Source organism: Parasteatoda tepidariorum, chromosome 2 (genome assembly GCF_043381705.1).
Source record: "Parasteatoda tepidariorum isolate YZ-2023 chromosome 2, CAS_Ptep_4.0, whole genome shotgun sequence".
Lineage (NCBI taxonomy): Eukaryota > Metazoa > Arthropoda > Arachnida > Araneae > Theridiidae > Parasteatoda > Parasteatoda tepidariorum.
The window spans coordinates 31,772,885-31,833,832 of NC_092205.1; the positions used below are offsets into that span (position 1 = coordinate 31,772,885).

Genomic DNA, 60,948 nt, shown 5'->3' on the forward strand with positions numbered 1-60,948 from the left:
AATATGTGACACGATATGAAATAAGAGAAACGTAAATTTAATTGTATCAGAGGTTAACGATAACTTTATATTGTGTAGCAGTTAAAACTGGAAACAGGTTTTATTTCTCTTAAGAATTTTATATTTTCAAAAAAATTCTCTAAATGTATTATCAGTTACATCTGGCAACACCTAATATTTTCTATCATTTCTTTAAATTTTATTTATTCAATTTCCAGCGTTACTTTTGACATGAAATTAAGCGCGAGCTAGCAAAATGAAAAACTGGAGCTAATTAAATTTTTGACAATAATGAATAAAAAATCATTATTTAAAATTATGTAGTTATTAAAAATTAAGAGAAGAGTGCTTAAAATTGCAATGACTTTCTCGGAAATTGAAATTTTGAAAAAACTCTCGTTGCATCTATAATTTCTTTCAGTGCGTCAAATTTCAACTCTGTAGTTGCATCACAACTGGCAGTAAATCAGGGAACATGGTGTTTTTTATTACGCGTTTAAGCGTTCATAATTTTTTTTAGTTAATTTTAACGAACATGTCTTTTTTTGTTCCAAGCTCCTTGTGCATTTTTCTGAACACATTCGTATTTTCAAGCTTCTAAGTCATTAAGATTTTCTGCAGCAAAGTAAAATATAGCGTAACAAATTCACAAAAAATATTTGAAATGGCAATTACTATCAAAATAATTGGAAAATCGAAAAAAAAAACTTAGTTGAAGTCATAAACAAATGCGACTCTTTCAGCATGCCATGTTTCAACTCAGTAATTGCATTCCCACGGCCTGCAGAAGCAGCCCTTATGATATGTTTTCCTACAAGTTTGTTAATAATTATCTTATTATTATTGAATGCTAAATTTTTTTATTCCATTGTACATTTTTCTACATGCCACCGTTATTTCAAATTTCTAAGTAGTTTTAACAATTAAGTACCCAAAATTTGAACATTCTCCAGCAAAATTATTGGGACCATATTTGCCAGGTAGTATGACTATACCCATATTCTAAAGGTCAAGAATCCAAATTCGTCGAATAAAAGACATGTTTATTCAAAAATTAAAATATCGTCTGCTCTAATTGAATAGCATATTTAAGGTAAAAATCATCGAACCCTTAAAATTGAAATCTGATCATTACATAAAAAGTTATTACAGATGTTAGCAGGTTTTTTTTTTAGCTATGTATATGGAAAATATTTTTAACTAGCGGGCTTCGCCCCCTTCTCGCTAACTCTCGCCAACCCCCGAAAATTGCTACGCAATCTTATATGGTTTGCTTCGCAAACCTAGCTATCTTCGCTCGCTACTAACTTAGGTACATTGCAAATACACAAAATTCTAAGAATTCAAAACAATCATTCAAATCCATATAACAACTTTTTTTTAAAAAAAATTGCATCTTTTTAGTAAATACTAAGTCATTAAAATAAATTTGAATTCAAATAAATGACATGTAATTCGCTAAACCTATTAGAAATGTGCTATAGTATAAAATCTTAAAGCGTAACAGCACGACTGAGACTCATTTTTCAATGAATAACTGATAACAATAATAAAACAAATAAATTCACGATATAAATCAAAAATCGTCAAATAAATTCGTAATATATAAATTCGTGAAAAAAGCGCTTTCAACAAAATACTAAAATAAAGATCAATCGACAAAGACTACTCACTTCTGCCTAGCTTAATAGTATGAGTTGGGCGATTTTCTAGCGTTGCCATTCGGGAAGTTGTAATTAGGCTTTTTTTTGTCGCCGTGTAAGAGAAATATATATGTAGATTTTAAAATTTTCAATCATTTTGTAATATGTAATTTTTTTAGCTATTTTGTGACAAATAACTACACTACGAATGAGTATGAAATTTATTAAAACTCTATTATAGTTCGTTCACCAGGAATTGGAACTTGACTCTCCGGACGCAGAGTTTATTTCAGCGCGGGAGTAAGAAGAGAAACATCTCCAAGCTGGAAATTGAGACAATCCTTAATGCGCGCCAAACACAAACAGTGACTTCTTTTTCAGCCACTTACTTTTGCTTTATCATATGCTATTATATCTTTCGTTTCGCTAGCTAATTAAATATGTTTTAAATTTAAAAACTGCTATTCACTCAAAAGTGAGAAATATCAGCAAAAATGGCGCGAAATATCATCAAATTTATGAAATATTTAAAGTTAAAAAATGCAGATAAAGTTTACGAAAAAAATATTTTTGCCATATGATCACCAAATAGCAACCTTGTTCAGAATTGCTCTCTACTTTCTCCCAAAAATAGCGAAATAGTATCGTCGCATACCACGTGATAAAGGCGGAGTCAAGTGCCAACTCTTGGTGAACGAGCTATATCTGATACGCCATGAAGTAAAAGTAATGTCTTAATTCAAATTGTTATGATAGTTAATTTTTTCTTTCTCTTTAAGCATTCTTCATTTAACTAATCAGAACGTTTTGAACTTTTTGCAAATATTAAGAAACGTTGAGGATTCGATTGCGAGAATATTCTTTAATAATCAGTTATAGTCAAACTGTATTTTGTTGAAAGAAATCTGAGGTGTAATGGAGATTAACAGTATCAAAAATAAAGCTTTATATAGCAAAGTAAATATTACAATAACAATATCGTAAAATTTACCTGACTAAGGAGTAATTGAAGAAACTCTGTATGAAAGAGTTCAACTAACTTAAACCGTCCCAGTGATCTTTCCTCTTTATTTTCTACTTTTTTTTTGTCATCCAAGGGGTGATTAGCTTACAATACAGTACGTTTCGTGATCTGGTGCCATTATTTCTGCATTTTTCTCAAGTTAACCATTATCAAAGTAGTTTAGGAACTGTAAAGTCATTTAAAAGTATCAAACAGACTGTTATTATATCATTTCTATTGCCAGTCTATTTCGCTTAAAATATTTACTGTACTTACTGTTTGCTAAAATAATATGGACATTTTTTTTAAAATTTTTTTCCAGAAATCTCATCTATCATCCTGGCTGAGTTCGCAGTTATCATATTTAAACGTCTTATCTCCTTCAGCTATCGTAATCATTTTAACATTCATGGCTTCAATTTTGACTGAAGTTATAAGCAATATGTCAATGGCAACTATCATGCTTCCAGTGGTGAGCGAAATGGTGAGCCTATTTTTTTTAATTACATTCTCCTTTTTTTTCAGTCACTTTTTTTCAACTTCAGATATACACACGATGCAGCCCGTTTTACAGGAAGGATCCAATCATACTCTATTCATTTATCTGCAGATCGTAATTTTGACCTGAACCAGATCGATTGACTACAACGATCAATCTCCAATACAGTATCTCCAAAGGTATTGATTTGTTATAGGAACTTACAGAACGATTTTGATTTCAATTCTAGCAGGGAAATTTCACCACTAAAACTGTAAAGAAAGTAGGACTAGTTGCGCCATCTCTTAGCAATATTCAGAAATACAAAAAAAAATCGCAAGATTTTAAGAAACGCGGAAATAAGTGACGAATTCAATTTCAATGATGCAATTCTTCTCTTCATCGCATGGCACGCGATGCCTACAGAGAAGAGGTTAGTAACAACAAATATGCATACTTGTTTGATGTGATTTTTGAATTCTAAAAATTAGGATAATTATTATTATTAGGATTCAGTGTAATTGTTTAGGAATAATGTATTTGAAACCAATGAAGATTAAATTTTTCTTTCAGGCCGAAGCACTGCATGTCCACCCTCTTTATCTAATGCTTCCGGTGACAATCGGCTGTTCTTTTGCAATGATCTTACCAGTGGGAAATCCATCAAATGCCATTGTATTTGATGCCAGCAGCATGAAAACGTTAGATATGGTAAAAAATTTCAACATATAAAAAACAGAAATTTTTTTTAAATGTTAAACTCCAATTTTTTTTAAAAAATTACAGTACTTAAGTCAACATATTTAGTACAAAGCAATTTTTATAAAAAAATATGTTTACTATACGTACGTATATTTTTCTGGAATGTTAACTTTCTACGATTTATGTATCGTTAAAACTATATCCTTAAGGATATTATAATTTTCATTTTGTATTTTATCACAACGATAAAGTTTAGCTCTAATATTTTAAAATCAAATTTTGAATTTATGTGTTTTTCATTAAAAGTTCATATTTTTATATTCTGTTGACCTATTCTTTTTACTCAAGTATTCTATTTTGTTTAACGTAAATTTAATGCTGTGAGAAATTGGCTGATGAGACTATTTTTATGAATTTTTCGCTGTCATCTCAGCATCAAAACAACTATAGTAAATGTTCTTAGAATAACTTTTTTATATTTTGAACACCAACACGCAATCCTAAATTCACATTTTTATGTAAGAACTGAAAATATTTGACAAAAAACCTTTTTCAACCGAGACATTTTTAATTTTCATTATATCATAGCATTAAAAATACAATAATTCATGATACTATTCCCAAATTTTTGTAATAGCCTAAAAATTACTTTGAAATATGTAAACAGTATTCAAGTTTGAAATGTATTTTTTCTGAGTTTTCGAAAGAGTCGTTATGTCGTTCGTGAAGTCAATTTATCTTTTTTTTTTAAAGAATAATACTGTTAAGTTTACGTTCAAAAAAGCATTATTAATTCTCAAACATATCACTTGATCCTTGCTGGTTGAGTTTTTTTTCCCTCTGGAAACTTCGTAACTATTAAAAGATCCTAATATCACATGTGCAGCACAAAGCGTTACACCATTATCCGCTGTACGAATAATAAACATTGCATTTTGTCTTCGAAAATCCTGCGTCCTTATCTTGGACACTCTCTTTTTAGCAACCCATTACACAAGCTTAGAAACATCAATATAATTGCATAATGTTTTAAAAACCTCAATAATGATCAATTTCAGATACGTTAAAAATTGTGATTTCTAAAGGTTGAATTTTTTTCCCGATGCACACCAGAATATAGACTTTCGTCATTCGGGTATCAGAAGGGAAGGTTTGCTGGCCATACTCGCACCATAGTAAGTGAACTGACGTTGCTCCCACAGTAAGAAGTATAGATAGTACTGAGAAGAAAAGAACATCCATACCTTATCCAGTATTCGAACCCAATGCCTTTCTGACTTGAGATCAGCTTCCTTAACACCATACAACCCCGTCGCCAAGGTTGAAACTCAAAAATTATAAATTTTATGGGAATGTTGCGTTTTTAAAATATTAGTTATATTAACCCTTTACCGTGGTATAGCTGTTACCAGCTACCAGTTAATTTCCGTTTACTATCAACAAAATACGACAGCAAAGGGTTAAGCGTAAGAGAATTCGTAAGTGAAAAAATTCAGAATAAGTCGTAATCATTATAACTATTTAACGTTTCTTCCTAATTAAATGCCAAACTTCTTATTTAAATATCTCTTCGCATTTGTTTCAATAATAATTTGTAGTATTAAAAAATACATTTAAAAAAAATGAACAAAATTTAAACATAATCATTCTTAGAAGATAAAAAAATTCAAACTATTCTAATGCTTTACTTTCCTCATAAATGTTTTCAATTTTATTCATGTGACACTTAAAAATTTAAATTTTTTTTTATCATTTCAGATGAAACCGGGCCTGGTCTCAAAATTTCTATGCTGTGCGGTAGAATTAATTATGATCCAAACATTAGGAGTTGCCATATTTAACTTAAAGACATTTCCTGAATGGGCTGGTGGTAATTTGGAACTTTTGGCTGCTAACACAACCCAGCTGTCATTTTTGAACAGCACTGTTGGGACCCCATTGAACATTACTGATAATCAAATAAGATGACCCCTGTTAAAAAGAAATCGAGAATTAGTAATTAACTGATATGTGTGAATGAGTGTGCAAAATCTGTAAATGATTTGCGCATAAGGAATAATTATGTTGAGCATATTGCTCTGAAAAATTAGCATCAGCCACCTAGTTTTTAGTATTTTAATACCTCTACACTTTTAATTGTCATACTCTGCAAATAATTATTATAAAAAGCACATTTTTAACTTTTGAAACAAATGTAAATATGATAATGTGCTATGAGAGGGAAACCAAATGTGGAAAGCTTTACACATAGAAAATCGTTTGCTGTTTAGAAAATATACAGGGTTTACATGTAAAGACTGCCCTTAATAAGTATTTTTAGAGTCTTGTCAAAAATAACAAAAAACATGTCAATGTGGGTACCTAATTATCACGTAATCAGAGAAAAACGAATAGGCTATCAAAATCTGACAAGTCATAGTACAGGGAAGCAAATGCAATAAACAACAGAGGAGAGCTGAAAGACGAATATTAAAAACATCTTAAAGTTTAATTTAAACCTTTAATTTTTAAAAAAAACCTATAATTTAATCTGTGTTGACATTTATTACATACACTGCCTGTACTGTAATGTATGATAGTTCCTAAGCACCTAAATAGAAATTCATCATCCCCATGTGTATAGTTTTTTGTATAATTTTTGGTAAAGATTCTTAAAGTACATTAAGGGTGACCTTTGTGGAACACTCTGCACGTATAGATTTAGACATGGTTAACATGAATTGTAAAATAAGACGGCTTGGCTATCAAAATCTGGCAACTCACATTACAGGGAAGCAAATGTAATATACAACAAGATAACAAGGAAACAGAGAAGGTATGAGAGACAATTGTTAGAAACGTCTTAAAGTTCCAAAATTAAACTTGTTTTGATGTTTATTACGTTTGCCTGCTTCAACTGTAATGTATCACAGTTCAAAAGCGTCTTTGTTTTTTTCTCGTTTAAATATAAATTTACTACTCCATGTGCATATTTTTTTCTGTTTTCAGATTTGGTAAAGATTCTAAAAATACATTAAGAGCGACCTTTACAGAGCACCCTGTACATTTAGATTCAGACATCGTAACATAAATTATTATATAGGATTGTTTGACTGTGATTTAGAATAATAATTAAGTATCATATTCCATAGGACTGAAGCAAACACTACAGGGTGGTCCGAAAGCACCACCCTTAGTATGCATAATTTTACTGCTTGTCGAAAACTAAGAATTAATTAGGTTCATAAACTAATGTAAGCGAGGAAAAAGCAAAAATATTGTCAAAATATGATGACTCATTATTGAGAACAGTGGAATTAATGAAATTTAAAGAAGTTTTGTCTCCTCTGAGTTTTTCACGCCATCAAACAGTTACTGATATTTTCAACCAAACCTTCTTGTATAATTATTCATCAGGATATGCAAATATTCTTTTTTTATGGCTTAAAATATTAATTCGTGACATTTTCTGTTCATTTTTAAACTCATAAAGATTTCAAGAAAAGATAAGATTTCTTTGAATTATATAAGAGTGCATAAACTAAAATAAAGTGTAGCCATCATAAAATTACAAACGAAAATTATGTAAATCAATATTTCTAATACGTAAAATTTAATATAGATTGTTTTCAAGTAAACACCAACGAAAAGGAAGTAATATAAAAATAACATGACGCAAATGATTATTTTTTATCTACTTCATTAATAATATTTTAGTAACATAGTCTATGTAACTTATCGATTTAGAATTATTTTAATTAAAACATTATGAAAGTATAAGTCAGTTACGTATTGTGCATGAGTTATTCAAAACGAAATATTTTTTCATGGGATGTGTAATAAATATGATTTTTATTTATTAGTCAAATATGTGTAAGTTAGTTTTCATGTTTATTTGAATTTCTTGTTTACCATTATAGGAAGATTTCTTATTATTTGTTATTGAAATCTATAGTTTTGTTGTTGACTCTGTCAAAAATATAAAAATGAGTTTTGTTGAATGGCTGAATATGGTATACAAAAATCTATATGATTTTCTTAAAAAAATAAAGTTACTTTTTACTTAACGGATTCTGCTTTATTCAAATTAATGTCAGGAGAATTGAAAATTATAAATAATCCTTTACTTTATCAAAAAACAATTACATCTTACAAGAGTTACAAAGTTTTTTTTTCATAAATATATTGGGAAATAGATTCTCATAAAATAAATTCAAAATGTAGAGAAAGCATGGAAAAAATTACAGAACAATGAAAAAAGGGAGAAATAATAATAAAAATAGTAAAAATCTGGAAAAGAATCCGAAAAAAGGGAAAAAATTGATTAAAATCCGAAAAATGAAAGATTATATCTCTTATTTTCCAGATTTTTATTAATTTTTTTCCCTTTTCGGATTTTTATTAATTTTCTTTTCCCCTTTTTTCATTGCTCTGTAATTTTTTCCATGCTTTCTCTCACTTAAACTTACGTAACACTGAGTTGGCTGCTCAACTCTGGTTAAAAAGTAAAATAAAATGTTGGGAAACGTATAATTATTAGTGAAAAATATCACCAGACATGGAGATTTAATAAAGATTTGAGTACTTTAGCTAGTCGGAAAGTAATCGCGAATTTTATTGTAATGGTTCTGGTTGTACTCTATGGGCCCCACCCTACCTGACACAGGAGACAGTCGATAAAAAAAAAATTTGTAATATTACTAAAGAATTTTTATTCGAGCATTTTTTTAATTTTTATTTCTCACTAAAACAGTCCCATTTTCAGTATTTTCACTGGAATGAGAAAAGTATGCATTAAATGTGTTTAATGCCAATCGCGTCATCAGATTGCTTCAATTAACACTGCAAAGATTTATTACCATCCATTATGCTGATCCATCAAAGCTTCAGAGTTACTATAATTTGCCTGTTTTAAACAGAAACAACGAGTATAATAACGTTAAAAGCAATTCCATCGCTATCTTGTACAAATAAAAATGGTTATAAATGGTATGTAGTATATTTTTCTTTTTAAAAAATTGTGTAAAGTGCATTTCAGCCATGTTTCCTTTTAATAGAGCTGAATAGAGTGACATTTTCTGTCAGAAAGGGGAAATTATATACGTATTTACAAAAAATTTTACAATTGATTTCGAAAGGGCCGTGATATCTCAGGGGATAAAGCGTTCGACTTCCAATGAGGCAAACTGGGTTCGAATTCCAGTGAATATCAATTCCGCATCCGGTTTGCACCGACCACAGCTCTGGCGTGAAATATCCTCAGTGGTAGACGGATCATGGGAGTCCCCTAGCAGTCAGGTTAACAGTGGAAGGTTCTCGTGTTCTTCCTCTCCATGTAACGCAAATGCCGGTTAGCTCCATCAAAAAGTATTCCATGAAGGCAAATTTCTCACAATACTCGATCCACGAGTTCCCTTGTCTTCTATATTGAGTTCAAAATTACACGTCTACGGAGTTGAACATAAAATTGGGCCAGCTGCTCAACGACGGATATAAAATATTAAATAAAATTGGTTCCGAAAGGCCTTTCTTAGTATACAATTAATTAATTAAAAATTTTAAAACCGTTTAAAAATTTAAGATAAATATGTATGGTAAAAAAATGCAGGTTAGATATAATTAAATATAGTTAGATATAATTAAAATAATATCAGCTTTTTTAGATACTTTAAAATTAAAGCATCTGATAAAACAGTCAATAATTAGTTAATGGGAGCTTTGTCACATTTAATAACAAAACAGATGAGTTTGTTAAAAAATATGGGTTTGTTAAAAATTAGCAAATATATCTATGAAAATTCTTAGTTAAATTCTGAAAATTAAATACAAAACAAATTTATTTCGCACTGTCGTAAACTTTTACTGTAATGTACGAAATATATAAAATAATAAAAATAAAGAAACTAAGAGTCCAAACAGGAATTAGATCATTTCATTAAAACATGAACATTTTAAATTATGATAATTTGAAAACTATTTAACATGTTTCACCAGTTTACTTTTAATTCTGGCAACAAAACATTCAAATACTTAAATGTGATTAAATTTTATTTTTAAAGCTTTCAACGAAAAAAAAATATTAAAGTTAAAAATAATATTGGTTGTCTATTTTCATTTCTTTCATGAGAACAGATTTAATGAAATTGAATTTGTTAAATCTCCAATTAAAAAAAATAATTAAACGTTTTTGCTTTACATAGTTGATAAATTATATGCAAAATTTGCTACAAATGAATAAATTAATTTCAAACTTACCTCACACAATCTGCTCCTATCGTTTAGATTCCATTTATCTCTGCAAATTCCATGCAGCAATATTTTACGTCTCTTTTATTCCGATCTCTAATAGGTAAACTATATAATTTAAAGCCAAAATCTATTTTATTTGAATCCCTAACTGTGCAATAACCAGTCATTGTAAATTTAAAAGTGTAAAACAAAACTTTAAAAAAAAATGCGAAAATAAAAGTAACAGATCGGTCGCAATCATACCTCGCAGTTCAAGCCAATCAACAAAATGCCGACAGTTTACCCATGTGATCAGCGGCAGCCAATTAAAATCGAAAGAGGCACAAATGTCGAAAGGAAAAGAGAGGCGCTACTTTATGTATCCAGCAGGGCTTTACATATAAGTAGTAAGAATATGGAAAATTAGATAAAATGCAGTTAATAACGAAAACTAAACATAGGTTCTGAGCCTATTTCTGTATAGATACTTAGTGTTTTAATTTTTGATAGTATCGGTATATTATTTTTCCTCGAAACTCTAAATGTGACTTATAATTAATGAGTTATTTTTGAATAGAAGTTTAACAAAAATCGAATTTTTAAAATGAAACAGATCTTTGATTTTAGAAGTGATAGTAAAGGATTAAAATGCATAGCTTATGTCATATTTAGTTTCTTTAGTAACTTTACTTCTATTAAACATCAATTCCATCTTTAATTAACTAGTTTAGCAATATTTTGTTTTTATTATCATTATCACCATACAAAATACAGCATATTTTAACGTAATGAAAATTTCAAAAAAATTTTAAATTTAAAAATTTATCTTTTTCTTAGGAGTGAATATTCTTTCAGGGGAGGAATCCATTTGTAAGTCATGATGCTCTCTAGTGACCTCCCCTATTTTATTTTTTTCCCTGCTTTCTTCCATTTTATCTTTGCATCAGGCCTAGTTTCCGTACTGATTTAGTAATATGCTTATTATCTTGAGTGTGAAATATCTCTAGTTTCTATTGAAAAAATAACAGAGTTTGGGTCTAGCTTATCACCAATCTGAATAAAAAAAATATTGATTTTAAAGTACATCTGTAAGGCAGAACAAGAACTTGTCATGACAATTAAACATTCTTTAAAATAAATAAAATGCACAGTTCAACGGCATAAATGAATATACTTTAACTAAAGTTTGAAAAAATTACTATAACACCTACGCAAGAAACGAAAAATAATCAAATGGTACTAGAAAATGATTGGTGCTCAACTAAAAAAAAAAAAAAAGAACGAAGAACAAAAAAAACATTCACGACAATTTGTAGACCCTTGACCAAAGAAATACAAATATTCTTCAGAGATTATAAAGAAAAATGAAATTTATTTAGAATATTAAGACAATTTAGTTCACAATAACTACACTATACAGTAATTCAAATTCAACAAATAATGCTATGTACACAACTTTACGCATATAAATATTTATAATTTACATACAACATTCACCTTTAATATACTATATTCAAATAGTGTCCTCGAAATATCATCACTAATTGGCACAAGACTATAAATAAAATCTCGTCGCCAAACCCCATTCAAAGGAAGACAATTTACTCTCCAGTTATAAAGCTGAACGTATTTACATATAATATTTACAAATGTTTCTAGTTCCACTATATCTATGAAACTATTATAGACTTTCTTACAGACAATTAGGGGAAAATGTACAAGTGTTGACTGATGTATCAGGAAAGAAATTTTGTAAAATATAACAACATGAGACGCCTTTTTTATAAATAAAGCTAAAGATAGTGAAAAAAAAGTACATGTAATATCATGTAAACGTTTCGATTCGGTAATGAAAATCTTTTGAGTTCAAACACGGATTGAAATAGTTGCCGAAGAAAATCACAAAATCAAATTTCAGAATTGAAATGGGCAGGTGGAACTATTGAGGTGTGTGAACAAACTTAAATAGGGTAAGTAAACAAAAGAAGAATGGTAAAAAAACAAGTGTGATAGGGGAGGGGGAGAACTTCAGGTGTTTAAATAGATAAAAATTAAAAGAAAGTAGGTATCCAAACAATAGGAAGGAATAGGATACTAAAAAAGGTAATTAACTAAGTTGTTAGAACTTTCAAAAGTATGAAATGGTTCCAGCAAATCTAAATAAATGGATAGAGAGCAATGCTGAATATGATTTTAACAGTTGAAAACTCAAAATTTATGATCACAAACTCAGTAATGGAGAGTGGAGAGAGAAGAAAAATGGCTCAAATTTATTCAAAACTTTATTATTCTGGGGACCTATTTCCAAATAATAAGCTAAATCAAACTTTAATAGTTTGAATTAGAGAGGTTATTGGGTTGTGTGATTAATTTTCTACATATCGAATCGATTTTAGAGAGTCAATGATGTTTGAGGGACATAATTAAAACTAAACATGGTGTGAGCACAAAGGAGAAAGAGAAAGTTCAATTCATTTATTATTTAATTTCATATTAAATTTTTCTTATTGTGAAATGCGCGGGTGCTAGCAAATTAATTTATAATAGTATAAAACGTAAACATAAAACTTTTGCACTAGCCTTAGATTAGGAGGGAATTCAATATAGCTCATGGTTAAGAATGATAGTTTTGTAAGCTCATTGGCGATAGTTCGAAGAACTCTTTAAGAACAAGATATTACAGAACCTATACCAGAATACACTTATTTTTAATAAAGATCTTTTATTACATAACCGATACTAGAGCATGTTTATGTGATACATTTATGCTTAGTTTCACTTTGCTTAGCTTTATTCATACACAGCACAAAGTTAAATTTTTCTTCACCAAGATGTCATTTTTTATGCACACAATATAGCATCATTAATGAAATGAACCAGTTCCAATAATACAAGTCATACTTCTGAATAGACTCTGGATTAAGCTCACTATTAGTTTAGCCGTTATTTCAGGTAGTGATACTAAATATTAAATTGGAAACTAAATGAATACAGAAGCTGTATTTCTAATGCATCGGTACTTCGTCCCATGTCAATGTGATTAATAATTCAATTCTTAAAATTATAGAGCAAATACGAAAACTAGAGTGCGTTTTGTGTTTAGATTAAACGATGAGTAATATAAAAAAATAACCCTCTTCAAATCATGTGAGTTGTAATTGCGGTTGAATTGTTGCTAACCTTACCATTTTATGAATCTTGAATTGAGAAATATTTTTTTTAAAAATATGTTCGTTATTATTACAGGAGAAAGCAAATTGGTTTTTGAAAACTACAAATAGGCTGGTTGCAGAAGATATTACATGAATATATGTATGCTATTTTGTAGTCAACTCCCTTAAAATATATTGTTAGAATCTTTGACAAAAATAATATAAGAAATTGACGCACATTAAAGATTGCAAATTAATCTTTAACAAGGAAAAAATAAAAACCCTTCAAAATCCACTGAATCACTAGGGATGAATATCAAATGAAAAATATCAAGACAAGTTTGCCTGATGAAACAATGTTTCTTGAGATAGCCTTTCAACTTCTCTTTGTTCAACAACAGATTTTGATGTTTTTAGTCCCGCTTTCCTCATTAGTGTTACGCAAGAGTTCGGTAGTTTTTTTGCATTCCTCTGTTTAAATACCATTTCTCAATTTCGAATGTGAGTACCTTTTTTTATTAATAAATTATAGATATTTAATTTTTTCTATTTAAACTTTTATTAATAAATTATATGCTGACAACATCTATTGACTCTAAAATGAGAAAAATGACAATTTCTAGAGTCATAATCATTAAAGTTCCTTTAAATAGAGTCTTTCCACTTTGCAATGATCTAAATACAAGTGGTTGTCACATATATTTAACGCATGAAATAGCTTTCGCAGAAAAGAGCCGTCTCTCCTCTCTCGATTATATAAAAATAAGATGTTCAAAATTCTCCTGTGATTGAATTTCTGTTGTGGTTTTTTAAACCATACTATTCTTGTTCAATGACAGTGATGATCACCAGACAAGCTCTTAATGAGATTGCTTTCAGTTAGGTAGCAGTAAGATTATTATCATATTATTAACTGCAACTTAATTAGTCAAATTAATCCAGAAAATTGGTTCAGTCAATAAACGCTCTCTAGTCTTAAAATACAGATGCAATAAAAAAAGAATGGAATACGAGAACCACAATTTAAATTACAGAAAAAACAATGTGGATGAAATATTGCAAAGTTGATAATGTTAACGATACAACATGTAATTATATACAAAGCATATAAAACTGATATGTAAAGAAAGTACCACATTGTCCATTACTTCGAACATAAATCGAACATACTAATTACCAAATATAAACTCATCCCCAATCTAATTAAGTAGCTGATGGGTCACACTTTACCAGTGAAATGTTAATGAAGCTGATTCGCCATTTGTTTGTTGCAATGATGCTTCTTTTTTCTTTAAGATATGCATTCAAATTCTTTTTCAATATTTGCCATCAATTGTTCTTCAGTCAAATCATAGCTTGGTGTTTTCAAATATGCACCTTGATTACTGGGAGCAGATCTAGAAATAGATAATCAAGATATTTTTAAATCATTTAGAATTTTTCTTTCGAAGATCTACTTCAGCTTGAATATTGCCCGGCACTACGGCTGTCAAGTGTAAACTGTTACTATTAAAGTTCGAAATCTGGTCAACCTGGACATTGTCTGGTAAATATAGATATTGTCCTGCAAATATACTTTAACTTAACCGCTTTGGTGTATTTTTGAAATATTTATTGGTAGCTCCATTTCCATCTCAAAACTTATTTCTATTTCAAAAACGGTATAAGATTTGGAAAAAAAACTTACAATGGTGTAGAGCATCATGAATTTTGCACAAATGCGATCATTAATCCTAAGATGAGAAACTTAATCTGACAAATTCTATTTCCCCTCCATTGCTAATTTAAATTTTAATGTATGTAAAAAATAGTTCATGCAAACCAACAGCAAGCCATAAAGTTCTAATTTTTGAACGAAAAATTTAAAATATCATAATGCAAACTTCCTAATTGGGTAATCCCAAGTTATCTTTCTCACCATCTATTTTCATTTTAATGTTTTGAAAATTGTAGTATGAATTTTGAAAATTGTACCTTATGGCTTACTCTAGGTTTGTCTGAACTCACTTTTTCTATACTATAAATTTTAAATTATTTATGGAGGGGAAAGAGAAATTGCGATGAGCAGTTTCACTCGTAGTATAGCGTCCTCTTAAGTATGAAGTTATCTTGTAAATGCAAGTTGACAATTTCCCTTCATAATATCGTTTTTCAACGCCACAATTAGGAATTTTGAATAAACAAATGTGTGTTAACAATATTCCTTAATATTTATATCAAATTTTTGTTCTATTAAATTAATTATCTCCTACATTTTTGTAATTCCTTTTTCTCCATATCTCGTGCTGTTTTAAGGTAGACGTTAATGCCAAAAGGTTTCACCAGATGACACTGTTTAAGTTCTAATTTAGTCGCGCTCGAACAATTTACTACAGCAGCTCTCCATAGCTATAAATTCGACCGTTCTAAAGTTGAGAGTGGTATACTTTAGTGGGCATTCTGCATATAAGTTACTATTTAATAAAAAAATAAATGCATCGCATTCTTAAAAGTTTAAAAACAAGCTTTTGCACAATTATTTAATTATTTTGCGGATATATTGAAAATAATCACCAAATAATAATGAACAGAAACCTAAATTAAATAAAATTGATTGAAAACAAGTATAATAAATCAAATTGATATTCACGTTAAGATTGAGATCAATAACCTAATATAACCAAATGAAGAAGGAAATCTATTTTTACTAAGTGAAACTGAATAGATTATCACTCAGTTCATGAATCGAATATTTTCTTAATTTAACTCCTACTATGCTTGTACTTTGAAATCTAAAATTCTATGCAAAGTATGTTGGAGGCTTGTAATTTCGTTGAAATGCATATTTTAGAAGTCGTGACAGGCAGGGTGACATTAATTTTTATACGGTCATCGTCTCTCAATTTCAAATGAAGATCGTCCCAGGGTCGTTGCCATGGGAGTTCACTTGCGGACATCCACGCAATCCATATAGATCAAGGACGGCGCCAAAAGAATCAATTTTAAATACATACATTGCAAATTGAAGATTCCGTGTATATTAATTTATTACTCTTAATTTTACTCTGTATTCAATTATAAATAGTTTCAAAAATTGTATCTTAAGAAACACTGTTGGCATATCATAAGAATTTGCATCGGCGTTTAGTAAGGATTAACTAAATTACACTAAATTGAATTTGAATTTTGCGAAATTTTTTTATGTGTATAGTATCTTTACGTGTAACAACAATATGTGGATATTTTCAGATAAGTGGATGTTTTCTATCGTAGATTTGATGACCAATTACAACTTCCTCGTTCTTCCCAAAAAGAATGATTGTTAAAAAACGATATTTTTTTAAATTTTTCAGTATTAGAAAATTTAATACATATCCATGACGGTAGTTTTTCATTTTTATACTGTAGTAAATAATTTATTATTAAAAAATGACCGGCATTTGGTTAAGGACAGTGCAAATAGTACCAGATGCATAAATGTTAAGTTGTGCAAAAAATGCTGAGAGCATGAGAAAAATAATCCATTATGCAAACTTCTTTTTTTGCGTATTTTGTGTTATATTAACGAGGCAAAATTTAGAAATTCGCATCCTATGGGCACAGAACTGTTGTAGACTTCACTGATTGGAACTTCGAACCAAATAAACATCTTGTTAACGTACAAAATTCCTTTCTATGATTTATAAGGCTGGAAAATTTTGATACATAAATTAAATTCAAAAGATCCCACAACCACAGATACAAAGGTAAGTTAATAAAATCTTAGTAATAAACTACTAATGCAATTAAGCAGATTGTTTAAATTATTCCAAGTCTAAACTTTCAACACCTGTCAAAAAGTTGTTTTGATCATTTATTCATGTTTTCCTGAAGTCAAATATGTACAGAGTGCAAAATAAGAAACGGACCACCCTGAATAACTTTTGATATAATTATTGGATTTTCAAGTTCCAGGACTCAATCTTAAATTCTCGATTGCGTGATCTCAAACATGGTAATTAATAAGTGCAGACGATATTTTAAGTTACGAAATCAGACACAAAAAACATACTTTTTTTCGAGGAGTTCAGATTTCTGACACCCAAAATATAGGGGGTAGACGCTATCTGGGAAATACGGTCCCCATAGTTTGGTCAGGGTGGGGATTCAAAGTGCGAACCCCTTAATGTTAATTTTACTTTTTGCGTATTTCGCCATATCTCAAGAACTTTTTAGGCTAATTGAAAAAATTTTGCACGCACTTATAAAATTCGTTTTTCCAAAGATAATTCTATGCAAAAATAATTTTTAGTATAGATTTATTAATTTTTTATTATTTTATTAAATGGTAGTAGAGAAAATTTCGAATTGTAAGATATACAATTTTTTACATCAAACTAAAGCACGTAATTTTGCATGGCAAAAAAAATGTAAATGTAAAAAAAAAATCGGTAGAATAGTTTCTGGGAAATCGAATTTTAACTATAAAACATCTTTAAGATTCGATTTCTCAAGAACTATTCAACTGATTTTGCACAAATTGTGTATTTTGTCATGTAAAATTACAAATTTCAAATTGATGTAAAAGATTGCATACCTTACAATTCAGAATTTTTTCAAATATTATTTAATAAAATAATAACAAATAATAAATATTTATTAAAATAAATTTTTTGCATGGAATTATCTTTGGATTAACAAATTTTATAATTGTGTGCAAAAATTTTTCCATTCGTTTAAAAATTTCTCGAAATATCGCAAAATACGCAAAAAGTAAAATTAACATTAAAGGTTTCGAATTTTGGATATCTCTCCTGACCAAACTATTGCGACCATATTTTACAGATTGTGGTTACCCCCTATATTTTGGAGGTCAGAAATCGGAATCCGTCGAAAAAAAGGTATGTTTATTCAGAGAAAGTACGTTTTTGTACCCGATTTCGTAACTTAAAATATCGTTTGCACTAATTAATAAGCTTTTGGAGCTTTATCCCTTTATATTATTAAGAATGAGTCCTAGAACTTGAAGATCTGATCATTAAATTGAAAGTTATTCAGGGTAGTCCGTTTTTTATTTTGCTCCGTGTACATCAAATTAAATTAATAACATTAAATAAACATTAATCATACCGTGATCCGGTATTAATCTTGTAAGCTTCAGGACTAACGAGGCCTAACCTCCAAAGAAGATCACTTTCTTGATGGTGAATGATTCTTCCTGAAAAATAAAATTAATTAAATAACTTCATAGTGGTTTTGAATTACTTGTTTAAAACATCAATAGGAAGTAGTGTAAAATAAATGCAATAACCAAAGTACTATTAAATTATATACCATCGTTCAGTTTATTTAGCATAGTCCAGAGCAGAGCTTTACAAAAGTGTATAAATTGCAAGTAAAATAACTTGTAGTCAGGAGTACAAGAAAGGATTACTTGTAATCTACAGACTACAATTACTAAAATTTACTAAAATTTAAGCTGTGATTAAGACAACTCTTTGGTAGCAAGTATTTATGAATGCATAAAATCCAAAAAAGAACCCGTTACAGGAAATGTAAATCTATGATTTCTAGTTATCACAATCAAAACTAATCATGATCATTTACTTGCAGTCTTATTTCATAAATGCCTGTAATCATAGATTGCAATCATTTGTAACTTCGGTGGCAAGTTCTAATACCGATTAAATTAAAATGAAACCATTTATTTTATTTAATCCTAATTATGAGCGCTGATGGCTGAGTGGTAGGCACTGGACTGTCATTGATTGATTGAATGTAGGGTTTAATGGCACAAAGTCCAAAGGACATGCTGCGCCAAACAAACGGTTTTAAAATAAAGGTAAATGCATATTACAAATTTTTCTCATCTCATTATAAGTCACGCGGAATTTATAAAACTAGATACAACGTGACAGAGGTATTCAAAAGTGAGTAAAATCAGATAAAATGCAAACGTAGTAAAGCATTATAAAACAGTTGCATTCAAAGCTGAATAAAATTGTGAATAGGATAAAACAGTTATATACAGTATAAAAGACCAATTGTGCGTAGACACGCAAAAATGTTAGGACGATGAGAGTCACCTAACAAATCCTGCAGAGTTAAAATAGAACTACCAAAAAAGGTTAGACGATGACGGTTGAAACATGGGCAGATGATTAAAATATGATGAATAGTGAGTAAAACTTTACAGGTGTTGCGTTGGGGAGGAGGTTCCCCAACAGGGGCGTACGCAAGGGAGGGGGTTAGGGGTTTAACCCCCCCCCCCTTGAGCTCAGACAAAGTGAACTTACAAAATAATACAGACAGAAATAAAAATTTCAGTAGAAATTATGCTGGCTATTATTTTTTAAGACTATATATTTTTATTCGCCTTATGTCAATTTTTTTTTCTCACGGTATTTCTCAGAATACTGAAAAAACATTTACTATTATAGGGTTGTACTTTTGAAACCAAATTCACGTGATACTGTTACGGGCGAGCTCCGATCGCTGGTTCCTTTCTGTCCTGCCAGTCGCGATAGTTTTCGAGANAATCATTTACTTGCAGTCTTATTTTATAATTGTCTGTAATCATAGATTGCAATCATTTGTAACTTCGGTATGTTCTGATGCCGATTAAATTAAAATGAAACCATTTATTTTATTTAATCCTAATTATGAGCGTCGATGGCTCAGTGGTAGGCACTGGACTGTCATTGAACAGGGGTTCGATCCCCAATGGCGGTTTAAAGACCACCCAGCTTCAGATCGATGGGTACCAGTCTGTCTGGGAAGTAAAAGTGGTGCTTGCGCAGTGTTAACCACATTGCCACAGGCATACCGTTGGTCACGAAATTGTGGAGCCTTAACCTCTATGACCCCCCCAGCCCACAATGGGCTGTTCCGGGAATGATTTCCTTTCTTCACACCTAATTATGCTTACAAGAATTTTTTTTACAGTCATAACCCATAGTAATTTAAAATTTTAGAGGAACTCACTTAGCTTGTCGTTCTAATGGCATCTTTGAAAGTTTTGACGACTTTTTGACAATATGTATACTATTTTGCTTTAAGTATATTTTAGAACCTTGTTTTTCTTTCTTTCTTTTTTTCTATTTAACACAATAGAAGCAAATCGATCTAAATCTGTTGCATTTTGACAATAATTTAATGACTCTTGGAGCGAAGTCATGTAACTATTATAATTACATTTAGCTAAACAATACAATGAATACTTTGTAATATTATATAACTCGTTTACATAGCTATAAAACGCAAAAATAAATAAATAAATTTTGTTTACTAATGCCTTTTACGAATATTCTTTTCTGACATTTATCTCGGCAAAAATATAATAAAACTCCTCGAATGGAGTATCGTAAAATAAGGATAAAATTTAAAATTTAAATTAATCATAACTCACTGTGTAGTTATGTTTTTTAATAATGAAGAAGTACTTCAAAATATTTTTTTCGGCTTTGTATTTTTTCTGTCCAAGATGTATCTATCAAATCTGAGCTACATAAAACAGGATATAACAAATTTCTTAAAATAATATGTCATTCAATTAAATTAGACTTTTTATCATAGTACTGCTATTCAAAATGTTAAAAACTGCCATAAATTAGTTTAAAAGACTACACATATTTACGTCTGAATCATTTACTAGGAAAATCAAATAGTAATTTCTAGCTTCATGGGGAGTCAAGTGTTAAGGAAGTTTTAATTTCACTAAGTTTTCAGACATTGTGATACAAAATAAACATATACTGATAAAAAGTTTTAATTTTAAATATGTTTTCTAGGTTTGGTAATATTTAAAAATAAAAATATTCGTCCTCATTAAATTGATGTGAGTATTTTGTAAACACATGCTGTTTTAGTCATATAAAAATCGGTACTTACCATTTTTTTGAATAGTTGCTCCCTGTAACAAGATAAAAATAATTGTTACTTATTTTTAACATAAACACTTTCTATGATGAACTAGAAAAAAAAATTTTAATTAAAATATGCATTTTAAATTTACTAAAATTTTAGTTAGAATTTTCCGAAAATTGAAAACGATAAATAAAATTGTGTAAATGAAGGTAGTGCTTTTTGAACTTCAAATTACTCATAATTGTTTTCATATGGCAATGGCATATTGCGCAGAATTTCGGTAAAATACAAGGAGTGGGCAAAATATTTAAAACACATCTATTAATACATTTATTTCATGTTTCGCAAGAAATTCTAAGTTAGTCATTTTGTAACTTCATAAGTGCTTTGATCATGAGATTTCTCATACGAATCAATGAAGTTTAAAACTTTTAGAGGTTTGAGTGACCAACAATAAATTTAAAACTGAAAATAATGGTTTTGACCACATTAAGCAAAAGAAATGCAGAATTTAGAATTGTAACTTGTGCCAGTAATTTTGGTTATTTCATACAATAATTATACAAATTTTCATAAGCCTATCTAAAATATTTATGGAGATATTTTTTATGCAAATTAATTTTTTTGTCTTGCGTTTTTTGCTATAGCTTGTAAAATATTCAATAAAATTAAACAAAAATTTTAGAGCAATTTAAAATTAATAGCATGATTTTTGCTCTTAATTTTCTTAAAAAAATTGTTTAAAACTGTGCATTGAATATAAGTAAATAAAGTAGTTCTTTTATACAACTAATCGGATAAAAAAATTTTATACAATTTTGAAGTAAATCGCATTTGGCAACTAATGAAAATAGTCCTATATGAGTATCTTAAACATTTAAAATGTTTCAAGCAATTTTCTAAGAATTTTTCGACCTTTTTAAAGGAAAATTTAAAATGATGAGGGGTTTTCTACAAATATTATTTTGAATTATGTGACAGAATTTAATAACAAGAGATAATATCTAACAATAAACGTTCATGCACCGAAATGTGATTTAATAAGAAAAAAAAAGGCAGAAGAAAAGATACTTTTTATGGAGGAGGATCCTCAACAATGCCGGTGTCTTTATTAATAAATCTTATTTAATAGTACAGAATGAGATTTGGGGAAAACCCCTTATCATTTTGAGCTTTCTTTTAAAGAGTATGAAAACTATTTGGAAAATTGCTAGAAACTTTTTAAATTTTTAAGCTATTCAAACCAGACTTTTTTTTTTGTTTGTTGTCAAATATGATTCACTTCAAAACAGGGGAAAAATTAGTTTAAACCGAGGATGGCAGTTTAAAAAAAACTATATTAATTACTCATATCTTGAGTACTTTTAAACGAATTTTCAAAAATTTTAAAGAAATAATTTTGAAGAAAATTCTAAATTGCTCCAAAAAATTTATTTAATTTTATCGAATATTTTTAAAGTTATAGCAAAAAAACCTAAGACAAAAAAATAAGTTTTATTTTTAAAAAAAATGTCCATATCCCCATAAATAATTAATTTTAAAATTCTCCATGAAAATTTTAAATTAAAAACACGTCTTTTCGCTTGTAGTTTACATTCGGTCACTCAAACCTTTAAACTTCAATTATATGTATGAGAAATCGCATAGTTTAAGCATTTCTAAACCTATAAAATGATTCTATAAGCATTTTTTGAGAAAAATCAAAAAAATGTGCTTTTATAGAAGAGTTTCCATTGTTTTGTCCAACCCCTGTATATCCACCACAATTCTACGGAAACTAATCCAAACAAAAGTTCCTTTCAATATTGTAATGATATTGAACTGATTTCCGGGGTTGATACTAAAACGTAATGATATTCCATTAATCGGAACTGTCCAGTGAACCTACACCACGTTTAATATTAGTGTATGACAGACCAGATAGTGACACTTGAACTTTAAAAAAAGAAGAAGAAAAAACATCAGTGCCGGGAAAACGAATGCCGTATATAGTGGCACTTAACTTTATAGAATCTTAACTTATATGGAAATGCATAAGGGCACTTAAACTTAAAAAAACTTCCATTTAGCGTTTAAAGGGCAAATGTACACTGGTTTAGGGCACTTTACCTTAAAAGAAACACCAATATTGAGTATGTCGGGCAATAAACCTAACCTTAAAAAACATCTATGTAGGGTTTTTCCTGGCAAATGTATATCGGCCACTGGCATTTAACCTTAAAAAAACATCAGTGCGGGATATCTCAATTAAGGGATAACTCTTTCTTATTTCTCATAAAAAGAAAAACGCGATCCCACAGCAAGCGTAACCGCCATGATTATCAAAACTGAAAAATAACTAGGTAAAAGTCACGTGAACAGAACTTACTCTGTGATTCGTGAAAATTTACTTCGGCTAAATAACTAAATGAATTTAGTTGTACCCATTGATCGGTGTAATAGACTGTATACGTGTTTGTTAAAGTCAAAGATACTTACTGTTTAGCTATTAAGATCTTAGCTCTTAAGATCTTTTCAATATTGTATGCAATATTGAAAAAATGTATGAATTAAAAGATTCGAAAAAAGGTGAGGTTCCATGACTGGAATCTCGTCAACAAGTTTGATCACCCATGTGAACTCGTCGCTTTTCGGCTCTACATGATATGGCATTTAAATTATAAATTAAAAAGCTTCAAGTACACTTAACTTTAACTGCCAATATTGAGCGAACCTCTAGAACTGTAAAAAAAAAAAAAAAAAAAAACGTTGCCAGATATTAAATTCCGTTTCCGAAGCACAGTTGACTGAATCTGAATGTATACAAAATTTAAATCTCTGATTTGAGAAAATAAAATATATATTTGATATTTAAAAAAATATGACACAATAGTACATAATTTCTAACATAAGAAATAAAGCCAATAAAAATAAGTGACAAAGAAAACTACACTGTAAAACTTTTGGTGCATAGCTGCAAAAATTTTTGGCATTGATGTAAACTAGAGTTACTGCTATCAAGCTCTCTAATGTAAACTAAACACATTTTAAATGCAGAATACTAGTAAACGAGAAAAAAAATTATGTAAAATTTGCAAAATAATAATTGGTTGAAATAATTGGTGTAAATATGTAACTAAACGAACGGATATGTTTTAAACGAAATGTTTTTGACATTAAGCCATTAAATTGATACTAACGGGCATGAAAACCTGTGTTGTCAATAAACGAAAATTGAATTAATAAATAAATAAAACTATAACAGTGGAAATGTAAATAAAAATTGTAACCCTGAATGCATTGTGAAACATCTCAGTAAACCTCAACACCAAAAATACTTTCAGCAATACACCAATTTTTTTTTTACAATTTATAAATTCTAATTCTGAATAAGGCTACAAAAGAAATACAAATGTTAATTAAAAAAGAAAGAAAAAGGCATTAACAATAAATGTACTAGTGAGAAAAAAATTGTTGAAAAACTTATTTTAGGACAATAAGTTTCTTGTTAAAATTCAGCTTTTGTAGTACGTATTGTATTAGCATATTTTTGAAAGGTCAACAAACGATCTTACTCGCTCAAGTACTGCCAACTTAATTAGAAAAATACTCACAATTTTTGGTGTCACGCATTTTATTTGTTTGCATAAACATTTTTTTACGTATACCTCATAATAGCGAAACAAAATATGTTTCTCTTCAATCTTTTTTTTTTTAATAAATAGAAATGATAGGGGATGGGCACTTCTAATGAAAACGAAATGAATAACTTTTGTTATTTAGGTTATTCTTTGGTCCGAATTTCATTATAACTTTGGTCTAAATTTAGCTGACACTGGTATAAAAATAGAAAAATCAATTTAGAAGTAAGCATGCTACCCTTCGATCGTTTATCAGTTGTTAGTAGCACAGAAATACTTATGAAACTCATGAAACCGGACAGTCTGCTAAACATTTGCACACATTGATTAAGTATTGATTTTTTTTTGTTTAAAATAATTTATGCAGGACAAATTATGCAAACGATACAAAAGTATACAGAAAAATATTTTTTAAAAAGAATTTTTTGCATTTGCATGACAAAAGGGAATAAATTAAAAAGTTTAATAATGATTGCAAGCTTAAAAAGTAACCTCAAAATTTTGCTTTTACATAATATCAAAATTATTGTTTTCTTTAGGAGCTTAGTTTGAATTAGAAAAGTAATTGATTAAAATAGTTTCCCTTTCGTTAAAATTAAAATTTACTTCATTTTCAAAAAATAGTAAATATACATAAAAAGCGGTGTTTTGTAATACACCTTGTAAATAGAATGCAAATAGTTTCTAAATTTATGTAAATAAATATTAAATGCGAATCAAAATTTACTGTTTATTTAAAAATAAATAAAAACGTGAGTGACAAAGTCAGAAGATAGTTTTTCCTTACTTATGTTGTAAAACGAGATATAATATAATGGTTCCATAGTTATTGGAACCATTATATTATATATATATATTATGGTATATCCATTATATTATATCCATTATATTACATTCATTATATTACATTCATTATATTATATCAGGATAAATAATGTTATAGCATTATTTATCGGCATTTAATTCTCGCAATTTTTCTTCGCCTTTACTTTTATTTATTAAATGATTTTAATATTTATGGATTAGAGGAAAAATTATGTTCTTCGTTTATTATAAAACTTAATTTTAAAGAAATGTTTTTCAAGTAAAAAAAGATCATCAAACAAATGTAATTAAGTTATACTGCAGAAATATTGAAGCATAAGTAAGGTGCATGTAGAGGATATGATGATTTCTAAATAAATATATGAATGAACTAAACAATATGAATGAACAAAAAACAGTTCTGAGTATTAATTGTTCTTTCATTTTAGGATAAGTGATTCTCAAAACAAAGGTGAAAATTATTAAATTTAATAATTAGCTGAAATAAATTTTTTTTAAATTGGTTAACTCTTTTAAACTTCTGAATGGTCAGGTTTCGAAACAATAAATATAATTTTTAGAACAATGCATAGAGAGTGTTTTAAGTTGTATTCTTGTAAGATTATAAGAAGCAAAAAAAAGTTTTAACACATTGTTGTGAAATACACCATTAATAATTATTAATACTCAAAGCCAATGGAACGCGTAAAAATTATTCTTCGTTAATATTTCACTACTTCTGCTTATAATCAGGTGAATAAACAATGGTCAGGTTTTCAAACAAATATAATATTTCGAAAAATGTATAGAAAATGTGTTGTTTTCTTGTAAGATTAAACTAAGCAAAAATAAAAGAAAAAAACTTTTAAAACATTGTTGCGAAATATACCATCGATAATTATTAATACTCAAAGCAAATGGGATACTGAAAAAATATTCTACGTTAAGTTCTACGTTAATATTTTACTACTTCTACTTATATTCAGGAGAATAATCAATGGTCAGTTTTAAAGCAAATATAATATTTCGAACAATGCTTAGAGAATATACTGAGTTGTATTCTTGTAAAATTATAAGAAGAAATAAGAAAAAAAAATCTAAAACTTTTAACACATTATTGTGAAATACATCATCGATAATTATTAATACCGAAAGCAAGTGGAAAGCGTAAAAATTATTCTACGTTTATATTTCACTGCTTCTACTTATACCCAGGTGAATAATCAATGGTCAGTTTTTAATCAAATACAATAATATTTCGAACAATCCTTAGAAAATGAGTTGAGTTGTATTCTTGTAAGAGTATAAGAAGCAATAAGAAAAAAAATTCTAAAGCCTTTAACACATTGTTGTGAAATACACCATCGATAATTATTAATACTGAAAGCAAGTGGAAAGCGTAAAAATTATTCTACCTTAATATTTTACTGCTTCTACTTATACTCAGGTGAATAATCAATTAAATAATTAATTAAAACACCATCGATAATTATTAATGCACAAAAAAATGGTATAAGTAAGAATTATTCACGCTATATATATAGTTCTGCTTGGTTAGTATTTGAAAAGAAAAAACGATGGGACGTTATCGATGGTCAAGCTAAATGTGTACTGAGGCGAAAAACATAATTTAAAAGGTTAGAATGACAGCTGCATAGTTCTCACATGAATAAATAATGCGACATTCAAGTACCGATGAAAGGCGGACGATAAATATTTCATCACGTGGTTGCCCTTTCAGGCAAGTTATTATTAAGATGGAGCATAAAAAATATTGAGCGGTACTTTGTTTGATGGGAATTATTGGTTCTATTAACATTTCCAATATATCCGTAGCACAGTTTATTATTTATTTACTTGGTAATTGAGGATAGCTCAAGCTTGAAGAAAATTCGTTAGAGCTTTTTGCTACACTTTAATAAAGACAGAAAAATAAGGAATGAAAGAAAATGAAGGAAACGAAATTATCGGGATAGTTTATTGTTACTAACAAATGCATTTATTTTATCTTAAAAATAGCAATAAAAAGACTCGAAAGTTGTAATATGCAATAGCTTTTGATGTTATTTTTAACATTTTTTATGAGTTTTAATAATAAGAAAAAATATGTACGAATGCTATGGCAAAAGGTGATACGTGATATTCATAGAACTGCCGAACACCAACTTCCGAAAAAGTGACAATGGAAGTACGTAAACATTCTTTTTTTTTATTTCTAATGCAGCAGGAGATATAGACATTATCCTAACGCCGTACAGTGATCAAAAGAAAAGAAAAATACAAATACAGAAAGATATGAAATATGCAAAATACAAAAACAAAAGCAAAACATCAAACAGAGAAATTAAATCAAGAACTTAAATTGAACAAAAGTTCTCTGGCCTCCCAGTATCGGGAGTAGATGCAGTTCTTTGCGAGAATTGAACAGTTGAGAAGATGTTCAGCATCCATCGTCGCACCACTGCGGCAGAGGGGGCAGGCAGGATTATCCACTATTTTAAGACGGAAAAGATGAGCGTATAAGCAATCGTGCTTGGTAGCAAGACGAAAGACAGCTACAGCACTGCTTCTTGGGCAATCGGGTAGATTAAGGATGTCATTTCCCCACGATTTTTCTTTTGTTCGTTCTTTTAGCAATGATATATGTGCTGTCTTAATTGCATGATTAATCATTAACGAAGTGGATTTATAGCTAACCAAGTTATGTTAACATTCTTTTCCAAGTTATGTTCTGCGTAAACATTCTTTTTCCACTAAAAATCACCTTAATGAATTTGCAGAAAGAGTAAGATTCAAATTTAAGTAGCTAACCACTCAAAACATGTTTTTAAACCTAAAAAACTCACTTGTCACGTTATTCCTCAAGATTTGCCACTAGATTTTGATATTTTAGTTAATTATTAAATCTTTGAAAATGATAAGATTTGCTGGGAAAAAAATTTTTTTGCATTGACTTACAGACTTTATTTAAAAAGAGGAATGACAAATTTTTTTATTATAATAAAATTTTTTTTATAATAATAAAAAGGTGCTACGAATAAAGTGGGAAAAAATGCAACTTGATTTTCATAGAGGTTCCGAACACCAGCTTTCAAAACTGTGGCAATGGAAGTACGTAAACAAGTACTTCCATTTGTACTTGTTTGTGGCAAGAAGAATGGCATATTTTCATCGTCTTATCATTAATAATCTTAAATTTGGTTTCATATTCTACAGATGAATTTGCAGTCTTGAAGCTAAATCTAGATTAAAATTTTGTTTCTTTTTTTGTTTTGGAGTAAAATGAAAAATAAAAATAACTGCTATAACAATTGAAAATGGTTATTAGAGAAATATATATCTCCATAGGCGAATTTATTTTATTTTGATTTGAAAATTTCAATGTGAAATTTCCTTTTTTAATAAATGTATATCCCTTCAAAATTATATATATTTCTTTCTTAAAAAATTGACATTTCTCTCTCATTGGCATTTTATTTTAAATAATTTTGTATAGGTGATCGAAATGATAAGTAAAGGATGGATTATTGGTTGGATCTGACTATAATTACAGACCTCAAAAGGGTTAAAAAACTAAGTAAAAATAGTCTCGGTACCCCGTTTTACTCTCCCACGGAACCCTAGGAATCCGCGGAACAACATTTGGGAACCTCTGATTCAACCTATTCACTCTCTTTCAGATCATCTTATTAACAACAAAAGTTTAAATTCTTGAATTTCATAGATTGTTCGAGTAAATTCCTATTTAACTTTTGAAATCGGCCAACAAACATTTATAATATTTTCTATCAACAGGATTCAATAGTGATATGAAGCAACGTTTAACATCATGAATTCATTTCTGGAAAGTAGGCGTATAATTCAGTTGATAATATTGTAAAGAAGAAAAGCTATTTCAATTACAAATCGCAGCAAAATTTTCTCAGAAATAAAGCGTACTGTTCTATTCCGAATACTGTAGACAGCATATTCTTCAAAATCGATTCTGCTGATACGTGAGTAAACGAAAGGAAATGTAATTTCCCGAAATTCTGCAGACGCTTTCACGAGAACTATATCGAACAATAATAGTCTACAGCGTAAAATAGAACAAAAATCTGAAACCGATATATTTTAAGCCGGTAATAAACTCCTTACCCATTTGTATAATTAAAGAATTTTTTTTGAAGCAAATCAGAACTAAAATGTATTATAAAATACTTGATTTGACGATAACTAAAACTCTGTTACAATATATCAACGCTAGATTTAGCGCTACTGGTTAAAAAGTGTAATTAATAATATTTATCATTTCTTTTATGCCTCTAAAACTCACCAGACGATAACTGTCGTCTTGGTTTCATGCATTCTTATTTGACAGAAAATTCATTAATAAACCAAAAAGATTCAAGTATAAATACTAAAATGATATTTATCTATAAATTATATATGAACCATCTCCTTTTAATATTAATCTCTGAGGGGACATAGCACTAATCGACGATGTCAACCTTCATCGATGAAAAGGTACCCCGACCATAAAATCGAGTCCTACTCCCGTCGGTTGGTTTGAAGTGTATCCTTGAGGTCCTTTCTTATATACCATTGAATCAAGTTAACATGTCTTATATACTAGTGAATTGAAATTATATTTCAGTAGTGGTAGATACTCTACTTTCTCTTTTTTGTTATTACAATTTTAATTTTAATTGTCCATTAGAACTAAAAATTAAGAACATTATCGCTTGATATTACCTAATTATGCAGCATTTAGGAAAGATATTAGATCTGCATGCAGTTTTAAACGATTAATGAAATGTATTTACGTTTCAATAAGTTTTATTTATTCTTATAATAAAATTTATGAAAAATTGTGTTCAGTCAACAATTAAAATAACGAAGAATATCTATTTAAAAGTCTTAAACAATATTAAGAATTAACTTTTCGTAGTATTGTTGAAATTATTTAATACGTTTTCACCGCCTTCCTTCGGGAAAAATAAATAACGTACTAACGTATATTATCAAAATAAGGTTTTTTTTTCATTTGAATTTTATTTTTGATTTCTCAATTATATTGAAAACAAAGATTGTTTTCTTTATTTCTTTTAATATATTAAATTCAGATATTATTTTGAATACTTAATCAGTCTCTCTAATTATTTACAGATAAAATAACAATTAACAATTAATTAAAAATACATCACTGTAATAAAATGTTATCCAACATTGAGGAAAATGTGGCGAAATACCTCGAAAACGATTAACAGAAACAGGGTGAACTAATTTTTAAGGAAAATGCGTGAGAGAAAAATATATGCTAGAGAAGTTTGGCTGCCAGCAGGATTCGAACCCAGGGGTTCCGTGCTCTTAGTACGACTCTCTAACCACCATGATACCCAGTTTAGGAAGAACTAATGGAAACCACAAGACATTACTGACTTTAATGATATAAACGGTTGCAATTTGGAAAATAAAGTAACAATAGCTTAGTCAGGAGATTGGTAATTTTATTTTCCCTTTTTGCTTATTTAGTTATATCTTAAAAGGTTTTAATCGAACAAAATCCATATCATGACGTTTTATTGTGAAGGCTACTATATAAGGCTTCCTAATTTTCACTGTACCGGGGTGTATAACCATGGAGGTAAGAGCATATCCTACTACAAAAATGGAGGTCTTTGGTTCGACTCCTGCCGGCAGTCAACGTACATCTCTCTCACACGTTCTGCCCTCGGCATGCATTTTGCTCACAAATGAGTACATGCTGCTCCAATTTTGTATGCAATGGGGTTAGTATTTTTTCATCATTATTTGTTTCGGGGTTATTTTAAAACATATTTGCTGAATTTTGAGAAACACTTTTTTACAGTGATGTTATTTAATTTCTAGGAATATGCAATATAAAAGAGTGAAGTAAGCGAACTGAAAGTGAAATGTGGAGGCTAGGAATATAGTATGAAAAACGGTATGGTAATCATTACAGAGACAGATCTGAGAGTTGGCGAGCTATCACGAGCTACAGCGTAACCATTAATGCAATTGAAATAAATGAACGTTAAGTTATTTTATGCCAAATTTTTATTCCATTAATCTATTTAAATAAATTTAAAATAATGTATTGATTTATTTTGTACTATGTAACTTATTTTAGCGAAAACAATTAGCAGTAACTTTTACAGCTACCATCCGTACGCTAGTCTTTAAATATTAACAATACGTAATACTTAATAAAAATTTCCAATTAGTTTTGAAGTAATTAAACTGTAAATTTGCGTTTCCTAGCAAACGGGCATTCGTAACAAGTTTAATACTTCCAAAAATTTTCGTTTTAGGTTTAACAAAAGTAAAATTAGTTTCCTTATTTTAATCTACACTAAAAACTCCATTTAAGATTCCTTTTTGTCATTGTAAAAATTTAAAAGAAAAAAAAACATGATATGTGATTGTATTGTTTTCAAAAATTTTAAGTACACCTGTGCACATCATGTTTGAAAACTGCCAAGACTGTAGTACAAGTAACGATTTTTTTCCAATATTCTCAGAAAACTACGGAATTTAATATATTGCCATTAAAACGAAACATACATATAACAGTATTTCAGATTTTTGTACTATTATTTCGACTGGATCATGAAATGCCAAACACCTTTGAACTACTTAAAATGTAGTAAAATGGGCTTATTATATTATTTTCGTTCCATGTTTTTCTGAAAAATGGCGGTGTAAAATTGGCATGAAGAGAGATCACGTTTATGCCAAGTAAAGAAAATATAAACCACGGGGTTCTAAAGAATAAATGCCGTGCTAGGGCGGTGTCCAAAAGAAATTCAGAAATCGAAGGTCACTTTTTGTCACAATGTCATTTTTTTTAGCATTTTTAAGGGACTCCGCCCTTTTCCCCTCCTCTGGATCAATGAAATGTAACACTTTTGATAAAGGTTAAAGTCTTAAAAGAATTTTCACAGCAATATGGATCAGCTTAGATAAACAAATATTTTATTGCATAAGTGAAAATAGCAAATTACAGTTAATGGATTTAGAGACTGAAACTAAACAATGCACGAAGGTGTTATTGAATATTTTATTCGCTAAAGATACCTTGTTTTGTCTCAGATTTCAAACCGCTCTGAACAAAATATTGATTGCCTGGTTTCTGAGAATTATTGATTATTCAATTTCGGAGATGGAAAAAAAATCAATTTGTTGATAAGAAAATAATAAACCTTCTTTAATATTGACTTTTTTTCTTCATATAATACTATTTTTTAAAGTATTTTTAACGGAAAAAGTGAAAAGAAAATTATTATCAAAGTAAATATTGCTCCCTTATTTACTGAAGTATGCAAGTGAAATATTAATAAAGCTACTTTTGCCAAAACTAAGTCGCTCTCTAGCAATTTTCGTAAGATACAGATTGTTACATAAATTGTTACGTGGATATGAAACAATAAGCACATAGCAAGGTTTGATTATAATCTCGGTTTACTGAGGTTCGCGTGCAGATAAAGATTTTAAAAAGTAAATGCAATCATAATTTGTATAAAGCAGAATCTATTTCTCGGATAGAGGAGGGAAGGTAGCATATCCCAACTTCTCACCATATGGAAGTTTAACACAAGAAAGACTGAAAGATATACCTTTATTGCCCAAAAGTAGTCAAAATGTGAAAGAACAACTGATGAGTAAAGAAATTAGTTTAAAATCAATTTTTAATATCTTTTATATTATTTACAGTTATATAACAAGTTATTAGTAAATATTAACAGTAAAAAAAATTAAATGTTGTATGAAAAGTCACAAAATTCTAAGAAATTGTGTCATTATACACATCATTGTTTTCATTGTAATACACATCATTGTTATACACATCAGTCAAAATAACTTCCTTGGGCAATCTAGAGTTAAACAATTGAAACCAAAGACCTTCTATCCGTCTTCTAATATCTGAGAAATCAATTATTATGACAGCGGAGATTCGATGATCCGGGCAAGTGTCTTGCTGAACAAGCCGCAAACTCTCTAAATCTTTAAGAGACTTGCGTGAAGTACAGGAATAATGACTTTAAACTGTATATTGGTTTTTCAGGAGTTTATTGGGCCCTGACAAGTACAGAACTTATTGAGTCGATGATTTTTTGTATAGGGAAAATATTCGCAGGGTGGATTGGCCTGCTGATTCACCAGGCCTCAACCCAACAGATCATTTCTGAGACTCTTGAGAGGGCAGTTGGAACTCGCAATTTCGCTCCAAAAACCATTTAGTATTGGAAATTAACGTTGCAAGGGAGAACAATTGCTGCTAGTCGCCACTGTTATCAGAACATTATCAGTCTTCTATGATTCTGCCTAACAGTTTTAGTACACTGTTCAAAATTCCTTTTCAAACTACCGAAAAAAGTACCGGCAATATAGGTGTTGGTACTTTTTACAGTAAAATCCATTTTTATCGCAAAATTTTACGGAACAAAAAATGCGACGTATCGTTATTTTTGCATTAATATTACTTACTGCAAAATCATTGAATTATTGTTATATTATTATAATATTATTTTAATTTTTACGGTATAAGTTTTCACTATAAAAAAGGATTTCACGGTACAACAAATTTTATGGAGGAGGCAGGCAGGATGTCAGTACTTTTTACTGTAATTTGATCTGGAATTTTTACACTGTCTAACTATGACTAACTGATGACATGAGCCCTAAAATGGCATAAGGAAACTCACAAAAAAAATTTTATCAAATTTTATCGATATTACCAATTTTTAGGTAAAGCGTAAATTTTTACTAAGATTTATGATTCCTTTTGTTTGTTTTGCATTTACTATTTTACTACATGCATTCAATTTCGAAACAATATCTCTGGGAATCAAATTTAACGTTGTAAAAGTTTCAATATTTAACATACCTTTATTGAAATTCGAGATATTTTAATTCTTTGGTTTTATCATGTAACATGCGTATGTGCCTGCATCGCATACTAATAATTGTTATTTTCAATTTTGTGGTATGTTCATCTTGGTTGCAGCCACAGTTAGGTTGTTAGTGCAGATAAGTAACCTATTAAAATCATAAACAAATAGTCCCAAGGAACTGAAGTGGTAAGATATTAGCTGATTAACAACTTCCTTCACTCAAAAATAGGAAATAACAATCGACATGTTTCAAGGGTTCAAAAACAAGTGCCCATATTCACAACATGCCAGACGTGAATGAGAAAAAACAAAAGTGATTTGAAATATAAAACGTAAAATTACAACGAAAAATGGAAAAATAAAGAGGAGAAGCAAAACCCGAAAAACCACAGTAGCCGAGAGAGAGAGAAAAATTATTAAAAACAGAACAAGAAAAACCACAGTGGCAGAGAGAGGCAAATCAGGGTAAAACGCATTTCTACGAGCTACGGGGAGGTGGCAAGGAACTATATGCATTAACAAAGGAATGATCATTAATATGTATAAAACAAGATTTCACGGCATCAAGACGAACTGATGTGACTGCATAACTTTTCGCTTTATATTTCAAATCACTTTTTCTTTCTCCTTCATGACTAGCAAAGTTTTGAAAATGACCGCTTGCTTTTGAGCTCTTGAAACATGTCAAATGTCATTTCCTATTTATATATTTTTGAAGCAGATGAAGTTTTTATAATCTAGTAATACCAATGAAGATCATGGAATATACCTATTTTTGCTATTTGAATGTCGTATCCTGCCTTTTTTCCCCTCAGTGGATTATTATTTTTTTTTTCGAGAAGATTTTTCAAGGAAGAAATTTATGAGATCTATGGACCAATTGTTTGCAATTTTAGCAACGAAGTTGAGGTCTTATTTTGTCCAATTTAGTAATTGTATAAAGTACGTGCTAAACTTGTATTTCGTCTTATAAAAATGTCTCATGACACTCCCTCTTATAATAACTAACAAAAGTAACTAACTTTTGTTAGTTATTATAAGTTTGTTAGTTACTTTTTTATTTACTAAGTTAGGTAACTAACAAAAGTAAATAAAAAAATACATAAGTTTTTTGTTAGGAATTAAATTCAAATACGATTTGAATGATATTAGGAAACAGCAATAATAATAAGTTTAAGCTCTAATTTTATTTTATTTTATTTTGTTACGTTACAATCTTTTGTTTTACCAATGTCAATATGTTAGATAAATGACATAATTATTCAGTCCATAAAAAAAGGTTTAACAAATTGTCTTCTTAGAAAAAAAAAGATGAAATACGTCACCCATCTTGCATAAACAGTTTTTATACATCAAAATAATGAAGGACAACAAAAAAGTATATTGATTCTGCATTCTTTTCAAAAGGTTTGGGCCGATATTTTTTCTTAAGATCGAAAAACATCTAATTTGTTCAAAAAAAATAAACAAAAGAAAAACAAGCAAAAATGAATTTGTTATATTTGTTTAAATTTCAAAAATTGCATATTGATCACACCTTAGAAAAGATTTCATGGATTGAAGGCGAAGATAAAAACATCATGTGATATCGGTTTATTGATTTCAAAACTAATTTTGTACAATAAATGTGAAAGTTTCACAATCAATCACTTTGAAGGAAGGAAATAGAGCGTATACTTATGAAAAAGTATTTTTGAAATATTTCAATACCGTTCTTTTTTTTTATGACATTCAATGAAAAAACTTGGAGCATCGAATAGTCTCTTCTATTAATCTGCTGATTGTGGACATGATTTTATTGAAATAAATGCCTTATGAAATATTTTCCTCTACACAAACTGCAAATGCCGTGAACTCTGATAATTAAATTTTTTGATACAATTTTTATCAACAAGATATCTTTCAATTCATCACCCAATTATCACTGAATAATTGGGTGCATAGTAAAATAAGCTTTTGCTGGTCTGACCCTGAAGGCTTTTTAACCAAGCCAGCCCTAATGCAAGATCAATAGGAATTTTTTGTACCAAGCCGAATTTTAAGGGATCTAATGAAGGTCCTATTTGATCTTAGGTCAAAATTCTAAAATAATGTAAGACTGGCGTTTATGCACGAAGATGACATTTTTATACTTTCTATCATCATCATTTTCCTGGCGCTACAGCCCATTTCAAAGTTCTGACTAGCCTTGCCATTCATTTTGCGTAAAGAGTTTGGATTTCTTTTTTTCTATTGATAGCCTTGTTTTCGTCTCCTCAATTTTTTCATTCCTTCTACTTCTTTCTCCAGAGGAGATACACACGATAAAAATAACACAACTCAAGAGAACAAGGATTTAAAAATTAAAACTAGTCATTTTCTCCTTCGATATCTTGCTTCCTTAACCGACACCTTATCGGCTAGCGATAGTTGCTCCACGGAGAACAAAGCACGTGGTGGCCATCTATTGCAAATTGGCCTCTACATATAGAGCAATATGGATCAGAAGCCAGCTTGACTCTGTTTAAGTAAACGTCAAGACAATTATGTACTATAAAGAGCAGCAACTGAGCCACCCTCGTGTCGCGGCTAGTCAATATTGCTATTTGACTCGAGATCCTTCCACTTTTTTGTTAGAATTTATTTCCATTAGTTGCTAGCGGAAATTAGTGAAGACTTTTCTTTTGAGAACTCTTTTAAAGGTTGAAAAAGAGGTTGGGTTATTATTGACCTGTAGTATGGAGGTGCCCTTTTTTGGTCAAATCATCAGCCATTTCATTACCTTTAATTCCGCAGTGAAAAGGGATTCATTGTAAGAGCGACTGATTTTCCCAGTTGTTGTAATTTAGTAATAGAGATTTGGCATTTTAATGTATCACCAGAAGAGTAATTTTACCATCTTAGGCTGTTCATTCAGTACCCGCGGGGAGATAAAAGACGAAAAGATTTCAAAACTCCTTAGTACAGGCATTAGGCTGATCAGGAAAATAGGATCCATCGGTAAAAATTCTTAACCAGTGAAGTTCAGGGTATAGGGTTGATCGGCGTATCCTTGCGATATGTTGTAGGACTTAAAAAAGTGCTCCTTGGGACCAATTTAAATTTTAGACGTTGTAAAAACGTACATCAACCGCATTTGACTTTTTTTCTTAAATTTTATATTGAATAATATTCTGCAACTTTATTTACTGGTTTTTATGACAATGTAACTTGATAACTTCATAAATTTTCATTCAATTCGGTTTAAAATTTAACAATTCATGTTATGAGCGCAATTTTTATTACACTTTGATGTGTTTTTGCCTTTATTGTTTTTATAGAATGATTAGCGTTTTTTCTGAAGAAATTTTCACTCAACAATTTGTTAAAAATAATAAAAAATAATGAATAAAAAACCTATGGGCAAAACAATGAACTACCATATTAATAAACATCCTATTCAATTTTTAGGCAGTTCGTATAAAAATTTGAAGAAGTTATGGGGCAATTAAGCAAAGAAATCTGAGTATATTTAAAAGAAATAAGTATACTCTGAAATTCATTTTTAATCATTTTTCATGAATTTGGCGCCGCTTCTAAGGCAGTGTCAAGAGCGATATGCCCCTTTTGCCTTCCGCTAGCTACGCCATTGTATAGTTAACCGATTACCCAATCACCTGATAGTGTTTTGCTTGCAATACGAAACGCAATTGGATAATTCGTGTTTCAGAATAATAATAATTTTAAAAAATGAAGTTCTTTTTTTAAAAAAAAAAACCTATTGTTAGGTATTATAATTTCTAATTATATTTCATTCATACGTCTTAAAAAATCAAAAGAGTTTTTTTCTTACATAAAAAAATCTAATTGATGTCTAGCAACAAGTGAAAAATACTTGGCATTCCAATTCAGTAAATTACAGTGACATTTCGCGCTTTAATACAACTCTTAAGCACGCATGCTCACTTGTTTCAAGAAATGCGATTATGCAGTACAAATATTAACAAATGACTCGCTTTTTGAAAACAAATTAAAGATCGTTATCCCGATTCACTGAGTAACTTTTGAGCACATGTGGGCATTTTTTCTGGCTAAGATCCAACTAAAAATCCATTCTCTCTTATTAATGCCAAAGTGCATTGAATAAGAGCGATTGCATATTTTACACGTATTTTTTTAACCAGGGATGAAGTGTGCTTTGAATAATTTAGCAGCATATGAAACATTAATTTAATGTTTAACCCGGTCGTTTGGAATTTTGTGCAACGCTTCCGGTATCAGAAAAAATAAAGCAAAATATACTAGTGTTACGATGCTAAGGCATCGTTATCAATTTATATCAACTAGTTAATGTCATAATAATTAGGATTAAAGATTAACTACATGCGTTGAAAGATACGGATGAATAGTTTCATGATAAAAGTTCTGACGACTACTATCGCATGTAGAGTGACTGGTGGAATGGTGGTTGGAATTCAGCAATACTGGATAAGAGGGAAGAGAAAAATGTAGCGAATCAAAAACTAAGGGTGAGTTTCGCGACACGGTGCTTCTGGAGCACGCTCCAAATTACTTCAACTTTTAAAAAGTTGAGAGTCACTTGTCAGCTGACTTTCCGAACTATTCGAGTTTATTTCATTTAGCTCTTTAGAGATCTTTATTTTACAAGCTTGTGCTAATTTAGCCTCGAAAATAACGAGAGATAGGATAATGAAAGAGACTAGAAGTTGTCAGATACAAGTCTTAATATTTATATAGAAATTTTTATAAGTATAAAAAATTTTTAATTCAAGAAAGATAAAAACCATTTCATATTTGAACTGCTATAATGATGTAAGTCTCGTTTATGAGTAAAATTAGTTCTAATTAATTTTTTTCTTATTTTATCACACATTATGTTTCTAAGGTGAAATTGACATTTTTTTTACAAGAACAGATGATTGTTTTTTAAGTTAAACGTTTGCTTCGTTATGAACAGAATCGTTCAACAAATCGAGCAGAGAAGGGTGGTAAATCATCTAAAATTAATTTATCTGTTCGTTTTTCATTTTTTTAAAACTATTGTATGTTATTATACAGAATGTAATGTAATTTCTGTTCTGAATTCACAATTTTTAAAATTATGTTCAAAATGAAATATGCAATTTAAAAATAGTATGTTAATATTTCAATGAGGAAAAAACGACAACAACGCAACCAAAATCTTACTAATCTACATTGGGGAGTGTGGTAATAAAAGCATCAAAAACCCATTTGCTTGTTAGTTAAGTACGTATTTTTGTCAGATTACGTAACTTAAATTATGATCTGCATTAATTAGTTACCATTTTAAGTCCCCCTTTCGAACCATTGAAATTGACTCCTAAGTCCATAAAGATCCTATCATCAGATTAAAAATTATTCAGGAAAATTTGTTTTTCTTTTTTTTCTTGCGTACTATACAGCCATAGTTTAAATGAAAATTAAAAATTTTAATTTTCTAAACAATTTTAACTTTTTACTTGAGCATTACGTATGTTGGGTTTTTTTGAAACGTTTTGGTTTTTATTTTGTTCATGACTTGCGTTTCATTTTGTTAATTGTTCCTTGTTTTATTTTTTATCGAATGTTTTTAATGCAAAAGTAATATTTTTATTAGTATAATGTTTGTGTAGCATTGTACTTTAAGACACTAGTAAATCATATGGATTCCGTTTGCTATAAATAACAGAAATAATACACTATAAGTGGAACACGAAAATCAAAACACAATTACTTGCTTGTAAAGCTCTCAGACTCTCACATGAGAAGATATTTCAAGTACTTGCGTGACTAATGAAAATAAGTTATTTTCTACAAAATGACATTGGGCATAAAATAATTAATTATTTTCAGAAGTCTGATTGCATTTTAAGAAAATTGAAGTTCTAAGAGGGTTTTTAAAGAAAATATCGAAATAATGCGAAGAAAATTACTTAAGCAACGTGCACAAATTACTCGATTAAGATATTAATCTATATAAGGAATACCAACTGATTTAAAATCCATTTGAGAAAGTATACAGTTAAAAAAATCACACACGTAATGCTTTTTTGTAAATGGTAAGCTAACCTAAGTTTGCATTTTATTAGTATAAGCTAGACAACATATTCCTCAGTCTCATTACACCAATGTAATTTTATTATAATTGCAGTCAGCAATATTTAAACTTAATTTCTAAAAATTATTTTAAAAATACATGTAATTAAAATTAGCATAATTATTTCTTGAATTTATTTTATGACAGAATTTATTTTATGATATGGCTGTGTATAGTAAATTAATTAAATGAAAAAAAATTAGTGCAAGCAAGCTTCAACTAAAAAACCATAAATGAATTTTTAAAAATTTCTAAAATAAGAACTTGCCTGATGGTTGACTTTTTTGAATTTGGCAAAATCAACTTCGGGCAATGATTCCTGGAAAAAAAGAATTATTATCAATGAATTATGATAATAAGTAGAACTATAAAAATTAGAAAATGTAACACTTTAAAAAGTCTTTAGAAAATAATATTTATTATCATTTTATGCTTTTCGAGAAATTCGTAAAACTAAATAAATGCATGACTACTGACATCGATGCTCTGAAACACTAATGTTTTCTGCAATTTTCTTGAAATATTAAATTTTTAAATAAAATGTCAAAAGTTGCAGAATTTTTTATCGTAATTTAATTTTTCTTTATGATTTAAACATTATATAATAAATTTTTTAATTTGTTTTTTAAATTTCAAAAGAGTTGTTGAAATATTTTTTTTTCATATGCGAGAAACTTTTGCGCAGTTTTTGCATTTTTTCAGCAATGAAAATAAGTGGAAATATTTAAAATTTCAGAATGATCGAATTAAACTTGCAAATATAAATTAAATGCAAAAAATAAAATTTTTATTAAAAACAATTATGAGTGTTTTAAAATTGTTATCACTGAATAAATAGTTCATTCGGTTACTGTAAATTTTTAAATTGTACAGAATACTACAAATTACTACAGTATTTGTAAAACCATTATAAATACTAGTAAAATAAAAATGAAAATTATTAGCAAACTCTCAAATAAAAAATTGTTGTAGTGCTAAAATTGTGTTTTTCCATAACAATACATTTATTTATTTATACTATACAAAACAATTTATGTACAAAAACATTGTTGTTTATTTGTTATACTATACATTGTTGTTTATTACAAAGAATGAATCGATGAATAATGTTCTAAAATTCATTGTTATTGTAATAGAAATTCATTTTCTAATTATTTTTCATATCATTTTGGTATTACTTGAATATGAAGCAATACCTAACTTAACTGTGCCTAAAAAGTAAAATGTGGAACCTGAAAAATTATTTTAATGGAATACATTACAGAGCACATAGATAAAATTTTCTTTCTTAGAATTGAAATATTTAGGGACTGAAAACTAGAAAAAACCTTGCCTAAATTAAAACTGATCTGATATAAAGATCTATTAAACTCAATTACAAATGAGCTATAATTAATAAAAATATAAATAATAAAATACCCCTAATCAACTTTCCTACGCTCTTGGAAATTTCTAAAAAAAAAAAATAGTTAAAAAATAGTTTTTAATTTTAATTTTACCTCATTCAAACAAAACAGTCAAATAACCATAAAAAAGATAGTATTCGAACTATTAATTGCGAGAAAAATAGTTTATTGACTATTTTCACCTAATACGGTAAAACAACCAGATTTTAATACGTGGCAAATAGGCCCACAGCTAATGAGAATTAACGCACGTTCTTAGAAAACTTAGATGCTAAGCCATGTCATCAGAGCCTGACTAAGGCAGGGACATGCGTGGCAGTTGTCCCGGGCTCCCACATTAGAGGGGGCCCCTAAATCGAGTAGAAAATTTCTTTTATGCTACATTCTTTAATGAACTTTTTTTTAAAAAAGAATATCACTACAATGTAAAATCCGTCAGTTTTATGTTAGCTTCTTCATTAATCTATCGTATGGACACAATCTATACTTCGTATATCTATGGCTTTCTAAGACAGAATTCAGCTAAATTTTCGCAATTACAATTGACAAATTTGCCCAATCAGAAGCCTGTATATTTACATATAGCAAAATGCGATATGTTTGCAAAAATACAGGCTTCTGATTGACTTAATTGAGCCATCGTAATTGCGTAAATTTAGCCCTAATGTTAGCAAGGATATCAATTTTTCGCAGCTAGATGAAGTTTTTGCCCCGGGCTCCAATTACTCTCAGTCGGACCCTGCATGTCATATGGATTACAAATTCATATCCTTATTTTCCCTCACCTAATGTATAATACAACAGCGGATGCGTAATAATAAAATTGTAATATGCGCGTGGTGAATACCTTATGAAGCTACGTTGTTCCTTACAGCTGGGTTTCTAAATTTCTTAAACGCATGAAAAGTTTCCAGTATCCTACACTCCTCAATGGATAACTTCGAATTATAGGAAAATCAAAGACTTATTCACGCATTGATGGCAGCATCACATAGTTCCTTAATAAATGAATAAAAAAGTATTTTTTATCTTTCACGATTGATTGCACCACTAGATAAACCAATGAAACCCCATTCCACAATTAACTTAGCAAAATATAACTCCACAACAAATTAACTCCAAGGTACATTTCCTCCGAAAATACATACATGTATGGCAAAAGAAAGATCAAAATATACGATGATAAAATTTTATTTAAATATAATTTCTCAAAGAGAGGCAAAAGGGCATGAATGTTAGCTTCAAATGTTTAATCAAAGTGTTTTAAATGTACTTGACTCAGATATATTAAACTATGGTGACTATTTTTATCCATCATATATGAGGGAAGTAAGATTTCTTATAATATACACCGAGCATATAAACCGAGGGTTGTAATGAACACAGAAGCGCGTGTATGTGTGAGTAGCAATAAATAAATAAATATGAATAAATAGATCTATCCAGGATTGCGGAGAAATTCGAAACCGCTACTTCTAAGCTTCCATTTTAGAAAGTTGGCACAGTCCTTATGCGCAACAGTTAAACTACTGATTTAGTTTAGCCCTGTCCAGGCATTTGTACATTCGCAAATGCGTATTTTTTATAGTTTCAAAGGTTGGTATATGTTAACTTATAGTTCATAAAAAAAGACATGAAACAGAGTTAACAAGTGTTTACTAAATAAAATAGAAGTTATCGAACTGAACGATTTTGCATCATCTCAAACTAGTACACTAAAACTGTTAAAATTACCGACTTTCGATTAAAAAGATTAAATTTTGTAACATTTGCTACCAAACATCATGGTAATAAAATCCATATTTTTCTGTTATTTTTTCCAAAAGGTTTTTCCGAAGTGTTTCGTTAAAAATCACCGTGATTTTTGGTATTCCCATAGATCCAGAAACACAGTAAATTTGTCCATATTCTTGTAGTTTTAATCATATTTTTTCTCAGTGTAGAAAGAGTTTTATCCAATAAATTATTAAAGGAATATTTTTGCCAACGTTTCTAATTCCTCTAATCTATAATAAAAACACCTTTATCTCAGTGCAGAAAGAGTTCATCATGTAAATTATAAAAGGAATATTTTTGCCAAAATTTCTGATTCCTTCAACCTATGATAAAAACACCTTTATGTTATAGGCGTGCCTAGAGGACACACCTAAAAGCAAACAAAGACCAATTTAGAATATTAAGTAGATCTTGCATTTTAATGAAGTAAAAGCTTGGACTCATTTGTTCAATTAGCTCTAAAAGTAGGCAACAAAAAAAAAGATTAAATATCGAATAACCTAGATGCATATAGACAATAAATTAAACGATGTCACGATGTCCATCTTGTTTTTATATTTACAATAAACATTCATCAACATTGCAAACATTTGCAATAAAAGCATTTTCTTATGAAAATCTGTATAATAATAATATTTAGCACTAACGATTTAATTTATTAAAGGACTTATGGAAGGAAAGGAACTACAATAAAGAAATTTGTAAGAAAAAAAATCATTTCTTTCTATTAAGTTCTGTATTCTTAAATATCGCTTAATTATATGTCTGTATATATATACATATATANGTATATATATTGAGTGTATGATTGAAACACAAACAGTGCGAGGTTAAAAGGAAGTTTTCTACTGACACGCTAAAAAAATTAACAAAAAAAATGAAAAAATGCTTGAGAAAATTCTTTATTCATGAGAAGACTTCGCATTTTTAAGATTTGATTTTTCAGTAACCATTTTATCGATTTCGCTCAAATTTTGTATTCTGCCATGTAAAATTACGTTCCTTAAACTAATTTAAAAAATTGTCATCTTGCAATTCAAAAGTTTTTCGACTATTATTACATAAAATATAATAAATATTTACTAAAAGTTCATTTTTGCATGGAATTTCCTACGGATAAACGAATCTTAACTGTGTGGAATTTTTTTTTATAATTCGCTGAAAATGTTCTTGAGATGTGACGAAATACTCAAAAAATAAAACTAACATTAAAGGGTTCAAACTTTGGGCCACTCTCCTAACTAAACTATTGAGAACATGTTTCTCAAATTGTGGTTATCTCCTATATTTGTGGGAGGTATAAATCCGAATCCGTCAAAAAAAAAAAGGTATGTTCATTCTAAAAAAGTAAGTTTTATGCGTCTGATTGCGTAGCTAAAACATTAGCGACGCACTTAATAATTAGCATATTTAAGTTCTTCCCCTCAAACTGATAAAATTGAGCCCTTGAACGTGAAGATGCGACCATTAGATCAAAAGTCATTCAGAGTAATCAGATTGTTGTTGTTTTCATAGCACGTTACTCTATACGTCTCAGGTGAGAAGCCAACATTGCAGCTGGCAAAAGTTCTTTAGAACAATATCTTTAAGCATCTCTGCAAATACATCCATTACATCTTTTCTTTCGAGAAAATTATTTGTAAGACAATCATTTTGCCATGAAGAAACAATTTCTGAAACATCTTTCCCCATTCTTGAGTAAATTCTTTAAATGTGGCAGTGGGAAATCACTTTTTAACTTCTGCTTGTGAATCGATCGTATATTCTATGACAAATATTGTTCATGAAGTTGCATTCGACCTCCCAGGAAAGTTTTGCCATTTTGTTCAGACTCACTCTGTATGTATCTTATAATTATTACACCAAAAAATTTGCTTTCAAATAACCTAATTCATTTAATTATGTACTTAATTTAGAATATATATGCATTAGATTATTAATTTCGTATTCTGAAAATAATCGTGTAATATAGTAATTCTGAATGATCTTCGTTATAATATTCTATTATTTTGTAATTAATTTTTTGTAGCTCTTAATCTTCTTCGATTCACTTTGTCATGTTTTCAATATGTTTAAAAAATGTCAGTGATAACTGATTACTCATTATAACCATATTTTAAAGACTTACTTAATAAAAAAATGTAAATTTCTGAAAAAAGCAGTTTGGTTAAAAGAAGAATAATTGAGAAATGACTTATGCATTAGTGTACAAAAGTCATATTTTAACTCTAATGGGTCATAATTACGGAGCAATCTATATATACAGCGAACGAACTCTTCTAGAATACTTTATACTACAATCATATAAAAAGTCTAATCGAATCACACACACAATAAAAAACACACAATAACAATTTAACACACAATAAAAAACACAAACTTGAAGAAAGTTATACTGAAGCTTGACTACATTGTCAAAATATGAGTTGCTCATACTTTATGGAATTTTTACTTTTCATTACCATAATATTGCGTCAAACAATATAACTTAGATAACTTAATCTAAATGCACTTATTATTTTCCCAAAAAAAAACTTCAAGTTATTAGGCTTTAACAAACATGTATTGTAAGCTTTTAACTAAAAAAAGCTTTGTTATATCATTGAAGCACAACGACTAACCAAAATTCAAATTAAGTGCGTATGATCGAATAAATTCCGAATATCACAATGATTTGAGCCCAAGAAAATGACTAGACTACAAAATGACTAGACTTTGTGCACTTCCACCATAAGCGATTTTAAATAAGTTTTAAAAAATTTAAAGAAATTTTAAAATGCACTGAGGTGATATAGTATTGAGAAATTAATTTCGACAAAAATTTTTTTGATTTCTCTCAAAAATCACAAGATTGAAAAAAAAAACTATTGTAAATATTAACGAATTACAGATCAAACAATTCGATCTCTCTAAGACGAGTATTTTACTTTTGAGAGTGTTTGTAATATTATCAAGCGAAAGACTTTTTTTTTCTCTTTGCCTTGATTATTTCTAGTTTTTTAATGAAAAAAAAATAAAAAAACTGTTCAAGAAAGTAGCTAAGTTTTAGCTAAAAAATTCTGAAAATGACAGAATATTTTCAACTGAGTAATACTTTACAAACTTCTACATTACTTCATAATGAAATACGTTTTCGAACGTGTAGCAATATAAATACTAACTTATAGTAAAATACTTTTTTTTCTTACTACTTCTCCTGTAGAATTAGAAATACTACGGTAGTAACATACATATCAGCATAATATAAATACCAATAATAATAATATATTACCAATATTGTATTTTTAAGAAGTAATATTTTTTTCCAATGCCCACTTTTTAGAATGACCCACCTGGGCATCTGAAGGGCAGATTTGTTGAACACTCTTTTCAGGGGCACCATATTAGGTGGGCCAACGTTGCTCCCACAATGTAGACAGATAGTACAGAGAAGTACTATCTGTCCTTAATAATTTGTGAGAAGTAATATAATTTGTGTTAAATTTTAAATGAAGTTTGATAACCGAGAATCATTACTTTTAAATTTTATTCCAATAAAAACTGGAACGAAATCTGTGGATAACCAAATCTGTGTTAATACAATAAAACAATTTAGGATTTTTTTTCATGATGTGAATCAGAGGCTCTTTGTGTCACATTATATGATAATGATTTAAATACATCTCCAATTTTCAATTTAAATATATATATACATATTTATTTTCAAAATATGATTATGGAATTTTGTTATTCGCTTACTTTGGCATCAAATTGAAATTCGCTATCATCACTAGGCCTTTTTTGCAAAGTTTTCAAACTGCCAGAACGCAACAGTCTTTTCTGTCCTACTGTTCTGCTTCTGGCTGAGCTGATATCAGCATCACGAAAAGGGGTGATACCACCACCTCTATCAGTATCCCTGAGATTTGCAGTTTGCTGCCTTAAATTGTTTTGATTTGACACTATATCCAATGTGTTGGCAACAATTTCTTCAATTTCATCGTCAATGGAACTGTTTGCTTTGCTGTTTCGTGACACTGGTGTTACAGTCCTTGTAACACCAACATGGTTTTCTTTAAAATGAGAACAGCAAGAATCCGTTGGTTTCTGGAGATTTTCTTCTTGCACAGAACTTGGGCTTGTTTTCCGACTTAGTACAGAGGATGATGTCTTTGGTCTTTCGAGGTTCATTGATATGGGGGTAGTTGGACGGCTTGAAGTTGATCCACCGATTCCCATGGCGCATATTATTGTTCCATTTCTGAAAATCAAATAAGAAAAAAATATCTATAAACACTTAAAGGTAAAACACTATCAAAATTAATAATTAAAAGAACAACATAAAAAGAGTAATAGCATATATTTATTTTTGAAATTATAAAAAATAACATTTTTGTTTTCCTGCTCAGAATATAGAATACCATGTATAGAAAGTAATATTAAAATTCTTTCATTTTCGACTTAATTTGCCTGACTGCGNAAACACTTAAAGGTAAAACACTATCAAAATTAATAATTAAAAGAACAACATAAAAAGAGTAATAGCATATATTTATTTTTGAAATTATGAAAAATAACATTTTTGTTTTCCTGCTCAGAATATAGAATACCATGTACAGAAAGTATTATTAAAATTCTTTCAGTTTCGATTTAATTTGCCTGACTGCGAAAATAAAATTAACTTCTTTTTTAGAAATGTCTTACTTTTTAATATACAAATGAACTGCGGATACGAAACTGCGTGTACGAAACCATGGAACATAGATATTTCTAATGAAAATATGGATAGCATCAGAAATACAATAGCAGTAGCGCCATTTTTCAAGATAATAGAAAGTTGCAAGAGGTAAGTCATCACAAATCGCATAGGACTAATTAACCGATTCACGTGAGAGCATTTAAAATGAATGTAAAGTTGTATTAAAGATGCGTGCTTCCAATATAGACCAACGTGCAGAAATATGGTTTTTGGTGACAGAAGATGGTTCTATATGTGCATTTTCTTGCCTAATGATGACTGTTTAAGTCTAGCACTGTCTAGCACATATGAATGTTTACATATGTTTTAGAACTTTATTGTGCTTATCGAGCATCAATATCGGATCATCCAAAAAAAAAAACAGAGGCAAGAAAATGCCGGGCTTTGCCCAGAATGGAGTGGTCACCTTCTACAACAAAACATTACTACTGCAGCGCTTTCGTTTGTTCTGGGCTCATCCTTCTTGCCACAACTTTACATTCTCTTAAAATGCTTTCATTGGAATTGGGTAATCAGCTAACCGCTAATCGGGTGCATTCTTCTTAGCTTACTAAATAACCCTGAAAAGTAGCGCTGCTCTAACTTCACTTTATTTTTGACTACCACGTGTGTCCTATCTAAGATCTTGTACTATTAAAAATTCAATTTTTCAACCTAATAACCTCATTACAAAAATCAATTGTGCAAAACTGATTCAAAATATTTCCGAAACAAATATTAGTCGAATTTGGAAACCCAATGTATTAAAAATTGAAAGTACTTGTACTCAGTTTTGAGCAAAGTGCATTGTCAAAAACGTGATGTGGAGGAAGAAATGTGTGAGAGAGATATTAGTTGACTGCTGACAGTTAATGAACATCTCTGCATGCATTTCGAATCTCTGCATACACGAATGCGCATTTTTCTCAAAAATGAGTACATGCTGTTTCAATTTTTAATACATAGGGTTTCTGAATTCGACTATTATTTGTTTCTGAGCTATTTTTATACATTTCTTTTTATAGTGCATCGTTTTTGAGTGCATATTTTTAATACTGATCAAATATTGTAATTAACTTTTATTTTATTTTATGCTCAACCTTGCCATTCAATAGATTAGAGAAAGCATTTTATCAAAACGAAATTCCATGACTACTCTCTCAAACTCATGAAAATTTCTCAAAAATTAGAGCAAAATAAAAAATTTAAAAACTTGCAGCTAGGCATATTCGGAACATGATTTTTAATATTTTTTTTAGTGTATTTAAAATTACTCCAGTTTTTATCATTCTAAATGTATTCATAAAGCAGTGATAACAAGACACTTTTTATAATAACTGAAAATCGATAAAATAAAAACAATACCGATCATTAGTAAGAAAAAAAAATCATGTTAAATATAAGTGATATTATTTTCTGATTTTTAATCTACTCGTAAAATATTTTTTATGTTTTAACTTTAATTTTATTTTAATTTTTCGTTTTGTATGTGCTGATTAGTTTAACTTCAATAGTGGTAGAAATTTTGATTGGCGATTAAGTGGAGAAAAAAATACTGCATGTTGTGGTCAAGGAACAATTGAAATTAACATTATCGTCAAGCATGAAAATGAAGAAGAGATTTGAGTGTTCTACTTGTCAAAAAGTAATTGAAATCACGATTGGGAAATTTCACACAAACAGACACGAAAGCAAGTTAAAATAGTGAATGCCGTATGCAGCTCTCACGTAAAGCAAAATTTCAATTACGATTTATGAGATAATTAATGCAGATAAACTATTGTCATCGACGTGTTGTATTGTAGCCCTTGCACGGGAACAACAACAACTAACAAAGAGTTTTTCACTTTTTATCTTTCGTTTCAAACATTTCATTAGGGATTCACCCAAAGACCTTGAAAAAAATCGATATCGATGTTTTCACCTTAAAAACATAAAATATAGGTAAAAGCGTCATTATATATGAAGCCAAGAACTAGTCGAACAATAGAGGATACTGGAAATGTTATGCTTATTTGCATGATGATATGCATTTGGAAATATCAGCCAATTACTATAAACTGCTCTAAAATATTATGTATTTGAAATGATTTAAAGTTTTGTTTATGATATAAATGATTGATAAGTTAAAATGAATGAAAATCAATGAAGAGCTATGAATATGAAATGAGTTGCTAAATGTCGTGATGCTCTTTCGAAGGTGCATTTTGAACAGCGGTTTTAAATAAATGAACTTTGATCTAAAATATTAAAGATATGAGATTATGGAAAAAGAAATTAAGAGGAAAAAATATTGATAAAAAGATAATGCGATATGATAGAATAATATTCCGGTTTAAATTACTTTTTCATTTTCATATCCATTGCTTAGAGACGAAAATTAAAATTGAATTTTAGTCTTAAAACACAAGATAAACAACGTAAAATACACGATAAGCAATGCACACGATAAACAATGTAACAAATTATAAAAAAATGAAGAAAATAAAGCAGTGCTAAAAATATAATGCAATATAATAGAATAATATTCTGGTTTTAATTTATTTATTTTTTTGAAGAATATCCATTGCTTGGCGATGTAAATTAAAACTTTAAATACACTGTTAGAATTTTTGGAATAAATTTACCATAACATTTTTCACATTTGTTGTAACTTTCGTGTAATTTTAAGTTGAACGATATGAAAATCAATAAAAATTAAATGAAAATCAATGAAGGTATGAATATGAAATGAGTTGTTAAATATCGTTAAGCAGTTTCGATGGGGCATTTAGAATAGCGTGTTAAATAAATAAACTTTGATCATAAAATATTTAGGATATGCTAAAATAATGTTAAAATTATCAAAACAAACTGAAAATATGAAACAGTGCTTAAAAGATAATGCAATAAGATAGAATAATATTCTGATTTTATTTGCTTTGTCGTTGAGAATAGCCATTGTTTAGCGATGTAAACTATAACTAAGTACACTGTTAGTCAATTTGGAATTATGTTGAAAATTAGGCTAATGAAAAAAATTGTTGCAACTTTATAGTGATATGTTGAATGAAATGAAAAACAAAGCTATGAAAATGAAATAAATTGTCAAATGTTGTGATAAACTTTTGTTGATGTATTTAGAATATCATCTATAAATAAACTTTGATCTTAAAATATCAAAGATATGCGCATAACAATATTATTTATAATGTTACAAATTTTAGGAAATAAAATAATAAAGTTACAAATTATAAAAACACAGGTTAAAAATTAAAAACAAATCGTTGAAAACTAAATTGAAACAGATAGAGAAGAAGAAATTTTTTTAATGAATTTATATTTTTGCAAAAAATAATTCTGAACATCCTTGATTATTTTTGAAAACTTTGATGGATAATTTTTTGGAGGAAACAGGGAGGACTTGAAAAAATGAGCATAAGAAGCGCTTTCAAGTTTCAATGGCCAATCAAACAGGTTTTGATATTTTGTGTAGGCTCTTTTTTATCAACAGTGGTGTGTCCGTTTTTGATTTTTATTTCTTTAACCCTTAGCTGTAACAACTTATGTGTAGCCTTTTTTGTTTTCATTTTCAACAAATATTTTAAAAACGTAAGTTAAGGGGGATCAATAAGAAACAACTTGCAAAAAAAAGAGAGAAAAAAAAACAAGGTGAACAAAATGGTTTCTATACTACCAAATTTTAGTGTAATGACACAAACTTTTGTCTTTTTTTTTTTCCTTTAAATTTTTTTTTATTTTTTTTTTATTTTAGCTTGGTTTCTATAAAAAAAACGTTTGATTTCTATTCCTTAAAAATAATATCAGTTTGCAAATAAAGCACTTTAAACAGCTTATTTATTGGTATTTTTATTCCTGCAAAATACGTTATCAGTTACTAACATAAATCTCTAACAGCCACCTTAAACATGTGATCGGCTTTATTTCTATATAGAATTTTTTTTTTTTAAATTGAAAGCATAATTTTTATTGCTTTGAAGGAGCAAATATTTCCATTTTGATAATAGTACGTATATCATCTCTGCTTTATACTTTATACTTTTTAATTAAACATGAAAATACGAAAAAGAAGTAATTTATAGTTTCCATGTCATTGTTCCTTCTACCCTCGGTTAATAAATAAAATAGTTCTATCAGCAATATAAATAAACTGTTTTGGTGTATGTACTAAAAAATTTCATTTCACAATTTTATGCCACTGATAGAATTAAATATCGAAAAGGTATTTATCTTATTGATCTGTTGACTTATTGTAAAAAAATTTTACACCTTGGAAGTCACAAATTAATGTTAAACCGAGGGAAATAAGGCCATTGAAACTTATGAAATTACTACTGATGAAAGCGAGACTGAAAATATAAAAATTTGTTTGGTTGCCGGATGAAACAGAAAAAAGTTGAAGGACCAAGAGTAATTCTCCCCATATTTCTTTCTAGTGAAACGACATATTTTTATAGCGTTGTTGTTTTTTTTCCTCTTTTTTTTTAATATTAAATTGTGATCCCAAATCATACATTTTTCTTTATTGTTTAAATAAATTTTAAAAATAAATATTTAAGATGGTCATTGCGTAATACCCTTTATTTTTTTCTACAAGAATTCGAAGAATCTCTGGTCAAGGATGTCCATGATCGATAATAGATTTCTTAAATTGCTACATTCCCTGCTTTTTTTTCCAATATTGCTTTTCTGTTTAAGCTTTTTTAAAAAGTAATGTATTAAAAGGAACTCTTAAAATGTATTTCGATAGGTAAAAAAATCATTTATTTCAGTAATAATAATAATGGAAAAATTTTTCCCCAAAATCACGTAACATACTTGAATAGGATAGTTTTAGCATGCAATCTGTGGAATGTAACAAAAGGTCATTCAAATAACATTTTTCAATCAATAAAGAAAAAGTCAAAGCAGTATATTTATAAGAACCGCGTGGGTTTATGTTCTCACTTTTCAATGTTTAACAAATTTACTGATGCTGCATTATTATGAAATACAATAAATATTAACTTTCTGATTTTAAAAACCATAATAAAATTTTTAAATTCTTATAAATTTTTAACTTTGTTTCTTGAGATCAATACATAAGCTTTACGAGTGATTTTTTAGTTCCTATGGAGATAAATGCCAATAGTTTATTGCCTTCATTGGAATTATTTTTATTTTATTTATTTATTTCTGAAAAGTACTTAATTAGACAAATAATTTTTGTAGTTGATTCTTATAGCTTGTTTTTTAGAAATACTCAATACCGAATTAATATTTAACCATTTCAAACCTAAATTTTATTGCTTTCTTATCTATCTGAAATACACAGAATGATAATTACTGACAGAGGAAAACAAAAGAAATACATAATTTGTAATTAGTTAATGATTTAAATAACATAATTAATGTAAAATAATAATAATAAATATGAAAATTTCTAGCACATTAGCTTTCAAAAATCGCTGGAATGGTAAACTGCTCAAAACAATTAAAGGATATTGAGGTTGTGGCTTGATCTTGCGCCTGGAAAATAGTTTGAATGATTGATACATTATCGACAGACGTGGTAGGCTATATGAGATAAAAATTATATTTGTTTGACAGAAAAAAATGCTTTTTATGGAGCATTAGGATACAAAAGGAAAAAAACTCAATTTGTGCAAATGAGAAAAACAAATTAAAAAAAGATGTTTCCTCAAGAGAAAATCGTTTTTAGTAGAGGTTATGGTTTCCTCGGACGGCCAGCAACGTTGAACACCTTTAAAGCATCGAGTCAATAAGGTTATTAATGAGGAGCTATTTCCAGTTCTTGGAGAGCTTTTGGGAGTGGAAGGAGTCCGTCTGCCTAGAATGTCCCAAACATATTCGATTGGGTTCATGTCCGAAGAACATGTTAGCAAATCCAATCGTATGACTCCTTCCTCCAACAGACAAACCATTCACCAAGCACGATGTGGCCTGAAATTGTCGTCCATTAACATGAAGTTATCTCCAATTGCTGCAGCGTAAGGGACTACAATAGGTCTCATATCTCATCCCTGTATCGGCGTCCAGTCAGAGCTCCATTTCAAGCGATATGGAGATCGGTGCACCAATCAATGGAAATGCCAGCATAGACCGTCACTCCCCCACAGCCGAATCTTGCATTTTCGTGCACGAACGCAGGATTGTTTCGAGTGCCACGTTCCCTCCAGATGAAAATACGCGCCTATTATTAGGATAAACAGACAAACGAGACTGGTCAGAGAAAAGAATATTGCGCCATTCATTTCTCCTCCAATTCACATGCTCTGTTACCCACTCCCTGCGGGGCGCGACGGTGCCTTGCTGTTAACGTAACACACACCATTGGTTTGCGAGCATAAAACCTACAGCGTGATGGTGGTTTCGGGCAATTTGTGTCGAAACTGTGGTGCCAGTACCCAAGCGAAGGTGTTGTTGAAGAAAAGTGGCATTCATATTTTGGAGTCTCTGAACCGTTGACGTTAAATAACGGTCTTCATTGGGTGTTGTTGCAAGTCTACGCCCTTGCCCTGATCTTCGGCCTGCATTTCCAGTCTCCAAAAACGATCCATTAATCACACTTTGTGAAACTCCAATGGCTTCTGCTACTTCGGCTAGTGTTTGGCCCCCCACTAACTGGCCAACAACTCGTCACGCTTCTGATTCGGCTAAAGGACGTCGTTGAGCCATCGCACTCATCGAAACATCGCGCTTACCGAATTTCGTTCATTCTTTTCCACTTTTTCTGACATAACTTATTAAGTTGAAAGCCAAATCAAATTCGCAGACCTTAAAACGTCGTCTTTGAAGGCAGACTCGAAATTTGCGTACTTCAAAGTTTGAAAATAAAATAAAAATTTGTATTTGTGCCTCTCTCCTTCCATTTTATGCTCAAAATAATTTGCTTATAACGTTATTTTATAGGTTAATGAAACATTATTTCCTAAACTGATTGCAGTTTTCTGAACTGAAGAAAAGGGAAGGAAGGTTGAAAAGTAAAGCTTCATTTAGGGCAAACTGAAAACAGAAATTCCATATAATCAGTTTGTTGTGATGTATCATTGTCTTCACAATAAATTAGAAGGAGTTATTTGAAGATCTGGTGTTTGACAGATGCAGCGGTTAATTAAGCAGGTCAACTTATTTATAAATTATGACCAGGCGTTGTATTTTGTGACGATAAAAAGAAAAAATTTCCTATTCATTTTACTTGGTCAAGTATTTTTCATGAGTTTAGTGTTTTGTTGCTCTTTTATAATATTTTCTAACTAATGACATTCATATGTGTATGAGTCCGTAGCTATTAAATATTTCACAGTTTAGATTAGATATTCAGCTTAAACATCTCCCATATTTATTAATAGATTGCAACACATGCAGCAGCAAATTAAACAGATCAACTTAATTATAAATTATGACCAAGCGTTGTTTTTTGCGACAATAAAAAGTAAAATTTTTCGTATTTATTTTACTCAGGGGTCAAATATTTTTCGTGACTTTAGTGTTTTGTTGCCTTCCAATACATTGGTCTTATGTTTTCCCAAAACTAAATGGGCTCCTTTGACGAAAATTAGAATCCCTTTTATATTAGTATCCCTTTTATATTTTTTTCTAATGCTCTAATTACAAGCAAAAATATATTGTGGTATATTTAATTATAAAAAAAAACATTCTAATAGTTACTTAAAATTTTTTTTTACATTATCAATAGTATATTTGTACTAAAATACTAAATCTAAAAAACATGGTCTGAAAAAAAAATTTCATTCACATTCGAATGCTTATCACTTATTGATTTTATAAATTAAAGGAATTTTAACGATAAATAACTGTTTTTCTTAGATCTAAATAATTGCAAATAAATGGAAATTTGCAAAATTATTGTTTTGTAGTTAACGGACAAAAAGACACCAGTGTTTCATACTGTATTTCATAACCATAAATTACTAAAATGCTAAATACAATATTTTTACTTATTTTGACCTAAATTAATAAAACATAATGAAAAAAGAATGAACAGTATGTTTGATGAAAATGCTCTGTCAAAGGGTTAAGGCATATATAAAATCCAATCTTCCTTCCAGAGTAAAAAGCGTATGATATTAGTGATACTACGAATTAGGTGGCCATCTCACCTTCAACTTTAGAAGAGATAGCCACATAAAATCGAAGAATGGTCAATTCAATTCATGCGTAAAAAGATATTGTTATAGATTTTTCAGATTATCAAAATTATACATATGTCAGAAAATTGCATCAGCGAAAAATTTTTTTAATTCTTTATGTATTGAATTCAGAAATAAAGTAAAGAACATTTTTTTTTCACTGTCTGTCGCTTTCAAAGCACACATCTCTACAATAATGCATGCAATATGAATTTAATACTAATTATAATATGGTATAATATGACTTAAAATATGTGTTTCTTTTACTTTTCAAGAGCCGAATAAATGCATAAAAATGCTTAAATCCAGTGAAGGGTTCAGGTGGGGAAAATATTTGTCTAATGCGACGAATGCTATACTAATTGGGTCATATTTAGTAAGAGGATTGTCTCAAATATTTCCCATTCCCCGAAAGACTTGCAGGTCAGTAATTTTAAAAAGGGATTGAACAAATTAATAATAAAAAAGAATAGAAATTTAAAAAATGAGGGAATACAACGTTAAAGAACTGTCCTGAATAAATAAACAGGTTGCCACATCATTAGCTCATCTTAGAAATAATTAAACTAAGAAATATCGTGTTTAAATTTTAAAAATCAGTTATTTTTTTTTTCAAATTCTAGTACATTTATTACCAAAATCATTTTGAAATGCGCACACACAAAAGTAATAAAAAATGGAGTAAAATTAATGTTATGTAAAATTTGAAGGTATAAAATATAAAAAAAACTTAAAGTTCTTCGCTTTGGGGAATGCAATTCGTAAAAAGAGAGAAACTGATAGTTATTTTAATAATCTAGGCTAAATTCTAAAGTTTCTAAATTCATTCATTTTCTCATAATCATCTAAGGAATAGAATATCCAAAGGGCTAAATTATAAAATTATATTTTACATAATTAAAAACCCTAACAACGATTCGGTGCTAACCAATAAGGAAATGCCAGCTGGCTGCGTTATCTGCAAAACACAGTAAGTGAGTGAATTTTGCTGCTTTAAAAACAATAACTATCAGATAAAGAGTAATTTTAAAACATAGTAAAAATTATGATTCAGTTCTAAAATAAAATATTTTTCCTTTATTTGAACTTAATGGTCAACAAACTTATAATTTAAATTAAATTTTAATCGTAAACTTTAATTTTTAACTTATTAACATTAAACTAAAAAACGTCATAATATAATTAAACATTTATTAAAAACTTCTGACCAATCATTAGAAATTCATTGAAGATTACAATTTATCTACAAATATCTTAAATTATCCATAAGTAACGTTTGTCCTTGTTACTTAACCCTTTGACGCAGATGGGACACGGATGTTCCATTGATATATTTTTTTCGACATTCTAATTAAAAGCAAAAACACATTTTAATATTTTTTTTAATTATAAAAAACAGTCTAATAAAAACATGATTTAAAAAAACTGTCTAAAAAAATCTGTTAGATTATCGAAATTATATTTGGCCTAAAATATAAAGTCTAAACAAGTAGTTTGGAAAAAAAATTTCATTAATATTCATTAATTATTAATATTCAATTAATATTTCTTCATTAATATTCAATATTTTATTAATTAATCAATAACTTATTTTGCAATTTAAAGAAATTTCAATGATGAATAACTATTTCTCTTAGGTAACTGCATATAACTGAAAATTTAATATATAATATGAATAATATAGAATTAATTAAAAAAGAGTTTAGTATAAAATTTAATGTAACAACTGAAAATAATTGAAAATTTGAAAAATTGATGCTTAAAATTAAGACAAAATGATGAAAAAAAAGAATGAAAAATATGTGTAATAAAAATTCTGCGTCAAAGGGTTAAGATTATCAGTTAGGGTTTGACATCTAAAAGTTTTAATAAATATTAGGTTGAATATTTCACTAAAGAGATATTGTTCACTGACAAAGGCAGTCTAAGAATATCATTTTTAAAATGCTTTTATTCAAGTTTAAGTTGATCACTAGCGTAATTAATAATAAAAAATTCGAAATTATAGTAAATTTAATAGTCTTAATTAAAAATTGCGTTTTGGAAATCTTTCAATGAATAAATTAAAGAACCACAGAAAAGAACATATATGTACATTTTAGTTTTTTTTATTATGTAAAGAATTAAAACTATTTACTATACATTTATTTGAACTGGATCTTTAAAACTAAAAAAAAAAAATACAAATTGTAAATGAATACTTCATTTTAATTAATAAATAAGTATTCAACTTCTTAACAAAATTATTAAAATAATAATTACAATCTTAAAATATCTGAAACCGCTTGCTGTTTTTTAAGTTTTAAAAATAAAATTGTTTTATAAAATAAAAATTTATATGAAAAATGTATTTTAACAAGTTCTGATAAAAACATACAGTTTTCATAAATATTTATTTATTTTATTCTACATATATCTGCTTAAAAATTTTCTAAAATTCTATTAATTATCACATCTAAGTTTAATATAATTCGATAAAGCAAATGTTTTTTTTTTTTTTTTCTTAAAGTTTCAGCAACAACACAAAAGAATCTTTACTTTTTACAAAAGTAAAGATTCAGACTTTAATATTTCATCATGCACAAAAAATTTTGTGAAATGATTAAAATTCTGCTGATACTTTAAAATCATTAAAATGAAAACTTACTTTTAATCCGTCCACTAATCGTAAATACTAATTGTGCGCTCTTTCAACTTTCACGTACGACAATAAGTTCAATAATTAATTCCGATTTTCATCTTTTTAAACTAAGCTCTTTATTCTCTCTCAAGAGCATACTTCACTTATTCGCTCTCTTGCATCGCGTTCTTTGTTCTATTTGATTTCGGAATCTTATGAACTCGGCCAGAAAATTTCCTGAGTTCCTGAGTGTCACGTGGTTTATGGTCAGCTGTTTCCATAGTGACTAGCAAACGATTCTTTCCAATGATTTGCTCATCTTTAAGCACTCAGAAGACAATGAAAAATAATCGTTATCGGTTTTCTATCTGTTGATTGCTTTTAATGCTTTATTCATTTATGGACTGTTGCGTTTCATAAAATTTTTTTGAAAAAGAAAGGGTTACATTAAAACAGCTAAATATACATTAACTTTCGTAAACTTAATGTCTTCGAATTTCAAATCAATTACTCGTATGTGAGGTAAAAAAAAATAATATTTATTAGAAACACTTTTAATTTTATGATTCTATTTTATTTACAAAATGATAAGCTTGACTTTTTTATGCATGATTTCCTCAAGGGCGTGTTATATAAAAAATAAAAAAAATTGTGAAAGTATATATTAAAATTATAAAAGTATATTCATTGTTTGTTAATGTCTCTTTTTTAAACCACTTTTAACTTAAATAATTTTCATTATTACAAAGCAGATCACTATTAAGAAATTCATAAAAACATTTCATAAGAACATTCATCAACATTATTAAGAACATTTGATCCTTCTGTTCAAAAAAACTCAAAAACTTCATTTAAAACTTCAAAAAAGACTTATAGTTTTTAAAATATTGCATTTCATGTGTTAAACTTGTATTATTTATAACCTGTAATTATTTAAACTTGTATATAATTTTAATTTCAAAAACGATTTATAAATAAAAAAAATAACTCAGTGAAATCATATTAACATCAAATTGTCAATCCTATAACTGATTTTTAATTCAGGTTTTTGTTTTCTTTCTTCTATTTAAAGATTTTAACATACTTATAATTTCTTTTTATTGAATAAGTTTTATGAAATAGTATTACAAAAGCAAATAAGGATGTTCCATGAATGAATTCTTTAAGATTTCTTTAAAAATTCCTTTCAATAATGAAATCAAAATAGCATGTATGTTTATATTAACGTTAGAAATCGCAAATTAATATTTAAGCAAAGAAATAAAATAAAAACGCAATCATGATCCAACGAAACGTTATTAAGTATGACGGGATTAAAAACGTTGAAGCCAGTTTGATTACGGGTGGTTAGGAGCTTAAATTTCCTTGAAAACAGTTTTTCCCTGTCAGCTTTCAGGGCACAACCATAATTAGGATTGGCATTGAACCGTAAAATGAAATTTGAGCACACGTAGCCAGAAAGTAGTAAAATTTTCGATTAAATACGAATTCTATTTGGCAATAAATTTTGTTTGATAAATTTTGGCGTAGTTAATTCTGCTTCCAGTGGACAGGAAACAATTTAAACACGAACTGCTATTCAGCAGAAAGATGCCATTAAAATTTAAACACCCTAGCTATAATTCGAATTTTGACAAAATTTTATTTGACAATGAACTTCTATTTCTGACAACTTAAAATAAATTCTGCCTGTAGTGGTGAAAAAATGTTTGCAGCCTGTATTGCGTTTCAGCACAGAGCTCTCGATGAAATTTGAGCACAATAGCCAGCCAGAAAGTGGTCAAATTTTTTGATGATGATATAATATCGTATTATCCATAAATTCTGCTTTAACCATTAACAAAACGATAAAAACTTGTATTGTCATTAG

The 60,948-nt window shown here is 29.0% G+C and overlaps 2 protein-coding genes across 4 annotated transcripts in view; one reads left to right on the forward strand and one right to left on the reverse strand.

Moving 5' to 3' along the window:
* The window catches only part of LOC107439516 (Na(+)/citrate cotransporter), a 56,191-nt gene extending 48,319 nt beyond the window's left edge, over window positions 1-7,872 (forward strand). For all 3 annotated transcript variants that reach the window (XM_016052149.3, XM_016052148.3, XM_071177426.1), the window contains 3 exons: window positions 2,969-3,130; window positions 3,698-3,835; window positions 5,585-7,872. In XM_016052149.3, coding sequence (XP_015907635.1) covers window positions 2,969-3,130; window positions 3,698-3,835; window positions 5,585-5,794 — 510 coding nt within the window. In that variant the 3' untranslated portion in view covers window positions 5,795-7,872. The remainder of the gene's footprint in view (window positions 1-2,968; window positions 3,131-3,697; window positions 3,836-5,584) is intronic.
* A 3,502-nt stretch (window positions 7,873-11,374) lies between these two features.
* Window positions 11,375-59,276, reverse strand: LOC107439510 (uncharacterized). The gene is made up of 6 exons (XM_071177433.1): window positions 59,106-59,276; window positions 47,327-47,828; window positions 40,675-40,725; window positions 21,034-21,055; window positions 18,274-18,361; window positions 11,375-14,582 (listed from the first exon to the last, which is right to left on the reverse strand). Exons 2-6 carry the CDS (start codon window positions 47,804-47,806, stop codon window positions 14,477-14,479), a joined length of 747 nt encoding a protein of 248 aa, XP_071033534.1. The 5' UTR covers window positions 47,807-47,828; window positions 59,106-59,276; the 3' UTR covers window positions 11,375-14,476.
* Between the last annotated feature and the right edge of the window lie 1,672 nt (window positions 59,277-60,948).

Coding starts and splice junctions, on each gene's coding strand:
- LOC107439510 (XM_071177433.1), bottom strand. CDS start 47,806: ATGGGAATCGGTGGATCAACTTCAAGCCGTCCAACTACCCCCATATCA. Junction 21,056..40,674: donor TCAAAAAAGTCAACCATCAG/GCAAGTTCTTAT, acceptor ATCTTGTTACAG/GGAGCAACTATTCAAAAAAA. Junction 14,583..18,273: donor AAGATTAATACCGGATCACG/GTATGATTAATG, acceptor ATCTATTTCTAG/ATCTGCTCCCAGTAATCAAG.